Below are 65,752 nucleotides of genomic sequence, written 5' to 3'. Positions count from 1 at the left end.
TTTGCAATTTTGTTTCATGTTTATACAAAGTCAAAAGTGATACTAGTAGTTGTGAAAGTGGAATGAAATAAGACATTTTTGTATGAAATAAAAAAAAATTAAGGAGAAATTCAGTTGTTTCGATTTTGTTAATTTTCTGTTATGGGACTCTTGATGAAAAAGCCCCTTATTCTTTTCTAATTAATGAACCTGACGATAGAAATACTTTTCACAAAGTTAGGCATTAATTTCCAAATTATTATGTAACAGAAATTCAGAATAACAAACTTTACTGTGGGTCTAATCAGGGGAGAATCCAGGATTTTCCAAAGGGGGAGGGGGTGGTTTCTTTTACAGAAAAAATAACAAGCTCCCCCCCCCCCCCCGTGAAGGAGATTTACCGGTATGTAACGAATAATTTCACAATTATGATTTGATTTTGATTTATTTGATTTAGTTATTTATTTATTATGATAACAGCTCCTCGCTATACAGTATGAAGTTTCAAGTTTGTTTTCATTGATTTAAAATCCTAACCTAAAGGATTTTCATTAAGAAATAAATAAAATAAAAAATCACTTACCACAAAGGCCTATTTAGGGGTAGATCACAATTTTCAAGGGGAGGGCGGGAAAGTTTCAAGTTAATTTAATTGATTTCAAATCCAAACATAAAGGATTACAATCAAATGAAATTAACAGTACAAATTATCAAACAAAATGGATGCAAAATAAATGTGTTCTATGGCTTTCGAGGGGGTGGGCACGAGCCTGATGTGCTCCCCATCCTGGATAAATAAAAGAAACTCATTAAAAAGAATTGGAACGTAATTATGTTCTGTTTTATCACTTTGTCTTGAGTTTCTTGCCCCTTCCATTCTTTTCACATTTCAGCCTTTACCCATATTAATTTCAGGATGGTACAAAATGTTGGCTTACAAAAGTGATATGATGATGAATATTCCATAATAATATGAAAAATAATAGAAAACCAAAATAATAATATTAATAATTAACCCTTACAATGATAGTACTCAATAAAAGAGAGGCATCGGGGATCGAGAAAAGAAGCAATAACCCCCCCCCCCCCCAAACAAAAAAGGCATCATATTTCCTTTCAGCATACGACAAGATACAGTTCATTATAGAATAAACTAAGCTGATGGCGCTAAAATTATTCTGATGTATAAAATAATAAAAATAAAATATTGTGTGTCAGGGGAGAAAGAGACTACTATCGCTGGATCTTGGATTTCCGAAATAGAAGCATCACCGGAAACAGGTATCTGTGGTGAGAAGCATTTTTATACAGCTTTGTAGAGGACAGTGGTGTGGTCGCTTCCGTTAGCTTTCTTTAATTGAGCACAAGAGGGCGCGTTACATCCTCTACGTAGAAGTCTATGCGCTGCTGAGGATCATGACAAATTTCATCATACATTCTGACGATTTACCGAAGAGTCCTCGAATAATTGACAAGATATCGTTGAGTCCAAGATAAATTCCAGCAACAACGGAAGGAAGATCAACGTTTGGTTCGGGGGGAAAGACTGGTAAGTCAAACTCTCTTACTTTTACATTTTTTATCACAAATTTTGTCTATGAGTACGCCTCACATACCTCTAGTCCCATCCCCTACCTTTTGCTGTTTGGCAAATGGTCGGGGATGACGAGTGATACCTACTAGATCTTGAGTTTTACTTTTATTTAAGAGTTTTAGAAGGAAAGTAGACTAGATTAATCTCGGGGGCGAAAGTTTCAGGGTTTTTTGCGGTACACGCAGATGAATAGGGAGGACTGCCTGGCTTCGTTTAGAGTAAGCCTACGTTAGTAAATGATTTTTACTCTCAAGAAGCCGCCTGGCTACCCGGCCCCGGGAGCCTCCACTGCTCCAGGCTGCAGCGCGGCGCAGCCGCAGCGGCTCAGGTCCAGGGCCAGGTACCGTCGGGTAGGTACCTGTACCATAGGCATAGCGACGCCGACGGTCCCGAAGTTGGCCGAACCGTTTATTTTCAACTTACCCCCCGGGTACGTGTGTCCAGGAAATGACTTTGTCGTGCCACTTTGTCTAAGCAAGGACTAGAATCTGGTGAAACTGGGCTGTCGATAACCATTCATACAGTTCAATATTTAGATATTGCTTCAAAACCTCAACAACAACCCCCTTCTTACTCGTGAAGAGGCTTTCGACGTGTGTTCGAGCTGTTCGCCATATTTCTTTCAAACAATTCGTCCATAAGCGGTATACGTACCGAATTCGGCTACGATACGTATTATTATGTCACCCAAAATGCGTCACCTCTACATTCGGCCTATTATATCTAGACAACTCGATTGAGACCATAGACAGTATTATGATTACTATTATATGATTGAGACCCGATGTGCTTGCAAATCGATGGACCATGTCCATGCAACCGTGATTGACCAACCATCTATTCATGCGATATTTTTTGTGTTATTCGGTAATTAATTTCCCCTGGAACACGTACCGTACCTGCTCTAACTCTTATGGTTAACGATTAAACCTACGACCCTGGAAATTGGCGGATATCACAAAATAACGGGGAAGAAATAAAACGTTTTCTTTTATAGGCTAAATGGGAATAAATATTTCTGACGAAAATAAAATCTTCTGAATCTGAAAAAACTTAATATATCAAAAATGACATATATTAGGAATAAGTGGTTGACATTAGAGATCCATATATTATAGGCATGATAGGCAGCACCCCCTGGAATTCTGGTTGACCAGTGTGTCACATAGGAGAAATGGATGGAAAATGATCAACATCTTGTATTGAAACCCTTTTTTTTTTTTAGCTCATCAAATTTCTTGGCACCAAAACGACCTTCATTTTGTGGTGAAACCTTTTTTTGCTTCTCAAATTTACATAGGCGGATCCTGGGGGCCCAAGGGGCCCGGGACTCTAGTATTGGCGGAGCAAAACAAAAAGGGGAAGGATTTTTTTTTTAAACAAGAAGGGAAAAGAGAGGAGAAATAAGAGGATGAAGAAAAGTAAATAAAATAAGGTGAGGGTACGACTTGGAAAATATAATAAAAACCTTTTATGTCACAATATAAAGATTTCTCTCGCGCTTCGCGTTCGCATTGTATGTTTGATGATATAGGGATACATGAGATTCTTACTCAATAGGCTGATATGCCCATAGAGCTTAAATATCAAGTTTTGAAGTCAACATACAAAACATATTTCAGCTCCGACATCGAGCTTTCATTATTTTGTTTGATTTATAAATTGATTTTCAAAAAGTGTTCAGTAAAATGTCCGTTTTATTGTCTCAGTATCAACATTTTCAGCTCGCGCTGCGCGCTCGCGTTATTTGATTTGTCAGGTACCTATTCTCTTCGTGTATTCCATAAAGTTCTCAAAATATCCCTTTTCAGGTTTGATTGTCAAAACCTATCAGCCAGCGCTGCGCGCTCGCATTTTGATTGGCGAGTATACCTCGATAATTTCCTCTACAATAACAAGCAATAATAACAAACTACTTAAAATCCCCTTTTCCTGACATCGCGATTTGCGCTCTCAGCATTAATATTTGTTAGAAATATATTAATCCATGCATCATATTCCTAATTACAAAAGTGCTCAAAACATCCAGTTTTCAGGAATCAATATCAATAAATTTTGAGCTTTCATTAGGCTTATTAGATTAATAAATACAAAAATAACATTTTCATGAATTTCCAATAATCAAATTGTCATTTTTTTCAGAATGGAATATCTCGCGCTTATAGGAAGAGGAAAAGAAGAAAGGCATAATTTTCATATGATGACAAAATGTCCTTAGAATGTCCAGGTCCTAGGTCAAAATAAGAATAATAAAAATATCAGCTTGCGCTTCGCGCTCACGTCATTTATTAAGAGCGATCCATGATACCCTCTTCACAATTTTCCTACACAGTACTTGAATTAGTGCTTAAATTTACCCTTTTTCAGATAGGAATATCAAATATTTTCAGCTCGCGCTTCGCGATCACATTATTGATTTTCATGATAAAAAATACAGTTACAAAGTCAAGATACTAGGTATAAATCTTACACACACACACGCATGTTTTTTTTAGATACACAGCTTGTTCTTTATTTAAAACATACTTAAATGATCCAGTTTCAGACTAAAATTTCCTGCTTGCGCTTCGCGCTAACATTATCGATTTAGGATACCCAATTACCCATTCTTTTCATGATTTGCAAAACATGAATAGAGTGACCCATTTTTAGGTCTAAATCTCTCTTTTTTTCCGCTCACGCTTCGCACTCGCATATTATATGCATATCCTACAAAATATGCTTAGAATTTGCTTTTTAGATTTTTTTTTTATGTTGGAATGTAAACAAAAAATTACCTCGTGCTCACTTTATTTGATTATTGAACATATATTAATCGCTTTATGGCTATACTACAAACATTCCTCAACAGGTCCCTTTTCGATCAGTCATGGGCGGAAATCTGTCCCCAAAGGTAGGGGGGACCAGGGGGTGGAAAATTTGACAAGCAAAAAAAAAAAAGGTCATCACACTAAATGTAAGGTCATTTTAACGCAAAAAAAGAAAAAAGTTTTCACCCAAAATGTAAGGTCATTTAGTCCAACTTATATACATGTATTATTTTGGTTGTGAATGATGTTTTTTTCTCCATCATAAAAGACCAAAAATAGTAGGGGGACATTTGATATTGTGTCCCCCCTACTATTTTGGGTAGGGGGACGCGTCCCCCCTGTCCCCCTGGGATTTCCGCCCATGCGATCAGATATATACGCATTTTGTTCAGGATCACAAAAATTGCCAAGAGTGTTCGATTTTCAGGACAAGATACATGAAATTTCCAAAAAAATAGCTCGCGCTCGCTCTAAAATGAGATTACTATGTTTTATAAGAATAAAGCAAAGAATTAAGTGACTGTTACGATCGAAGAAACAAAAAAAAATCTTCTTTGAGTGGCCGATCGGGGAAAATATGGGTGATTTTTTTTTTCGCCTCACCCCCCTTATTGGCGAAAGCTGGATCCGCCCCTTAAAGATATATCACTAGTATCCGCCCCTGAATTTAGGCCTACTTCAGCACCCCCAGCCAACAAATCGTTCCCAGGGCCCTGCATTCAGGCACTGTTTAATTCTTCTAATAGAATGGATAGAATATGTTATTTTTCTAATAACCTCGTTGACATAATTATGAGGAGACCAGTCAATATGTCAATATGATGCTGGCTTATATAACAACTCCTAGATGTTTATCACAATCCATTTTTATTTCTAAATTTGATATCTTTTTCTTTCTGCTTGAAAACAACATGACCTTGGCTTGGTGTTATCTGTGTTCACAATCATACCGTTCTTCCAAAACCATTTAGTAAGGATATTAATGTTTCTTTGCAGCTGTTTTTGTACTGAGTTTCTTCCATAACTTGAGATAAAAATAGCTGTATCATCTGCGTATAAAGATAAATGTGTTTTAGGTTGGAAGGGTAAGCTAGTAACATACAAAAAATCAATTACGGGCCCCAAAACGGAGCCCTGAGGCACTCCTGAGGGAGAAATTCACTGACGGTGCCTTCAAAAGATAATAATAATAATAGATACATTGCCCTCAAAAGATAGTAATGATAAATATGATAGGTTGGGGATTGAGGGCAATGGACTCCCCAAAAAAATCACGGTATGAGGAAAAGAAAAAAAAAAGGTAATAATGAAAAGGATGAAATGTGATTGCCAAAATTTGGGAATTAGAATTAAAATCGGAGTAGGAGCTAGAAGACACGCATCTACATGAGAGACCCCCTCCACTGGCGTACCGAAGGAGGGGGACTTGGGGGCTCTTGCCCCCCTCACCCAAAAGGAGAGTAGGAAATAAATGGAAAGAAAGAAGGGTGAAATGTGATATTCTGAATATTTATCACAAAACTGAATTTTTGTAATAGAAATGTCGAAATTTCGCTCGCGCGTATTACTCGCTCACAAATTCTCAAATTTACCTGATATATATATATATAGCCCCTTAAATCTTTTTGCTCATTACGCCACTGATCCCCTCCCCAAAAAACAAAATCAAGGAAAACTGTTAGATCCGACAATTTGTCAGACAAAAATCTCTCTCTCTCACTCTCTCGAGCGCGATCTTGAAGGAAATTTCCAGAGTTTCAGGAAATCCGGATCATTTTCAAGTAATATTTTGGAAATAAAAAATTCCCCAAAATTAGGGGAATTCCGAAAATTACAATAAACACAATTAAGTTGCAACTTTTCATATCCCGGATTCCCGGGATATATATTTAAATATACCTTGCGCTGCTCCGCGTTCCCATTTCGTAATTTTGTTCCTAATTTTTAAAAAGGCGTGTACAAAAAAAATATTTAATTCCTTGATTTAGGTCGACACTTTAACCAAATTTAGGCTCGGTGTATTATTGTCCGATTTTTATTCAAATCGAACCTGAAAATTCAGTTTGGGATTCAGTCTCGGAAAATTTGTTAATAATGCATATGGAATGTGGGATATATGGGAACCTTGATGGGAACACTGCACTGATTTTTGTTTGTATTAAGACGTTTTTATTTGTCAACAACTTCAATTTATATACAAAATAAAATACATATACAAATTTATTAATAGATGAATACATTGAAAACTCATATAATTAACATTTTCTCTTTTTTCCTTTAGTGTTACAATAAAACCTAATAAAACTCAACGTACTAAAAAAATTTTGTCTAGTGTCTGTCAAATATTCACAACATAAGAGATTTTCCAAAAACACACAATCATTAATACAACCTAGTCGAATACCCCCCCCCCCCCCACACACACACACACAGACCTTGGCCTCATTTCTCAAATATTTAATATTCTTCAACAACATCAGTCTTGGCCCTGGACCCTATACCACCCCCCCCCCCCCCCTCCCGACCCTTTGTTTTTTATATTAAGGATTTTGAAAAATAGCCAAGGAACAAGAAAAAAAACACGGAAGCAAAACAAAACAACATTACAAACCCCCTTCCAACCCATGGCATGTGTCCTCCTGCTCTCTACCCCTCCCCATAACCCCCAACCCCCCCCCCCAGCGGCCCTTCATCGTCACAACGACCGGTGGAGCAAAGGTTGACAACTGAGAGTCAGGTTTAACATAAATATAGGAAAACTATATATGAATGCACAATGAAAATTTCTTTTAGTGCTTTAGCTTATTTAAACTAACATGCTGTTGCATGTAATTTATGTTGTCTATATTTTGGTTGTTCCACTTTATTTGTTTGTCATTTTGCCTCCGACGAAGATTCTGCTATAGGATCGAAAGCTTAGGCCCCTTTTGACTCTCTAACTTAGGGTGAACAAAAACAACTAACATGTTATAAATAATTTCATACACCTGGCAAAAATACTTTATGTTATTTTATAGTGTTATATTTTTAAAATATCCTCTTGCTCAACATTCTGCAGGAAATGTTCTCTTGGTACTGGGTTGAATGTCAATGCACAAAACACATTCTATGGGTACAATTGCATCTGTTTAGTGCAATCTTTGTACCAGTTTCGTTCTCAAGTAGTTTTTTGATAATTTGGAAAAATATTCTCTGAACACTTTTGTGCCAGCCAAATATGTGTAATCTACTGATTCATAGACGCAGTGTGATGTAACATTAAGAAATAAGAGTAAATAGCATCAGATGAAGGCTTTATTGCTTCAAACAAGTTTTCAGCAATCAAAATTGCAAAAAAGGTGTACTGGCTATATCTGTTATGTTACCAGAATAATCTGAAGATTCGGACACATAAAAGTCATCACTATCAGTCTACATTGTCAAAATTGAAACCATGAGGTCATAATTAACAACAAATTGATTTATCTCTTAAGTCTTTAATTAGTTTGTGCTTTTCCTTTGAAAATTTTTGCAGCTTCTAAATTTTTATTGAAGGTGTAACCTACAACTATATTTTTTCTCTCTTCATTTTCTATACATTAGACAGCCACAATTTCAATTGTGTTAATTTCATGATTTACATCAATTAATAATACTAATTAGCTTAATTAGGTATCCTTTAATCTTTAAAGTTCAAATGTGACCCACTTATGATTAGAGAATAAGCCAGTGAGCCCCAAAACTATAACATATTTAGGTATTGTGATGTTACATATTTAGTTTCTTTAAAACTTGTTTTCCTAAGTTATGGAATAATCTCCCCTCTGACATAAAATCCAGTTCAACTCTTTCTAGGTTCAAGAGACTTATCAGAAAATTATTAACATGTGCTTAAAAAACTTTCAGTCGATTATTTTTTTTTATCTCATTGAAAAGCCCCCTCCGCCCCCATTTTTTTCGGCTGTTGCATCGGTGTACTTAGTGTAATTATTATTAATTGTTGTTTATATTTTTAGTGTACATTTTAACTCGGTGGCCCCTTTTTATAAGCTCTGCTTTCTCCGGGGTCACCAAACCATCATTCTATTGTTATATTTAGTATTTGTATAATTATCTATATTGTTATGTATTTATGTAATTGTCAGTATCTGATGGTTGAATAAAATTGAATTGAAATAAAAATGTATGCCTCCCTCGTCATGCTCCCCTCGTCTACCACCCGTGCAAAAATGGCCAATTGATGTTACGTAATCGCTAATTACTGGTAAATGAAGTAATCTCAGTTATTTATTTTTCTTTCAAGTAATTGGTATAAAGATTCCCTTTGATGTGATACCAAATATACCCATGTAGCACATGTATTTCAAGTTTTATAACATTAATCATTTCTGTGCTTGTCGTGCAAAAATGTAACGATACCACCTATTTGCGGGCCCAACATATAACGCATGGCCATACATATATATATATATAGAAATAGAAATAGTATGCTTCGGCATATGGAATAAAATAATCACAAATGGTTTAGAAAATGCCGTAGAAATAAAATTGTAGATTTTAAAAGGAGCAAAGCTCTCAAATTTGAAAGGTAAAGTCACACTCTTCGTCAGTGCCCATGATGTGACAAAAAAGAGAATTCAAAATCCGTTTCTGAAGCAGTCGTGAAAAACACGTCTGTTCATACGGATTGTGAAACTCACCTTTCAAAGAAATCAATGCGCTGATGAAGATGGAGGAAGCGCACTGTAAAAGACGCATCTAAAGACGCGTTGCCATGACTGCAAGATGACAATGGCGAATCTCCAGCTCCAAAACAGGAAAATCTGAAAAGGGCCTCACCGCCAACAGTCGAAGTTTAGCAGTAAAAAGTACCTGAGTAAAAATAGAAATAGTCTGTTTCGGCATATGGAATAAAATAATCACAAATGGTTTAGAAAATGCTGTAGAAATAAAATCGTAGATTTAAAAGGAGCAAAGCTCTCAAATTTGAAAGGTAAAGTCACACTCTTCGTCAGTGCCCATGATGCGACAAAAAAGAGAATTCAAAATATATATATATTTAAAACATTATTTAATTTTATCGTATGCATATCTTATTATTTATTTTATTTATTTTTTATTCTATTTTATTTTTCATTTATTTATTATTTGTTTCTTTTTTTCTTTCTTTTTTTTTGGGGGGTGGGCACATCTAGCTCTCCCTAATAAACTCCTCCCAACATTCCCATTTTCTTAAGTGAAGGGGGCCGGGGGTATTTATTTCTATTCATGCCAATTTTCTTTCTTTAAATTCGTCTTCTTTAAATTTACGTTTAATCTTATTCAAAAATATTTCTGAATTGTTTTCTCTACCACTGAAAACCGAACACTTCACAAGGATTATAAAGTGATTAACCAATTTTCTTTTCCTTGATCTGCTAATTTTATCCCCAAAAATATGTCATCCCTGCCCAGGACCAAAATCCAGTTAAAACCAATTAGGGCAAAACCAATTGAAACCAGTTGGCCAACTGGTTTCAATAGGGAAATTGGAACAACTGGTTCCAATTGAAAACCAGTTGCCAATTGGTTCCAGTTAAAACCAATTGGTTCCAATTGAAAACCAGTTGCCAATTGGTTCCAGTTAAAACCAATTGGGCAACTGGAACCAGTTGGCAATTGGTGTCAATTGGTTCCAGTTGTTCCAATTTCCCTATTAAAACCAATTGAATCCAATTGGAGGCAACTGGTTTCAATTGGTTCCAGTTGAAACCAATTGGAGGCAACTGGTTTCAACTGGAACCAGTTGAAACCAATTGGTTTCCAACTGGATCCTATTGGAACTAATTGAAATGAACTTAATGGCAAAAAGAAGCTGCTGAAAACTGCTTATCTAAAAAAAGAGCCTTAATTAGTCCTAGCAGAATCTTCGTCGGAGGCAAAATGACCAATTGGTCATTTTGCCTCCGACGAAGATTCTGCTAGGATCGAAAGCTTAGGCCCCTTTTGACTCTCTGAAATGAACTTAATTAGTTACAAATTAATTAGCATTTGCACTAACTATTGCTCATATGCCAACACAGAAGCAGTATTATATGTCTATTAATACCAATGTAAAGGGCATTGATAAAATGCAGACTTTCATATGTATATATTATATGGAAGATCTTCAAATATATGTATTTTTATTTGATGTAATTTGGTAACAGTTAGTGGTGTACTAATTATCCTTTAATCTGTTTTAATTATAATCTATAACATTTATGAACATGGTTTTCACTGCTAAGTATTCTAAATACTTATCTTTAAAAAGTGTGGCACTTGAAATTGAAAAGAATTAAATAGATACATTGTTAATTATGATGAATCTCATAAAACATTAATCTGTGCACACTGGCAGATAATATGCAAATTAACTGGTTTCAATTGGATCCAGTTGGGTAACTGGAAAATTTCCAATTGGAAACCAATTGGAAATCATTTCCAGTTTCCCAACTGGTTCCAGTTTTATTTCCAGTTACCCAACTGGTTCCAATTAGAATTCATTTCCAGTTACCCATCTTTCCAGTTAGAAGTCATCTCCAGTTACCCAATTGGTACCAGTTAGGATTTCCAGTTACACAACTGCATGGTTCAAGTTAGGATTTCCAGTTACCCAACAGTGGTTCCAGAAGCGGATCTAGAGGGGGGGTTGGGGGGGTTGCAACCCCCCCCCAAAAAAAAAAAAAATCCGGGGACCATTTTTTAAAATCTTATCTTTTTTTTAAAACTTAATTTTACAAATTTTCATGGGGGTTAATTTGGCAACGACCTCTATACCAAAAAGAGTGGTGTTTTAGATGCAAGAAAACGCCATTTTCACACACAGATTTTCAAAAAATGTCCCTACTGTGGGAGGGGGGACACCCCCCTCCCACACCCTCCCCCCTCGCTCGCTCCGCTCGCTTGGACTCGTTCGCTACGCTCCCTCGCATACCACCCCAACCCCCCCCTTTATAAAAAGCTGGATCCGTCCCTGGGTTCCAGTTAGAAATCATTTCCAGTTGGAAGTCATTTCCAGTTACCCAACTGGTTCCAGTTAGGATTTCCAGTTGCCCAACTGGTTCCAGTTGGGATTTCCAGTTACTCAACTGGTTCCAGTTAGAAATAATTTCCAATTGGAAGTCATTTCCAGTTACCCAACTGGTTCCCGGCAGTTAGGATTTCCAGTTACCCAACTGGTTCCAGTTAGAAATCATTTCCAGTTACCCAACTGGTTCCAGTTAGGATTTCCAGTTGCCCAACAGGTTCCGCAGTTAGGATTTCCAGTTGCCCAACTGGTTCCAGTTGGGATTTCCTGTTACTCAACTGGTTCCAGTTAGAAATCATTTCCAATTGGAAGTCATTTCCGGTTACCCAACTTGGTTCCAGTTAGGATTTCCAGTTGCCCAACTGGTTTCAATTGGTTTCAACTGGAAATTGTTAAATTCCAGTTAAAACCAATTGAAACCAGTTAAAACCAATTGAAACCAATTGAAACCAGTTGGAAATCCAACTGGTTTCAATTGGATTTTGGTCCTGGGTGGCCATAGAGATATATACTAATAAGTATACATCTCTATGTCCCTGGCCTATTTTCGATCGCATATATCGATAATCCTAGGCCAATGAACGTAGAGGGCAGCAACACACTAGCGATTGAGAGGTAAAGTCAAAGACAGGTTCGAAATTTTCATTTTGATGATAAATTTGTTCTTTAATTGTCTGTTCTTGACTAGATACTTGTTGAAAATTCTATATTTATGTGCTACTTTTAATGAAGTTAACACCAAGTTAAGCTTTTGATGAGGTTGTGAGAAATGAGAGAAAGTGTCATTGACATTGCTACTTTTTTGGTGTCCGCGTGCTTGCTGCACCAATTTGACCAAAGTGTAGTTGAGGTCTGCGTATGGCGCCGAAACTCCGGCGGTGGAATCGCACAATATGCTGGAGCATGTCCATGTAGCTGCAGCGACCTCATGACATGCGACCCAGTCCCAGGGGCAGGGCCATGGGCGCGTGCTCATTTTGAAGTCAATGTGCACTTTTCGTATCAAGCTCAAATTTGTTTCTTGTAATGCCAAAGGTACCGGTAGATTAGGACAGCAAAGTCAATTTAGAAAGTTCTTCTTTTATCTTTCTTAAACTAAAGGAGAATGAAACATTTGGAACAAGATAACTTGAAAAATCAAAGAAACAGATCAACGAAAGTTTCAGAAAAATCGGACAAATAATGAGAAAGTTATGAGCATTTGAATATTGCCATCGCTAATGCTATGGAGATCCTCATATTGGCAATGCGAGAATGTGTGATAAAGATGTGTGATGTCACTTGTGAACAACTCTCCCCCACTCACACATAGCCTGGAGGCGTCTGGGGAGTAAAAATCATAGTATAGACTATAGTGAGTGATCGTATTACCGACCGGCCTTGTATTACCGAACGTGCACATCATATGCGTCTGAAAATAATCAAATATGATCAAACATTTGCAACATCCTTCCAAAGGGAACTTGAATACGAAAATGATCAAAAACACAATTTCGAAGTCTTTGTATCCTCAAAACAATAAAATATGGTTAAAATAGCTCATCAGCAGTGACTTTGTTGTTTTCCCAACTTTTCCCATAGAAAACACACGTTCGGTAATACGATACCTTTTTCAAGTGACCAAAATATTTCACTTGCGAAGAGAGGTCCGATTGGAAGCTGATGTCGTAAAAATGAAAAACAATTTCGGCAAAATTTCTGCATATTTATATTTTGTAGGTATTTGTGTATTTATGGTGAAAGTTTGGTGAATTTTATTGGAATCATGTGTTTGATATGATCAAATTCATGAAAAGTGTTCGGTAATACGATCCACTACCATACTATCGTACGCTTACTCCCCACTGACGCCTGGCTCGCTTAAGCATTGGTCTACACACACAGTAGATTTTCCCACGGTGAAAGTAGACCTAGATTATAAGTTTTTGTTAGGATTTTTACCCCAAACTACTGTACATGGGCCAAAACTAAGTTTTCCCCCCAAATTTAATAATAATATAGCTACATATTTTGTCAACGAGAAGAAAAATCGACGCTTAAATGAGGCTATTTGAGGGATATGATATTAGGGGGAATTGACTTCACATCGTTCGGTAAGTTTTTCTGAAAAAATGGCGGCAGACATCGGCTTGCGAATGTGCCAGTTTTACGTGAGCATATGTTTTCAAAATCCACTAACATCAGGAAATCCATGAAAAATACACTTTTTTTTTACCCTGTATTTCTTATTTGCGATGTTAAGAAAAGCGAGTGTGACATTTTTTACGCGAGATATGTTCATTTAGGTAAGAAAATTTCACTTTTTGTTCAAAATTTTGTCCATGTCACCGGATGATTTTGTAGTGTGGTAGTGAACTAGTGAATGTGTGGTGTACATGTCCTAGATTGTGTTGGTGATTTCAGTGGTATATTGCTGAGTCTGCTGACACCAGGCCACACACCGAACTAGTTACTCAAGTGAGTGATTGTATTACCGACCAGCCTTGTATAACCGAACGCGCTCGTTATACGTGTCAGAAAATAATTTCATTCTCTCAAAACTTTGCAATCAGGGAAAAAAAAAAAAAAAAAAATTTCGGGGGCTCTATTTTCAATTTTTTGTAAAATTTGGGGGGCTTTCTACCTTTCAGGGGCTCTTTTCAAATGCTACCTTTTTGTATTTGAGGAATACCTGTTCATACTTATTAATGAATTATTACTTATTGTTGTATGATTTTTGTAAAAATATTTTCAAGTTATTTTTTTTTCATGCTTAGAATCTTGGATGTGGGTGTGTTTGTGTGGGTGTGACTGTGAGTTGGACTTGGTAACTTACATGTAAGTTAAAGAAACCAATTCAATATCTAATTTCTTCTCCGTCTATTCCAGTACAATAACCTGTTCTCGGCCATGTAATAACTACATTTATGTACCACATACCCTTGTAAAATAGATGGAGCTTTGTTTGATGATTCATTGTCTGATATTTAGCTCATCCCAAGCCTTGAAATAAGCGGGCGCTGAGCGCAAATTCGCGCTCATAAAGCCATCAATTGCGCCCATAAAGCCCCAAAATCATCAAAATTTTGACGACCGGGCGCAAATATTTTCCAGGTAATTGCGCCCGCCGTGAGTGAGCAGTGAAGCCATATCATACATGTAATTTAAATATCTGAAAAGCCAAAATCAAGTAACTTTCAATTTAAGATAAGCACAGTTTCAAATTGCCAAGTGCGTCTTTTTTTCTGTACCATAAAAAGTGAGCTACGTCCGTCTTTTTTTTTCCTGTAATACATGTGCGCGCGTGCTTCCGGTAGCGGTTTTTTCCATACTTCACCATGTGCAATTTCTAATGCACACATTTCCAGTTGGGATATCACAATTCTGCGATATAGTAATTCGAATTGCACAGGAGATAAATCCCTGTTCACAGCACATACGATGTGCGAGTCTTTTATCCTCACAGTCGCCGACTTTGCTTGTCAAAACGGAGCCTTAATAATCCAAAATCACATTATATTATAGTTGTGAAATATAGCTTTTTAATTTCTTTCTTGGAGAGGGGTAAATATCAGACAATAAATCATCAAACAAGGACTCCATAAAAAAAAAAAAATAGGAGGACGCCGTGCATTTGAGTGTGGTGTTAGCTAGCCAGTTTGAGCTCATGTTCTCTGCCAGAGCTCTGGGTGAGAATTCTATCAGTAATGGCCTAAGTGATGGTGATTTTCCGTTTCAGATAAGAGTTTAGATTTCATGTTAATTTTTGAAAACTGTCAAAAAACTTTATGATTTCTTCATTGTGATGAATATTTAAGTTATTAATGATAGTGCTGTTGTCGATAGGCCTCATATCGACATTGATGTCGACATACAAAGGATTTTCAATGTTTCCGACATGTCGACACGCACGCACCCACAACGACATGTAAACATAAAATAAAAAGGGGTCTAGCCTAAAGTCACGAGTGTAAAGCTTAGCTGAAAAGTTGGAAGCATTTATCCACAGTAATTGGCGTGATTAAAAGGTTTATTCAGCTTAGCAGCGCATTAAATGAAAAAAGAATACCTGCGAGCTGCGCGGCAGCAGAAATACGTCAGTGCTGGGCCGGCCTGCCGATTGAGCCACCCTCGATCCCGACGATCGCTCTAGATCTATATCTAGCGCTATAGCGAGCGTAGCGTAGTAGCATTCACCGTACCCATCCACGGAAATATGTACCCATCGCTATTCACCGTGCTTGATAATACGTTGCTCCTCAATGCATTACTTTTCACATAAACGTGAGCAGCAGCGAACATGTGTTTTTGTCAAAGTTGTGACCGCCGCAATTGAGCGCTTACTTCATATCACGAAGTCACAGAAAACTTCCCTTCCTTCGGGAGATCGTTGCACGGATTGCCGCGGAAGTGATACTGAAATTATCGGTCGATTTTCATTATTTTTTTTTGTCAATTTGAGGAGCTTGCGTTTGCACCACATGTGTACCAGCGTATAATACGCAATGATCACTGTTGTAATTGGTTATTCTCAAATTGGCTCCGAGTGTTATTGCGCAATGCTTTCGAGACCGGATCGTGGTACAAAAACTTGTTTCTCCAGAAAAAAATGTGGATTAATCAGTGATTTAGGAAGTGAATTCACTCTAGCTTAGTGAAAATGTTTCCCGAACTGAGCCTGTATTATATAGATCTAGTGTGGGGATATCACTCGTGTCAAGGTGAATACATTTGATTGAGAGTGTTATGTTCCACGATCGAATGATTTTTTCTTATGTTAGGGAGCCTAGGCTAAATTACAGTCCCTTTTTCATGTTGACATTGTCGATGTCGGGATTAATTTTTAAGCGACATGTCGACATGGATTTTTGTTCCCGACGACAGCACTAATAATGAATACATTTTCACTGAATTTAGACTCTCCCAGAATGAAAGGCATTTTCTGTGGAGATCTGCATTTTCAAATAACTTGTGAAAAACTTAAGGTACATGAACCTACAATACATGTACATAGCCTGTGGCTATGTGCTGGAATTTGAATAGACTGAGTTAGATATTGATTTCATTTCTTCATTTCTTTAACATAATTTATATGTAATCCAAGTGCACCTCACAGTCACAATCACACACAAACACTCACCCACACCCGTGATTCTAACCATGAAAAAAACCTTAAAAATTATTTATTTTTTCTAAATTTATTATTATTTGATCTGAATTCTCTCTTTCTCCATCTCTTTCTCTCTTTATATTTTTATTTTATTCCTTTATTTAGATTTTTTTTTTTTTGGGGGGGTTCATTGTTTGTGGTTCATTAAAGATGAAAAATAAATAAGCCCATGTGTGTGTGGTTGTAAAGGGGATGTGGAGTGAGGGTGTCAAAACACACTTAAACATTTAAATTTGATTTCTTAAATGTTTGAATAAATAAGCCTAATACTAAGCATGCTATTCATGTACTAATTAAAAAATTGCAGGAGCTGCGCTTACTATAAACAAATTTGCGGTGTGGTTCACCGTTATATATATATTTTTTTTATTGCCCCCGGTTCCTGTAAAAAGCCCGTGAGCCGGGGGCAATTTTTTTTGAAAAATTGCCCCTGGTCTGCAGCTGCTTATTTCAAGGCTTGGCTCATCCCCTAGAAAAATAAAACAAATGATTTTTAAGTTATAATTCACAAATAAGGTAAGTTATTTTGGATGTTAATAGGCTCCGTTTTGACAAGCAAAGCCAAATGAGAACTCACCAATGCTAGGTGACTAGACTCTGGGATTTATCTCCTGTGTAATTCGAATTATTTTATCGCAGAATTGTGATATCTGTATGGGAAATATGTGCATTACAAATTGCACATGGTGGGAGTCACAATGGACCCCTTTACTTGCAACTGTTTCCCGACAGTTGCGTTGATTTTATTTTTCCATACCATGTGTATAGAAAAAAAGATGCAACTTGGGAATTTGAAACTACTATTTTCAAGGCTTGTTCATGATTTTATGTGCGGAGTTTAGATGATTTTTAAATGGCAAGCGGAGCTCGAGCATATGGCGCAAGGGGGCCGCTGAGTTGTTATAGCTCAGCAATAATTTCGGGGGCGATTTCCAGATTTTATGTCGCCCCCGAAAGCATGATTTTGGGTGGTTTCGAGGGCGACTTTAGGCATTTCCGAATTCGCCCGCCGCCCCGGTGTATATTTTTCTCAACATACTTTCAAAGGGAACTTGAATAGAAGATGATTTCCTTAATTTCTTGTTTTCTTTTAAACTTCCGTCCTGTCTCTTTTTTCAGCTTCTCTCTGTTTCCTTTTTTCTTTTCTTCCTCCTTTCACTCATTTCTTTTTTCCTTTCTTTTTTGCTTTCTCTCCTTTCTCTTCCCATCTTTCCTTTTTTTATTTCCCTTCTTTCTTTCTTTCTTTCTGTCTGTCTTTCTTTAATTTCTTTCTCTCTCTTCCTTCTTTCCTTCCTTCCTTCGGAAATCAGGGAAAATTATTTTACTTTTAACCAGTCAGGGGAAAAATCAGGGAATTTGATAAAAATTACCTCAAATCAGGGAAAATGCCTCGAATGAGGGCGGAAAATGAGGGAATTTTGATCAGCCTAACAGTTGACAACATGGTACAGACTCTGTTATAATGTGTTTGTTGCATATCAAAGCAACATCAATCAAATGACTGATTATGGTTGTACTAATTAGTTTTACATGATTGTTTTTATACTGAAAATACATGTAATTCACTGTATTACTAACATGAAAAACTCGGAATGGGTTTAAATGATTATCAGGAAATTTTTAAACTTCGTCAGGAATTTTGTTTACTTGAAAAGCTGGGAACCCTGTTCTTCCCTCCCTCTTTTTTTTTCTTTTTGTTTCTGTACTTATTTTTCTTTTATCTTCCATCCTAAACAGGCAAAAAGCTCCCCTTGTATGTCAAAGAATAGCTTTTTGCTATGCTCCCCTTAGTAATAGAGCATCTTATTGCTCCTTATAAAACTGAGTCCCAGAGACTCAGTTTTGGGCTCAAATGGTGGTGACTCACCTGCAACACTAGTATTCAAAGACTGATAATTCTCAGCCAATGAAAACCAAATGTTTCACTATCACACTTTTATCAGTGTTGCCAACATTTGTGAAACTTTGCCAAAAATACAAGCTTCAGATTGGTTATTTCGCAATGATTGGGAATTTCCATATTGCTGCTATCATTGTTCTGTCTTCAGATACACACTGTGACTGGCACTACTTGTGGGTTCGGTCAATTTTGTCACAAAATATACAGCTTACTGAATGACATTGTTTTTGTGTGGATCATCCAACATTTTAATGATTTTCTATTCTTGTGTATTTCCATCAACACATTTTATGATTCAATAGTGGCATAAATATTAAATAGCATTCAGTGTGCACTCAGTACATGTAAGTACAACAAAATTTGCTTCTTCATGTGATTTTTGCACTGGTCAGCTAGAGGGGATCATACGATGCCCTTGGGTCTTGCTCTAATGGGCTGGTTGCGGTCAATAGATCTATTTTCTATTTCAAGCATGGTTTATTGTTCATTTCATCTATCAGACTGCATGCTTTGTAGTGCTCAGTTAAAGGGAAAATTCACCCTGGTGTAAAACTGGTTGTAATAAAAACAAAGCAAAAAACTAAAACTAAAGTAGGCCTAAAGGAAATGTACTCGCAAGTGAAGGTTTGGCAAAAAATCTGTCAAAGAACATCAAATTTGTATGGATTTTTGAAATTGTGAGTTTATGATTGCTTAGAGTAAGCGAGCAGCTCCCCCATGTGTCATGGGATATAAATTACATAAAGTGCCATTTTCTCAGATAATAAAATATGATTTTTAACTGTGCATTCAATTTATCATGAAACAAATACCGGCTACCTTGAAATGAATAATAAAATGGCGTTGCGGAATTTATATGAGGCCCACTTGAAAATTGGGAAGACCTCACAAAATTAAAGAATTTAGGCATTCATTACTTTTTGATGGATTAACCTTTGATGGATTTATCAATATTGATTATTTAAACCTACTTATCGTCAGGATGGACTTCCCCTTAGTGAACTGCTCTGAGTCTACACATGGAGCTATTAAACACAGAAGGTGATCCTTCTTCCAATTCCTCTGTTAATCCTTTGTTATCGCTTCCTTCTGGCGAAGGAACGATATATAACATCAATCGGCGAGCCGCCAGGTAAAAGAGCCCGCTTACGTAACGCGATAAGCACACTCGTAAAATCTGAGGTCAGTGATTTTTTAAGGTCCCTGCGAGGCACCGCCGTAAACAACGTTCTTCCACATAACTTCACTTCGAGCTCTGTTTGTTTCAAAATCGAAACACGACTTGCCGTTCTTCCAACAGCCATATCTCTTCCTACGGATTCCTGATGTACGTCTTTGATTTATGGTTGAACTTCTGAGATGATTCCCTTTGCATACATACCAAATATGTTACAATCTGATTCAACCCAGCTATAGTACATGTACGTACGGAGAAAGTTGGATATTAGTCATTTATGTATGTCTGTCTTTCTTGCTTTTTAAACCTTTTCCTGTACGCTCCTGTCTTAGAAATTAAAATGAGGGGAAAAAGCATACTTCAAACCTGATGGTAATATTATTTGTTCGGTCGTGTTCCCGTTGAAAATATAACGAATCTACGGGGCATTTCTACGGTGATTGTTGCATCGTCGAGTATCCTCCGGTGCCCCACGTACTCCAATTTGTGTAAGGTGAGTGTGATGCCGGAGCTCCGAGCTATCGCGCTCAGCTCATTCACACAGTACAGGCCTCAGCTCCGGACCATTACAGAAAAATGTTAGAATTGACGCATTTGAAGAGAGAGATCTAGACCTAACTTTTATGATATTTCATTGAATATGATCTGTAAATTTTATTTATATTGATATTACCCATTGGGTCTGAATGACGGCGTTTTAAATTGCATTTGATCAACTTTCCTATCTGATTTAGGGCTGATTTACGGGCGGCCTGCGCCTGTAAGTGTGAAAGTGCTGTGATGGACCACCCGGCTGTGAGGGGATTAGTGGTGCCACGCTTGGGGTAAAGTATTCGAGAGAGCCAGACCTGTAATAGCTCCATGGTCTACAGATCATGTATAGAACTGCCCTTGTTGTCCACCTATAAAAATTCTTTGGATTGGCTAGGGGAAGTAAACTTGAAATAATGTCACCTTACCACAGTCCATTCTAGGGACAGTGATTTTCCGCGATCGCGGAAAACGGACGGAATTCACGGAAAGGGCCTTTGAAACGGAAAGAAACATTTCAAACGTATTTTCCCTCAAAATACACAGAATAGCAACAGAAATTACTCCAAAATCACAACAAAATGAGAATATTAAATGGCCACAAAACCCCAGAAAACACGATCTCACTTCGCTACTATCATGACAATTCACACATCGTGACTGCACTCGACATCAGCACACTCGATTGTACCCCGCGCCCGTACCCGGCCGGCGCCGGCCGGCCGGGTTGGGCTTCTCATGCACACATAATGTTCAACTACACGGTCGTGTGTTGCTGCCCTCTACGTTTAAAGATGTAACAGCACGATATCGTGGTCTTAAAATCCAAGATGGCGGATTGGCAAAAGCCGTTGACTGATGATAACGATGTCCAAAAAACCCCAAAATTATCGATGAAATATCATTTCACCGTGAAATAATGCTAATAATGTGAAAGGTGAGGATGTATGCATGCTAAACGGGTTTGTAAAAATATTTTATGCACCCGCATAGATCCGATTAGAACGGATTCTATTGTGTTGTTGGTACAGTAGCAGATACGAATTTTGACCAGTGCGAGTGTACATATTGTGATTTTGCTATTCAATGTGTAAGGTGTGTAAACGGAATTGTCACTTTTCCGTGTGTACAAAGTCTATGGGGAAACGGAATTTCCGTTTTCTGACATGCTGAAACGGAATTTGAGATTTTCTGAAACGGAAAAGGCAATTTTTTGAAACGGAAAATCACTGTCCCTACCATTCGTCTGCATGAAAATTATCAATTTAGGCCCTTTCACATTCAACTCTTCAAAAAATTGTTCATTAAAGATAAATACCAGTTGTGGTAACAATCTCAAAATGAGTACTAACGGAATACAATAAAATTACCAACCTTAAATGTTTGTATGTATGAATAAAGAATATGTGCCAAGTGGCTCTGGAAGAAAATTCGTAATTGCTGAGAAATGAGCAAAATAAGCATGTAATTCCATCAAATGTTGAGTATTTTTCAGAGTAATATTAATAAGCCTGAGTCATATCGATTATTTTGAAAACCGGTGTTCGACAGCTTTAATTCAATCAAACATCGATGCATCGAATGTTGAAGGCGGGGAAAATCGATTTTGCTCCGGCGCGGCCGCGATGCACGCACTGCACTAGCACTATCGATGGAGCAAAGTTAGTTTGTAGTTTCCATGATCACAAAACACGAAAAAAGGCTGGGGACCAAAGCAGAATTCTTTTCCAAAATATCTTCAACAATGATATTTTCAGATGACAACACATAAGTTTAAAATGAAACAAAATTAAAGACATGAATCACGCAGAGTCGATCCAAATGATTTTCGGTCAACTAGCATTCGCAGTCCAGAATCCCACACACCTAGCTGCCCCGTCCGCAGCCCCGTACCGTACACTCACTGTCCCGAAACGACAGGCGTGCTTGCCAGCCAGCAAACAAGTGCACCCAGCGGAGAGCACTGTAACTTGCCTGAGATCGTGTAGTTGGATCCAAAATGAGCTCCAAATTGATGAGAATAAATATAAAACGTAATTTTCTCTGGATGGTCATTTGAATTGATATTTAATGCTGATATAACGATTGTGAGGAAAGATTGTGGAATATGAGTTATGACGATGTTCGAGAATTAATCCTGATATGATAATCCATTTTTTATTGTAGACACAAGAGCATGCGATCGAAATAAATACGAATGTCTCGGATGGAGCTCTGGATTCATATAAATTATTATTGGATGTTAAATAATTACGATTTAATAAGATTTTATGGCCATACTAAAAATATTGACGATGTCAGCAAAGTATGTTATGTTCATATGGAAGTATTAAAACTCATTATTTTTATTTTTATTCCATCAAGACGTCTCCAAGAAAAGAAGCACAATGCGCATGCGCGATGGATGACGTACATGTATGACATATTTTCCATTCATGAAATCAGAGCCCAAAGTTGGGCGCAAACTAGCTTCAAATTGATGGGGAAAAAATATCAAACACAATTTTCTCTGTTTTGTCATGTAAAATGTTATTATATGGTGATATTACGATCTTGAAAAGAGTTCTGCATGTTGATAATGTTCGAGAATAAATCCTGACGTGATAATTTTTTTTAGACAAGTGCACTCACTCAAGTCGATCGTCATATGATGGCCGTCATTGAAAATTGAAACGAAATACACACGTTTCACATCAAGCTCTAAATGCATATTAATGATTATCATATGCAAATTATTGTTAAACATTACGATTAATTATCATTTATGGTCATTATATAGATATTGTTCATGAATGCAAGGTATATTTTATGTTGATCGCGTCAATTTCCCGGCAATTTTCTGGTTTGATTAAAGCACAGTACTGCGCATGCACGATCGATGGCGATGACTTCCATTCATGAATTCATCGTGCATAAATTATGTCGGCACGAGCAGACGAGTAAGACTCGAATTATGATCGAAATCATCGAAATAAACTTCAAATTAATGTTGAATAGGCATCATAATTGCACAATCGGTTTCATTTTGGGGGAATATAAATCAAGTAAGTAGTAGTCAAGTTGGACATTACTGTTTATTTTGATGATTGTGTGAAGTTGTGAACCAAACGAATCGGCCGCGGCTGACCATTTTTTGTCTCACCTGCATAGCAGAGTGAGACTATAGGCGCCGCTTTTCCGACGGCGGCGGCGGCGACGGCGACGGCGGCGGCGGCGTCAACACCAAATCTTAACCTGAGGTTAAGTTTTTGAAATGACAGCATAACTTAGAAAGTATATGGACCTAGTTCATGAAACTTGGCCATAAGGTTAATCAAGTATTACTGAACATCCTGCCTGAGTTTCATGTCACATGACCAAGGTCAAAGGTCATTTAGGGTCAATGAACTTAGACCATGTTGGGGGAATCAACATCAAAATCTTAACCTAAGGTTAAGTTTTTGAAATGTCATCATAACTTAGAAAATATATGGACCTAGTTCATGAAACTTATACATAAGGTTATAAAGTATCACTGAACATCCTACATGAGTTTCACATCACATGACCAAGGTCAAAGGTCATTTAGGGTCAATGAACTTTGGCCGAATTGGGGGTATCTGTTGAATTACCATCATAACTTTGAAAGTTTATGGATCTGATTCATGAAACTTGGACATAATAGTAATCAAGTATTACTGAACATCCTGTGCAAGTTTCAGGTCACATGATCAAGGTCAAAGGTCATTTAGGGTCAATGAACTTTGGCCAAATTGGGGTATTTGTTGAATTACAGCCATAAATTTGAAAGTGTGTTGGTCTAGTTCATAAAACTTGGACATAATAGTAATCAAGTATCACTGAACATCCTGTGCGAGTTTCAGGTCACATGATCAAGGTCAAAGGTCATGTAAGGTCAAAGAACTTTGGCCACGTTGGGGGTATTTGTTGAATTGCTATCATATCTCTATAAGTGTATTGGTCTAGTTCATAAAACGTGGAAATAAGAGTAACCAAGTATCACTGAACATCTTGTGCGAGTTATAGTAGTTTTCAAAATCAGCACTGCTGCTATATTGAATCGCGTGATGCAGGTGAGACGGCCAGAGGCATTCCACTTGTTTTTTTTTCGATGCACCGATTTTGCAAAATCTGCACCACTCACACCCCTGCCATTCTCTACTCATGCCAGCTTTTTTCAGATCTTTTTTCAGCTTTTTTCAGATCTTTTTATTTGTGACCACTCACACCCCTGCCATTCTCTACTCATGCCAGAAAATAAGGGTAACAAAATATGGTAGCATTACAGAGTGAGGTTGCCTATTCTGAAATATGAAATTCCAATTTCCATTAACAAAAAGTCAACGGATGAATAAAAGATGCACTGGTCACTCATTACACTTTTGACCGATTTTAAAATCGATTCGACTCAGGCTTAAATATCAATACACTGTCCCACCTTCTTTTCTGTGTTAGTGATCATCAGAATTATCGGTTTTGAGCTGAGATTTCATGATTTCACAAAGATAAGTTTACATTAATTTACCAGAACTAGATATATGATGATATGGTGACAATTAACCTTGATTTTAAAGACTTTCTCATGAAATAATTGTTTGCTTCAACTACTATCTTTTACCTTCAATATTGGCATTCAAATTTATATTGAAATAATTTTTTTTTATGATGCCTAAAGAGCAAATATCCAACCCTCACCCTTCCCCCTGCCTCTGATAGATTTTGTTGTTGCCCATTCTCAGGGGTGTTAAGAGTTTCTTTTTTGTTGCTGATTTCAGATTTTTGTTTTGTTTTGATTTTCAGCTTGATTTCAGCTTATTTTTGGCTTTCCTCTAAAAAAGTATGGGAGCTCTTTCTATTTCAGACTTTTTCAACACTCTTCAGCTTTTTTCAGATCTTTTTATTTGTGACCACTCACACCCCTGCCATTCTCTACTCATGCCAGAAAATAAGGTGAACAAAATATGGTAGCATTACAGAGTGAGGTTGCCTACCTGTATTCTGAAATATGAAATTCCAATTTCCATTAAAGGTCAAGTCCACCTCAGAAAAATGTTGATTTGAATCAATAGAGAAAAATCAGACAAGCACGATGCTGAAAATTTCATCAAAATCGGATGTAAAATAAGAAAGTTATGACATTTCAAAGTTTCGCTTATTTTAAACAAAATAGTTATATGAACGAGCCAGTTACATCCAAATGAGAGAGTCGATGACATCACTCACTCACTATTTCTTTTGTTTTTTATTGTTTGAATTATACAATATTTCAATTTTTTACGAATTTGACGATTAGGACCTCCTTGCCTGAAGCACAAAATGTTAAAATAATGGAATTCCACGTGTTCAGGGAGGAATGAAACTTCATTTCACATGACAATGACGAGAAAATTAAAATATTTCATATTTCATATAATAAAATACAAAAGAAATAGTGAGTGAGTGATGTCACCAGTTCCTCATTTGCATACCGACCGAGATGTGCATATAACTGTTTTGTGAAATGAAGCGAAACTTTAAAATGCCATAACTTTTTTATTTTACATCCGATTTTGATGAAATTTTCAGTGTTATGCTTGTTGAATTTTTCTCTTTTTATTCAAATCAAGTTTTTATTGGGGTGGACTTATCCTTTAACAAAAAGTCAACGGATGAATAAAAGATGCACTGGTCACTCATTACACTTTTGTCAGATTTGTGTGTTAACTAAACTAGTGAATACTCTATCTCCAGTAGAATTTAAACATTTACCTTTTGAAGCTTTATACAAGTTTGAGCATTTGTAGTAAAAACTTTTCATTTTGATTGTGATGAAATCAGGTGAATTAAAGTAGGCCTACATGTACATTGAACAATTTCCCCTAACTCTTAACATGCCACATTAATTTTCATTGAAAAAATATTACATTTTCTTTTTTATCTTTGACATAATATGAAAAATCCTTGCTTGGTGTGAATGAGTGGAAATTAATCCACAGACACAATACAATGCATATTGTTGTTTTCCAAAGCCAGTTTTGCTGGTATTATTAAGAGAAAATAAATTATTACGACTGTATAGATTAATACAATTGCACGAAAACGTGTCCGTTTGAGTGTCAGTGTTCTATACTGGGGGGGGGGGGGCAGATTTTCCAGCTTCTGAACATTGCTATAACAGTAATTTTAAATGTGTGTGTTGAAACTGTTTAAGACGAGTTTTATTCCACACTGAACATATCACTTACCAATTTCGTAACACACGATGATATTGATTCAATAGAGGAGCCTTATTGACCTTATATTGCACAAAAAAAATCATAATATGGGCCTAATCTCGAGAAATAGTGATATTGTGACATCTTAGGCTCTCAATCTTTATCATCCTGTAAGGTATTCATTATATATAGGTATGGAGATGCCAACCCTCCCGATTTCATCGGGAGGCTCCCGAAAATTCATCCCAACTCCCGCCCTTACGATTACCATCCTTATCCTCCCGAAATTACGATTTTTTTGCATTGATCAAATTGAATTGGAAGTACATGTATCGTCTGCTAACTTAAGCATGTAGTAACTGCATTACGTTCGCTGCTACTAAATTCTGTGTGAAAGGCAGACAAATAAGGAGCAGCGTAAAGCTGGTGCATGTGATATGCCCAACGGGAATCCACTGTGCACCAGGCCGGTAGGCCCGGCTAGCTTCGCGAGGTGTGTGCGCTCGCGGCCGCTGGATTTGTTGAGTCGTGCGGTGGAATATCGGTGTGTGATTTCGGCGTATTGATGGGTTGATATTGACACGAAATGGCGGAAAATCAACAAAAGAAGATCAAGAAATGGTCTCAGAAGTATAAGACTGAATACAGTCTCCAGTACCCGTGTATTCGGAAGTCGGAAAGAGGAATTTACCATGCATTTTGCACAATTTGCAGCGTGGACATTTCAGTTGAGCACGGAGGTTGTGATGATATTCGCAAGAACGTAGGGAGCAAACGGCATACGGACATTGCGAAGACGAGATCTTCGAGCTCCGCTAGTACCCTGTTGACTTATTTCACCAAGCAAGGGACCAGCGAGGAGGAAGACGTTACCCGCGCTTTAATAATAATAAAGAGGATAATTCCTCATTATTATTGTTGAACAGGTACTTTTCTTCTATTGTCCCCTCATTTTTTTTTTACATGTAAAAATGCATATTTGATATTTTTCTTTAATTTTTATGTTAATGTTTTTTTAAAAACATGTGAAATGCTCCAAAATAAGGGTCAGATTGCACCAGAGAGCATCTAGAAACCCAGACCCCGGCCGCAAGGGTCGAGTGCTCCGCGCTCGAGATGTGCGCTATGCGCACATAATTTGGTGTCGGTTGCAAATCCTCCCTAATTCTGATTTCCAAAAGTTGGCATCTCTGTAGGTACACATTGTATTTTTTCTGTTTTTTCCCCAGTGTATAGGCTTAGTTGTTTGATGTCATGATGATAATCCAAAGATACAGGTTTTTCCCAAATATATTGATGTGATTTGATTTGATTTTTTCTTAAACTTTGGAATGTCATATTATCTTCCATCTGATCTAGATGAAATATTTGAGCATAATGCTTAAAAAAAATGTATTTCTTATCTAAATTAAAGGGGAAGTTCACCCTGACAAGTTTTTTGTAAAAAATAATAGAAAGGAAATATTGGTGAAGGTTTTAGGAAAATCCATCAAAGATTAGTAAGTACATATAGACAACAGATTATAAAATATGTAACTTCTCAAGGTTTCCATATAGACTTACTGTAGAAGCTGTTATTTTCGCGTACAGAATTTTTCGCGAATCGCGGAGGTCCCGATATTTTCGCGGGTTGTTAAATTCGCGATCGGAAGATGTAGTAAACATTTCCACAGCATTTTAAAGAAGTAAAACTAGTGCAAATCACATGCAAATCTCTACTCATCAAAACCCCAATGCTGATGTGTCTTTTGTACATAAATATGTCCCTGTAAAAACAATTTACAAACTGTGGAAAAAGGTGGTTTAAATTTCATTTTTTTTACCTTTAGATCTGAAAATTCATCATCCCACTTTGATCTGTAATTTATAGGGTTAAGCAATCTTTATAATTTGTGTTTTGTTCTATTAATTTTTCAAAAAGTTGGTAAAAGTGCAAACATGTGGAATTTTGTGAACAGAATCTTCACCTTAAAAGCTCTGGTCATGTGACTTATGAATATTAATGAGTATGCAAATAGCTGCCAATACATGTGTGGGTCATTCCATGCCAATTCACCCAATGAATGTGCAATTTTGCACCCGACCCTCTCAGAATTCGTTGTAATTTGGTACAAATAAAATTCCCCATGGCCCAAGCACAAAACAAAAAAAATTAGTCAAATCGGTCGGTCGGTTCTCGCGCTACGGCCCGCCCTTTTCTCCTTGTTTTGACAAAAATGGGCGTGACCTTCAACTTTCAATGGCCATTGTGTCGTAACGTGTTGACCAATTTTCACGAAACTGGTACCATTCAAAAGGAAATTCAGAAAGGAATCCAAAACATGCATCAAATAATGTATTGCAGCGATTTAAAAGGTCATGACCTTTGACCTAAACTTTGACCTTGAGTTTAACCCCCGGACAAATAATTTTTTTGCTTGATTTTCGTGTATATTAATTATTATTATGATATTGATGAAATATGTTAAAACCAATGATGATATTTTATTCCTTCACCTTTTAAAACTCTTCCAAAGATACCAAGTATCTGATCTGAAATTTCACTGTAGTCCCACATACTGATATTCATGTTAGTAAAGTGTTTACCAGTCCCATGATATATGATTTCTTCCAATCTTAAGTTACAGTATGCAATCAAATGAAAAGAAATTAAGCTCATCAGTTAACAAATGAAACATTAAACATTTATGCTCATGAATAGGTCTGTTTAGGCATTTTGATGTTGGGCAATATATAATAACTCATTATTAGAAAACTGCTGGGAACTGCAATATCCTGCTTTCTAGTCAGCTGTACTCCCCCAAAGTGGATACATCCTTCAGATCCTTGAAGTATCATACATTCTTGATGATGATGATGTTAGAGATGATCAATTGGAGAGATAATATTGTTTCTAACTATCCAGCAGGTACATTTATCCATCTTTACACTGCACCCCTATGGGAAAATGCAGTGCCTGACTTTTTTTTCAATTTTTTTTTTCAGAAAAGTAGTCAGTAAGCCTCTTTTTTTTCACATGACACATCCATTTTTCCTAATTGCTTTCTGAAAAGCAACTTTTAGGTAATCGGCAAAACGCAGTTTCTACATTTTGCACAAGATAATATATTATTATTAAGCATTAACTTTTTTATAAGTCGCTCCATACTATTTTATTTCTCAAGTATTCCTTTATCATCAAATTGTAGAATGCATATTTCAGCCCAAAACCCCCCATAGAAATTTTGTTGTTATGTTTTGAGATATTGGTGTAAATGTAGAATTTAAGCAAATACTCAGTTAAATGCAGTATCCACAGATGAAGAACATGTTAATTAAACTTATTTTTATCAGGGTGCCCTCTGTGTATCTAAGGTATTATTTTCCCCTTGAAATACATATACACAATGACACATTATTTCATGGTAATGAAGCAAGTGATAATAAAACTGAATGGAATTCTGGTCCATCTGTAGATACATGTACAGCGTTTTTCCATGGAGAAAGCGAGCATCCGCTTCGACTTTCCCAGAGTAGGCCTATCTACGGTACATGTCTTCAATACCTAAAAAAAGAAACAAAATATTTGTTTTGGGAGCCTTAAATAGGCACATATATACTCAACAATTTGATGATAAAAGAATACTATAAAAAAGAAATAAAAGAGTTTTGAGCAGCTTTGGAAAAACAAAAAATGCTCAATATCTCAACTTGTGCAACATTAATATAATGTCTTTTTTCAATGGGGAGGCAGCAAAAAGGATACCTGCTGGGTAGCTAGATACAATATTATCTGTCCAATTGATCATCCATCTCTAGCATCATCATTATAAAGAATGTATCAAATGCTGATGCTTCAAGGATCTCAAGGGTGTTTTCATTTTGGGGGAGTACAGCTGACTAGAAAGCAGGATATTGCAGTTCCCAGCAGTTTTCTAATAATGAGTTATTATATATTGCCCAACATCAAAATGCCTAAACAAACCTATTCATGAGCATAAATGTTTAATGTTTCATTTGTTAACTGATGAGCTTAATTTCTTTTCATTTGATTGCATACTGTAACTTAAGATTGGAAGAAATCATATATCATGGGACTGGTAAACACTTTACTAACATGAATATCAGTATGTGGGACTACAGTGAAATTTCAGATCAGATACTTGGTATCTTTGGAAGAGTTTTAAAAGGTGAAGGAATAAAATATCATCATTGGTTTTAACATATTTCATCAATATTATAATAATAATTAATATACACGAAAATCGAGCAAAAAAATTATTTGTCCAGGGGTCAAACTCAAGGTCAAAGTTTAGGTCAAAGGTCATGACCTTTTAAATCGCTGCAATACATTATTTGATGCATGTTTTGGATTCCTCTCTGAATTTCCTTTTGAGTGGTACCAGTTTCGTGAAAATTGGTCAACACGTTACGACGCAATGGCCATTGAAAGTCGAAGGTCACGCCCATTTTTGTCAAAACAAGGAGAAAAGGGCGGGCCGTAGCGCGAGAACCGACGGACCGATTGGACTAATTTTTTTGTTTTGTGCTTGGGCCATGGGGAATTTTATTTGTACCAAATTCCAACGAATTCTGAGAGGGTCGGGTGCAACCACTGGGTGAATCCAGATGGAATGACCCGTGTATAGAGTCAATCAGATGACAATAAAATCAAATTATTTCATGGAAAATACATTTTAATATTACAGTAAGTGTATAGATATTGATAAAATAATGTTAGAAAATAGTTTAGGCTCTGATTTTGTTTGAGAAATTAAAAAAAGTGAAATTCTAGCTAACTTTTTTAATCACTAACTGTACTTTCTAAGCCTTATTTTTTGTACATATAGAGGTGCATATCTCCATTTTCTTACTACACAGTATGTTTTCAATAGCAAAGCCTTGCTGTTGGGGACATTGGCACTGACTAAGAAGTGTGTCAATATTTTCGCGTGTTGTTAAATTCGCGGCCGATCGGCAATTCGCGAAATCCGCGAAAATAAAACCCCCGCGAAAATTACAGCTTATACAGTATACACATGTAACATGAACAATGCAATCTACATGTGGCATATAACAATAGACATCATATGTCTTATAACAAAGGCATAAGGTGAGTTTATTGCAATTATCTGAAATTTTGGAAATATTAAGGAAATAATTAAGTAAATAATAAACCTGACGCAACGTACAAATATGTTTCAGTGAGTACTATCACAAATGGGCGCGTATCAGGCATGAGATCCTACAAAGCATATCATGGGCCCAATTGTCTGGGGACAATAGTGACTCTATTATGATTGTGCATGGGCCCATTCATTTCTTTTTCATAGTTTATGCTGGATACGCTATTGACAAATGATTTAGATTGATTACAATTGATCTGCATATTGATTAATTTCCATTTCAACAAGGTTATCAAACTTGGTTATATTTTACATTTCAGGTGAGTACTTCTTAAGGTTGGGTAATGTATTCATGTATACTTGCTAACACGGATCATATTAGAATTTTGACTTAGAAATTGTCATATGTGAACAGCTTCCCATATTTTGTAGTAAAAGAAAATTAATGAATTCTAATTTTCCAAAAAAAAAGGTTTTTATTGCATTATAGCTGCTCGTATATGATGTCGCAAATCAAAAACTAATAATTCTGATTTATTTTCTTTATCTTTGATGGATTTTCCTCAAAACTTCACCAGTTTTTTCTATTATTTTTTTCTGGTATACAACAATCTTTTTAAACTTGTCTTCTTGGTGAACTTCCCCTTTAACTCTATTTTTTCTTGGGCCGGGGAAGACTTCCCCATTGATTTTGAGATTGATTTTTGAGAGGGAACATCATGTTCCACCTGTTGAGCCTATGGTATACCAGCAAGTCCCATGCCATTGTCATTGGTGTCAGTTAGCTCCTTGCCTTTAATCACTTACTAAAGACCCTCAACAATTATCAGAACAATAGCTTCTCTCTTCAAACCCTTTCTGAGGGATTAGGACTTTTCCAAGTAAAAATAGGCTGTAAGCATCATACACACAAACACCTCATCACACAATCCTTGGCTTTCAACACAGACACACACAAACTTCCCACACAGACACACACACAACCACTGCATATTCCAATCCCAATCATCACACAGAAGCACATGTTGTATATCCCTGGTTGATGTACAGATATGGATACACAGAACACTATCTTTTCCACCAGTACCACAGACATGTGCATGTACATAGTCATAGTGGTTGTGATATCTTGGCATGATGACTTGGCTGTGACCTGGTTATAAGCTCCATCCCTCTTCTTATAGATTCAAGTAACCTTCAAACTGTTTACAATTTGTTTGCTCTGGTTTCCATCTGTCTAATGACAAGAGATTATTAAAGACCAATTATATCCTAAAGAATAAATGTGAGTATGCCTTAGATGAGATGAGTTGAACTACTGTGCATTGTCTTGTAAATAAAAAGTTTGTTCAATTTAGAAGTGTAAGAAGGGCCGTCTGCACCAGCCTGAGTTTTCGGATCTGGCAAAATATCCCGATCTGAACGATCTCAAGATGTATTGGAGACGCAATCATCAGGGTAGTTGCTGTATTAATTATTAATCTCGAGATTGCAATCCGAAGTGAAGTTAGGATTATTTGCAAAATAGCACGCTATTTACAAATTATCCCCCTAAACTTCGGGCTGAAGACTCTAATTTGCAGAAGCAGATCATGCGCCCTGGATGATTTATTCACGGCATCAGACCATAATGCATCCATGCCTAGCTTGAGCACGAATTGTTCTTCTTGTGCTGGTGGAGATGGGGTTTCTTGAATCTCAAAATTGCGAAGAGGGCCGATCGGGCTAAAATCTCGAGATTGAGCAAACTCGGGCTGGTGCAGCACCATTTGAGTGAAAAATGAATCTCATGATGTGTGTTATTTTCTCTGTAATTGTGGTTCTGGATTGAATCTGTTGTCAGGATTGTTGAAAATGATGAAGATAGAGCTAGTTCAATTCAATTCGCATTTACTTCATTCTCTGTTGAAAAAATATACTTCATACAAAATATGGTTACATAATGTTCATTCCTGGACGCAGGATCTTCTGTTCCTCTATGTCAAGCACCTGGCATGCCTGGTGAGAAACAGTGACGTCTGAAGAATATATACAAATTGATTAACAAGCAAAGGTGAAAATGAAAATTAAATGGAGAACTGCAACTGAAGGTTGATGGATAAAATTGTTGAATCATCTGACTTCATCCATTTAAAGATCACATGCTGTAGAGACATCATGCAATCTTGTATGGGAAATGCACCCAGTGTCATCCTGGCCTGGCAGTTTTAATATGTCCATTTTGGAGTTCTCTTAGGTGGATCATTTATATTTCAAGGGTTTTTATTCAAAATATAGACTTATTGAAAAGATCTTGATACTTCACAATGATTTTTAGATTATTTCCTATTCATTTGTATAAGACTTAAAAAAACTAAGAATGAAATCAAGAGTTTCCAATCAAAATACACAGTGATAGGGAGAAAGAAAAAAAAAAACAGCATCTTGAGTGTTCTGAATGAAGAGACCAGAAAAAATGTGACATGTTAAAAAAGTTACTTCTTTGCTTTGTTTTTAGCAATAAATCTTTTTTTTTTTTTTTGAAAACCATCCATGTTATACTCTGATTTCTGCCTTTCCTGATCACTGAAAACATTTTGAAATGTGTACCCGGTACATGTATTAAGGGAGACAAGGGGTAAACTGGTTAACTCTCTACACAAAAGAATTATTTTTATTTCCTTTCTAATTTTCCTACATGTATAAGGGGTGTGTGATACCAGCAAACTGTATCTAGTACCATCTGGTCACAAACATTATCCGGAGGTGTCCAACCCTCATATTTTTGTTGTAGAACAACTGGATTGATTGCGCGTGTAACACTCATTAAGGAAAGTCTAAAAGGGGAATGCTACCCTGACATCAAGTTGATTTTAATAGTTACGAAAATGAGAGTTGAATATTTACATGGGACGAAATTTCATCAAGGAAGAACAAAGTTGCAAAGTTATGAACCTACTTAGTCTTGTCACAAAATTGAAGTGCAACAATATCCATAACTCTGTTATTCTTAATTTGAATTTTCGGCAATCCTTAATGAGTTTCTCTCAATTTTTCTGCTTTCATTCAAATAAGCGTGATAACTGGGTGCGTACATAATTCAATCTTGGGTCAGCAACATTTTTTTCACCTGGTAGTGGTAAAGAACTGCTCATACCAGAAAAAATGTGTGTAATGGTTGCAGTAATCCATGCCAGCCATCCCTACATGTACTTTCCTGGGGGGGGGGGGGGGGAGGAAGTCATTTCAACCAATATGTCCCCAGTTTTATGAAAAATATATAATATGAAACGATGCAATGTCCCAATAAATTTCCCGGAATCTGTCTTACCATTTGTCCCACTCGCAAGTACATGTATGTAATTTAAGTGTACATAACATGATGTAATATTTTTTCTGCCTTAAATTTTTCAATTTCTGCCTTAATTTTTGTCTCGCCTGTATAGCACTGAACTCTTTTGACATACTGTAGTGCACTTGTGATTTAGCAAGGGCAGAGGTATCTTTCGATTGTGCACTATGAGAATCTTATTATTATTATTTATATACTGCGCTTTTCCCAGAATGGCCCAAAGCGCTAACAACAAGAAAAAGAAATTGTTACAACTATAAAAATGAAACCTTACAATCCTAAAAATCTGGATTGGAAAAAAGAAAGGTTTTAAGTCCCTTTTTAAATGAAGCAACAGATGGTGATTGTCTAAGAGTAAAAGGTAAGCGATTCCAATATTTTGAAGCGGTTATGGTAAAAGTCCTATCTCCAGCCAGTTTCCTAATTCCTTGAATACGTGGGTACGTAGCCAAGAAAAGGATTGACATATAAAATTGAATCGTACGCTGTGAGAATCTATTTTGCATTTCAATTAGGGAATTGGCTTGAATATTTTATTTTTTCTCTTGTTCTTGCAGGTAACCATAGGTAAAGTAAACGCAGCAAGCAGTGTGGCAGCAAGCGCGGCAGCGAGCGGAGCAGGCTAGCCGTTGCAGAGGGCAATTTAGATTTATCTGCCAAAACACCACTAGAAATCAAGGATGACGGGCAGAGCTAGAGGAAGAGCTAGGGGAAGGGGTAGAGCCACTGCCAAGCCCCCAGCAGCAGAGGCACCTAGTATGGAACGTAGGCCAGGAGAACCAGCACCCCCACCAATGCAGCAGGCAGCACCCCCGCAGGAGGCAGCCGGTGGCATGCCAGTACCAGGAAGAGGGCGGTCACGTGGTGGTACTACTCAACCAGGACCTGGAGGTATGCATGATATACAGTTGCCCAGGCTCCCCCCTTTTAATACAAAGCCTTTAGAAGGGGCAAGAGGTTGAATTGGTCTGAAAACATGCAAAAGATTTTGCAAATGGATTAGTTTGAAAACATGCAAAGATTTGAGATGGGGTGGATATCTTCCTGTAATAATTCATTACTTGTTCTTTTCTTGCCAAATAAAAACAGCAAATTATCCCTCTTCTAAAAAAGGCCCAAAATCTTATTCATTTTCATGCTTTGACTGTACCTGTAGGTCATGATTACCGTCACCTTGGGATTGAAGTTGTAAACAACATGTCTTGTTTTGTATTTGGCATAAACTTCGAAGTGTTTTTTGAGTAAGAACCAGCTCTGACTCAGTCGGTTTTAGCTAGGTGAAGACTCCGACTTCAGTTGCAAAAGATCCCTTCTTGTGTTATATATCCCCATATAGCTCACTTAGCACCTAGGAACATCTTCCAGTCATGCATTAAGTTATGCAGAACAGCTATGAAATATCCACCTGTTAATTTGCATTGGATAGCTGTATGATAGATATTGATATTTTTCCTATTTTGTTTTCCTTAATAGCCATACCAAAGCAGGAGGGCCCAATGCACGATATGCCAAGTCAGATGGCCAAGTTGGCTATTGGAGCCAGCGGCGAGGGCGGAGTAGGTGGTGTGGTTCCAGAGAGGCGAGGGAGGAGGGGGGATGAAGAAATCGAGCCCCGAACCAGACCAGAGAACTTCAACAAGAAAGGTAAGGATCAAGGGAATGTTAACTTCATGGTTGGACCTGCCTGTGATAATAGAAATATACAAAATTTACCATTACGATTTCATACTTCAAGGTTATTGTAATAAATCAATCAACCGCCCCCCCCTCTTCAAACACATTAACAGGTGCTTCACTACAGCCATCATTGCGTCTGTTCAAAGTTTATCTCAATTGCCCCCAATCACCTTCCGACTAGGTTGAAATTGAATGATGGATCTGAGCCATGATAAATCATGAGAATATCCTCACATATTTTTGTAGAAAAGCGTGACAAGCGTCATCTGTTGTCCATTCATCGTTCTTGAAAAGAAATTAAGTTAATATTTTGTGAAAATGTTAAGTCATGAATATGCAATAGATAAGTAGATTATATAATGCCCCATCTTTATTCTATAACATGAGATCAATAGTAATTCATATTTTCATACATAGAAACTTGTCTCTCTTGAAACAAAATCAGTTTTAGCAACGATGATCTTACATAGTAAATCTGTAGTCCATCTTATTTTTTTTTTTTTTTGTGGGATAAATATTTGAATAAACACATTAAAAAAATACAATAGAATAAGTGGGGATATGATGTTTTCAGCTCACCCATTGCATATTCACAAGGAGATAATGCAAAACTTTAAATTGCCTTATCTTTGTTATTCCTCATCCCATTCTAATGAAAAATTTAGTATTTGTTTCGTATAACTTTACCTGTTCAAATCACATAATTTTCGGCCTAGAGTACCCCTTTAAAAGCAGTGCTTCTCATTCTTTTTTAACCAGATGCCACTTAAACTTATAACAATTTTCTGAGTCCCACATTTTTTCTTTAAACATTGTACAGCTGCCAGTGGACATTCGATCCCGCTTTATGCAAACGGCTTCAAGTTGAAAACTCGTCCGAATTGGCAACTCCACCTTTACCGGGTTGACTTTGACCCACAGATTATGAACCCCAGGGCTAGGTTTGCTCTCCTGAAACATCACCAAGAACTCTTGGGAAGAGAGTTTACACTTGATATGGACACCATGTATTCCATCGTCAAGCTTGCAGAAAAAGTAAGCTTTGTTTTGTCTCGTTACCCATGGTGGGGGTATCCCTGTATAGATTGCTTTCATTTCTCATTCTTTGTGTGGTACAACTCTTTGCAGTTGTATTTCTTTATCCAGGGATGCCAGTTTTCAGGCAAAAGCCTGAATTCAGGCACTGGCAATTTATTTTCAGGCCATAGTTTTAGCATTTTTGTGTACAAAACATTGTATTCTAGGTGATTTTCAGGCCCTCTGATCAATTCCAATTGGCACCCCTATTTATCAATTGAGGCTGATTTCACCCTGCCCAGAATTGGAAAACTTATCATCAAGAAAGTAAAAACTGATAAGAATAAGAGTGGTGTTTAAAATGGAAAGTGCTCATAAAGCTATGTTTGTACATGCTACTCTGAAATGAATTTCCATGATAATGTAAGTGCAACGTTTTGCAGACATTAAAAAAAAATCACTTTATTTCTGATGATAATATTTAGAATTTTGTCAATTTTATACATGCACATTACCCTGGAAATATATCAAACTTGAAAATTTGAATCTGCACCTGCATGTAGACTTAAGCTCATGCAATTAACTTGAAACATCAATTAATAGCTTGTCATATAGGTTATGTGTAAAAGTTCACAAAGAGCTTCATGAAAACGGCCAGAAGAAGCATACTTTTAACCTTTCTACCTCGTTCCTTTTTTTCCCATTTGTTGTAAAGGTGACCAACTTGACATCAGAACGGAATGATGGTAGCACAGCGAACATCAAAGTGACTCACGTTTCCACCTTGAACCCCATGGCTCCAAACACACTGCATCTCTACAATGTAATCTTCAGAAGGTAAGTACTACCCGATATATATGTATATAGCCAGCAACCTAAATTACCTGGTACTCTACTAAATTGTTGTACTTATGAGCAACCATAAGTTTTCAAAACCACCCCTAAATGCAAATTTGTCATTTGTAAGAGTAATGCAGTAGTTACATATTTTCATGTGCTTTCATAAACAACAGTAAAATTTGCCCCTAATTAAAGAAACCAAGATTGCATTATTAAAATCCAGACCAATATTTTGGAAAAGAAATTTCAAAACGAATGAAACAAATTGTATAAATCATGCCCTTCTTTGCCTTCAAAATTTTTTTTTCCTCATTTAAATGCTCCAGGTATGTATTGCTTCTCCCAAGTGTAGAAAATATATATCAACAAAATGTTCTTTTTAATTTAAAAAACTTCATTAAAATGTAGTTCAGAATTGTACCTTTGTTCACAGATAAACATATCTTCATCAAGAAATTGCTCACAGAGAATTTGTTTAGCTTGAATTGTATTTAAAAAAAAATCTTCTTTGTGGTCCCATATGTAAGTTTGTACATTTTGATGATAAAATATCTAATCCAAGGTCAAATGTCATCCAAACTTCACAATATTTTTTTCAAAGGTCTTTGTCATACTATTATTACACAGCAAAATCCAAATGCTTTTCAAGTATTTTTCAGAGGTTGAAAATCTCTGAATGTCCCATACGTGAGGTGCGTTATATCTTAGACATGTCACATGCCCAATAGCTACATGTAGTCTTAAAAATATACCTATGACTATAGATAATACAGAGAATGAAGTAGCCATGCAGACTTGTTTTGCTTCTTGGTAACATAATTACTGCAGTTTGAATTTATCAAGTAGTGAATTAGCATGTTATCATACAAGTAGGCCTATGTTACAAGACTACACTGTTTAGAATGTTGCATTATGGGTTAGTTACCTGGCCAGATTTGATAAGAAGAGCACTCCAGGTGGTGTTCTTAAGGCTGCTGGTTAGTATCTGCTTTGAATGAATTATAGAAAATCGCATCATTCATTTAAAAATTATTTTTAATACAATAACAAAATGATTTTTTTATTTTTTTTTATTTATTAAAACCCTGGATGCCAAGATGCATTTGTAGCAATGAGGTAGCTTCAAATACATAATTTTAAATTGAACACAAACTCTGACATACAAATGTTCTAGAGAATTTGAATTGTCCCAAGCACCTGACTGCTGATAGTAATGTCCCCTGCCTTAGTGACTTTTTTGTAACATGTTTATGTTCTTGAATAAGCATGATAATATATTTTAATCTGTTTTAATAGGGTGCTGAAGATAATCAAAATGGAGCAAGTTGGACGGAATTACTACGATCCTAAAGCCGCCATTGATGTCAAGGCTCATGGGTATGTCATTGTTTTATTTTTTTTTGCATTTGTGAAAAGCTTCTCTTCTGTCATGTTTATATCAGAAACCCTGAGCTTTACCATTGTGACGTACGTATAAGGTCTCTTGGGATGCATGTCTTGTTATGCTTCATACATATTGACATGTTACTGCATGGATGAGAGTCTCAAATGAGCCTTTTCGTAATTACATCTAGAGTAATTTACAAATGACCTTTACTCTTTTTTCCAATTAGATAGGTACTCAATTATTTTTATTAAAGGAGAATGAAACCCTTGAAACCAGCTGAATCCATATCAAAGAGAAAAATCAAAGGAACACATTGTTGAAAGTTTGAGGAAGATTGAATGAATAATAAGAAAGTTATGAGCATTTGAATATTGAGATCACTAGTGCCATGTAGATCCTCCCATCGGCAATGCGACCAAGATCTGTGATATCACACACCTACAACTCCGTCATTACTTTAGTACTTATTTCACTTATATTCTCACTTTTATAGAGTCTATCACAAGGTGAGGTGTTCTCTTTATGAGATGACAAGTACAGAGGTTTCACAACATTATATCATTGATGAATCGTTTGTCATATGATTAGAATGAGCAAAAAGAAATGTTTTGGGGTATATTTTCAGTGTCCAAATGGGAGAGTTGTACGTGTGTGACATCACAGATCTTGGTCGCATTGCCAATGGGAGGATCTCCATAGCATTAGTGATCTCGACATTCAAATGCTCATAACTCTTTTATTGCTAGTCCTATTTTACTCAAAATTTTGTTGATCTTATTTTTTGATTTTTCTGCTTTCACAAAAGCTAACTTGCTCCAAGAGTTTCATTCTCCTTTAAGAGATTTTATGATGAAGATTGATGATGAAGATGTTAGTTTTCCTGGTATAACAATCTGCGATATTAAAAGAACCACTGCAGAGCCTGGGTGACACGACTTGTAGATTACATGTGAATTTGCAATTAGGGAAAGTTTCTATTACATTGTCTGCTTTAACCCTAAATAGACTGGGCTCCAATGATCTCAGCCGTTGACTGCGTGATCGCGACAAAAATTGGTACACACATAAGCAATGGCAAATTCTACAAATCTATAAGATCGAATTCTGCGAAAAATCTCATTGCTAATTAATTATGCTAATTTATGCATGAAATAAAAAATTGCTCTAATTAACTAAATAATGCCCATAAAATACTAAGTTTTGGTTCACAGACTCTTTATAGGAATCTGATCAAATGTACTTTGAAAAATTTCAACATTACATTTATTTTCTAATGTATTTCTATGTTTTCAACTTTTTCCTTGTGTTTTTTTTCAATAAAAATTGTCGTCTTGTCAGGGACTTTATTTTGACCATAAACAAGATGAAAATAAATTTATTTATTTTAATCAGAAAAAGGAAAAATAATGATACATTATGAATTTTGGCCAAAAACACTATGTGCATTGGATTTGTACATGAATTCACATTTTTGAGCAATTTTAGGTCTGATAAAAAAGTCAACAAGCGATGTGGTCAAAATTTTGTGCGGCGGATTTATTGCGAAAAATATTGAGGGGGGGGGCTGAATCAGCGGCCCCCCAGTCTTATTAGGGTTAAAGTAATTTGCTATCATTTGACCCATTGTCAAATACTTTACATTACTGAACACTTCATTATTCTTTAAATTGAATAACTAGCATATTTCAGAATAACATATACATTCTTATCTCAGTGATTTCAAAATTTGTGTGACATTTGCTCTGGCAACCATTGCTCTGATGGAAAATCTGCATGTTAATAAAATTATTTTTATATTATTCTTATTTTTACCTTAACATTATTCTGAACCCTAACTCTAATCCTATATCTTCTGAGATATTGAGACAGGGGCAAATGTCACAAGAGTATATATCATGTCCCCTTTTAAAAAGCACTAAATTCTAGTTTTTCACTAATGACCTTCACCTGCTCGTTCACCTGTAAATTGTAATTACGAAATGGCTTATTAACATGTATCTCTCTACGCATCCTCAGGTGCCCAAATGCAAGGCCGGAATTTTCAAAGGTATTATTTGCATCGTCTCTACGTTCATAATCATTACGCATGGAGAGGCCAACAAAAATACAAACTACATTCATTCCCAATGTTTATGAGAACTGAGGTAACATTGTTTTGTAAATGACCAGTTAAGATGTCTAATATGAGTAATTATCGTTAACGTTTTCATTCTCTATGTAGGCTCCAGCTGTGGCCAGGTTTTGTGACCTCCGTCCTTCAGTATGAGTATGATGTATTGCTGATGTCAGACGTCAGCCACAAGGTTCTGCGTACTCAGACCGTTTTGGATGTCATGTACTCCATCATGGACAGATCTAGGGGAAGGTTCAGGGAAGAGATCAACAAGTCTTTGATCGGAGAGATTGTCCTAACCAAGTAGGATTTTTTTGTTTTAAATGATATTTCACTTCAGGGTGTTCACTTTTCAGACTGAAAAATGAATTCTTTCATGTTTAATCCCCCCCAGGCAAACACTGGAGACATGTTTTGGGGGTGATCTGTCCATCTGGTCATACTGTTATTATCTTTAATACCTATTAGCAGATGAACTTCAAACGTGGTTCATGCATGCATGCGAGACTTTCAGTTTCAGTTTATTTTTTATTTTGAATCAATTACATTGTATGTATACTATGTTCTTACAGGTTTATAGATTATATAGTTTACATAAAAACCCCTGTAATTACGACTTTAATAACGTAGGTAAAAGAAGTGTAAAGGACTGAAGATTGTAAAAAAAGAAATGGGACGGGGGGTGTGATCCACCCCAAGATGGGAAATGGTTTAAAGATTTTTTTTAAAACATATTTAGACATTAAGTGTACATTGTATTTCAACAAGCAGCAACATAAATTTTAAATACATGGAGTTGAGAATCTATCTGCTGTAATTATTTCTTTAGCCTGATTTGAATAGAAGTATAGAATAGTTCTTTGTCTCTTTTTTGTTATTGGATAGGTACAACAACAAGACTTACAGGATTGATGATATTGACTTCAATACTAATCCACAAGACACGTTTGAAACACGTTCAGGTCCTGTGACCTATGTGGATTACTTCAAGAAAAGCCACGACAGGGTCCTAACAGATCTCAAGCAACCTATGCTTATCTCCAACCCAAAGAAGAGGGTAAGTCATCACCAGTGCACAATTCCATTGAATCATCAGCTTTTTCTACATCCTACCCGTTTTCTCCCTTACTTCACTTAATAGACCAACTGCTCAAGCCATAATAAATTGAGAGAACTGCAGCTTTTCATATAACTAGAAAACAGAGTCAATCCTGTGTGAAGAGTCTTGTCATATGATTGTCACTTCACTAGATTCTGACATGATTTCATTAGCTTATAACAGGTGTCTTTGAAAAGAAAAAAAATAAATCGTAATAATTGTTACTTTATCATAACTTAATCACAAATATTATCAACAGATACATTAATGTAGTCTTGCAGAATGGTGTATTATATATCCACCATTTTTTTTTTTTTCAACATATCAAATGAAACAAATTTCTTATTTCATTTATGTTGACATGATATGCCCAAATGAGCTTTGATCACTTTATACCTAAAAAAAGTGGTGATTTGATTCATAAAAAGAAATATATAACAAGCATAACACTGAAATTTCATCAAAATTTGATGTAAAATAAGAAAGTAATGATATTAAAAAATTACGCTTATTTTTTACACACAAAAAAACATTTACATGCATAACTCAGTGGCATACAAATGAGTCACAGATATCCCTCACTCACTATTTCTTTTGTTTTTGTCTCACCTGCAAAGCAGAGCGAGACTAAAGGCGCCGCTTTTCCGATGGCAGCGGCGTCAACATCAAATCTTAACCGAAGGTTAAGTTTTTGAAATGACAGCATAACTTAGAAAGTATATGGACCTAGTTCATCATACTTGGGCATAAGGTTAATCAAGTATTACTGAACATCCTTGTTTGAGTTTCAGATCACAATACCAAGGTCAAAAGGTCATTTAGGGTCAATGAACTTAGACCATGTTGGGGAAATCAACATCAAAATTTTATACGCCCGCCTGGCGACGGGTCGGGACATATTATGGTATCACGTTCGGTGTCCATCTGTCTGCCCGTCCGTCCTTTAACTTTTCCTTGTTAACGCGATAACTTCAGTTTAACTTAACCTATGCTCATATAATTTGGTTGTATGATACTAGCATGGACCCCAGGAAGCCTATTGATTTTGAGGTCAAAAGGTCAAAGGTCAGAATGTTTTCATCTTACCCTCCTGAAGTCCTTGTAAACGTGATAACTTTAGTTTAACTTAACCTAGGCTCATATAATTTGGTGTGTATGATGCTAGCATAGATCCCAGGAATTCTATTGATTTAGAGGTCAGAAGGTAAAAGGTGATATCGCCACCTTCCACTTTCCTTGCTTGACCAATAACTACATTTTCCGCGTTACAGGCGGGCTTATGTGCTCGCCTTAGCGGCACATAATACGCCCGGTCAAAGGTCATTTAGGGTCAATGAACTCTGACCAATTTGGGGGTATTTGTTGAATTACCATCATAGCTTCGAAAGTTTATGGATCTGATTTATACAACTTATACATAAGAGTAATCAAGTATCCCTGAACATCCTGTGCGAGTTTTAGATCACATGACCAAGGTCAAAGGTCAATGAACTTTGGCCATGTGGGGGTATTTGTCAAATAATCATAATTGAAAGTGTATGGATCTAGTTCATAAAACTAAGACATAAGAGTAATCAAGTATCACTGAACATGTCTTGTGAGTTTCAAGTCACATAGGTCATTTAACCCGAAAAGGACTGGGCTATTTGAGATGTATTGAGGACGCTGTTCGCGCAATCGCACCGATATTTTGGCACGCACATTCTTTATCACATAAACTACAAGTTAGTATTTAAAAAATCTGAAAAATGATAATTTTTTATTTTATTATGAATATAATATGCAAATTTATTCATTACATTACATTACATATTTAACACCCAATTTCACTTTCAAATTTTCTTCTTTTTTTTGCAGATGTCATCTTTATAATCTAATTTAAAGGTTTCCACAAAGAAAAATTGCGAAAGCCAATTTTTCCTTATGTATTTCTTTGTTTTTAGAATTTCTTATGCATTTCTTTGTTTTTCATTGTTTTTTCAATGGACATTATTACACACCATTTAACAACTAAATTAATTAGGCAGACCAATTAGAACAAAAAATAATCACCCTTTTATGAATTTCATCTCCCATTAGACTTTGTACACAAAAGTATAAAAATTAGCCATTTTCGGCATGACATTGTCTCACGTGATGTCGCGATGCTATACCCATATGTCACGTATTTGGTCTCAAAAGTTGCGAGAGGCTTCAAAGAAAAAAGTCATAAAATTTTGCAGTGCTATCTTTTTGCGTTTCGGAAATATCTCGCGAAGCATCAAGGGGGGGAGGCCATCCTGGCCCCCTCCAGTCCTTTTATGGTTAAGGTCAATGAACTTTGGCAATGTTGGAGGCAATCATTAAATTGCTGTCATAACTTTCAAAGTTTATGGATATAGTTTAGGAAATGTAGACATAGGGGTAATTAAGTATCACCGACAAGTCTCAGGTGACATAATCAAGGTCAAATATCTAGGATCGATGAACGTAGTATTGTATCATTATATGAATGGTATTTTTTGTGAATAATTATTTTATAGTAGTTTTCAAAGTTAGCACTGCTGCTATATTGAATCGCGTAATGCAGGTGAGACTGCCAGAGGCGCTCCACTTGTTCAATGTTTGAATTATTCAATATTTCAATTTTTTACAGATTTGACATAAAGGACCAACTACACTGAACCATAAAATGTTAAAAACAATGGTAATACCACATGATTTAGGGAGGAATACAACTTCTTTTCTCAGAGGACAACATGGAGAAAATTAAAATATTTCATATAATAAAATACAAAAGGAAGAGATCAACTTTTTGTTGAGGTGGAGTTGTCCTTTAACATTACCAAAAGTCTTTTCAAAGTAGGTCGGAGCACTCATAAAGTGTATTTTATTTTTGTGTTTAGGAGGCAAAGAAGGGCATTGGACCAGCCTTGCTACCACCAGAGCTCTGTTTCCTTACTGGTCTAAGTGATGAGATCCGTTCCAACTTCTCCATCATGAAAGACTTGGCCATTCACACGCGAATCGGACCAAAAGAGAGATGCCAGGAGCTCACTAAATTCATCCGAAAGATTGATAAGTGAGTCATGATTTGGAATTTTTTGTTTTATTATTCACTCAAAACAAAGAACAGAGGACTTAGTTAAAACGTTGAGCTCACTAGTTCTCTTTCAGAAACTGTCACCGATAAATAACATTTCTGTTCTCCTTAAGACTAATTTATTTACTTGGTGTACCTAACTTTGTAGATCATTCTCTATTTTTCAGGCTCTCGATGCAAAAAAAAAGAAAGGTACATTTCCCCACCCTTTGAATTTCTGACATTTATTAACTTCTTCTTTGCCTTGTAAAAACATCAAACTAAAATGTTATGCCTTTATCTTTAAAGATAAAATTGGAGCAAGTTGAAGGGGATTTTCATGATTCCAAATATTATTTGAAAGTGATTATTTGGCTTAACCCTATCTAGGTAGGGGTATTTTGGGAGTTCATAAGGCCGGGGGGGGGGGGGGGGTTCCCAGTCCCTTCCCCTTGAGATCTCAGCCGTCAATCGCGCGATCGCGCCGAAAATTGGCAAGCAGGTTGTCCTGGACATAATCTACAAAATTGTATAGTAATTTATTTCATGCAATTTTCTATTTAGTGATGCTAATTTATGCATAATTATACTTATTCCTCTAAATCCCTAAGTAAAGCTCCAAATGTTCTAATTTTTGGTATAGAAACTCTTTGAGGTGTTAGCAAGTGTGCTCGAAAAAAATTGCGATATTAGATCAATTTCTTATGTACTATTTTTTTTTTGCAATTTCTTACGTTTTTTTTTTTGGACCTTATGTTTTTCATTGTTTTTTCTATGAAATATGTTTGGGACTCTTTTGAGACCATAAACAGCATAAAACAAATCCATTTAGACCAGCAATACTAAAAGTAATCATACATTTATGGTTCTTGGTTGAAAACATGGCTAAATACACAAAATCATGTTTTTGAGCAATTTTTGGTCTGATAAGTGACATACACTTACAAAATGTTGCGTAATTTTGGAACCGCGTACTTGGATGTAAAAAAATTGGTCTCAAAAGTTGCGCAAGACTTGGAAGTAAAAACTCAGTGAGCGGCACTTTCAAACCATATTTGCAGTTTGTGTGATGATAAGCCTCCACACACCAAATATAAATTGTTTCATGATTGTGTAAGGTATGGCCACATGAATGCCCAATCAGCCTCCATTGAAATTAATGTAAACTGGCCTGGTTCCAAACAGTTAAGAACCTCACACCAATTACAATGAAGCTATATAGGTATTCATGCGGCCACGTATCAAAGCCCCTATGGAGCAATTCAAACTAATTTTCAGCTGTAGATGTTTACCAAACAATAGAATGCGAATATGAATATATTTGTGATGTCTTTGCTTATTTTTTATGTGAATTTGAAATAGCGATACCAACGCTAAGTCTTACCTCAAAGACTGGGGCATGCAGTTTGACGATCAGCCGGTCAAGTTCAGTGGGCGTGTCCTACCACCAGAGAAACTATTGCAAAAGGAAAAACAGGTAAGTTTTCCACCAGTGTATTCATGATTGGTCTATAATCATGGTTGGTCTATAATCATGGTTGGTCAAACTCTACTTTGTCTTTACTCCAACTGTTTTCCACCAGTTCATCAACATGTTTTTTCAGCATTAACAAATGAAACAGTATATAGAATTTTTAATTTAATTTAGGACAAAAATAACTAGTTATTAGACAAATATTTACTAAATCAAGTCGTAATTAGCCAAGTTGTCTTTGAACTTGTACCAGTTAGACAACATGAAGCAAGACTAAAACGGTAGAAGCATTGCCTAAAGAAAGCATTTAGATCAAGCAGTTTTAGACCAGCCGTACAAACACTAGTTTTTGTCTCGCCTGCATAGCAGAGTGAGACTATAGACGCCGCTTTTCCGACGGCAACGGCGGCGTCATCAACATTGAAATCTTAACCAAGGTTAAGTTTTTGAAATGTCATCATACCTTAGAAAGTATATAGAACCTAGTTCATGAAACTTGGACATTAGGGTAATCAATTATTACTGAAGATCCTGCTTGAGTTTCAGGTCACATGACCAAGATCAAAGGTCACTTAGGGTCAACCTGCACCTGTATAGCGTTACAATGTTTTTCAAAATAAACCTAATGATTCGGGTCTAAGTATAAGGACCTCATTTCATAAAACAGTAAATTTACACTGTTCGAATGTTTGGCAGATCCCGATTAGACACTTGGGATCACTTGAATACTCAAGAAATAGTAACAGAATGACAAGATAGCAATGATTATTATTGTTTTTAAATACTTAAAGGACAAGTCCACCCCAACAAAAAGTTGATTTGAATAAAAAGAGAAAAATCCAACAAGCATAACACTGATAATTTCATCAAAATCGGATGTAAAATAAGAAAGTATTGATATTTTAAAGTTTCGCTTAATTTCACAAAATGGTTATATGCACATCCTGGCTGGTATGCAAATGAGGAGACTATGACATCATTCACTCACTATTTCTTTTGTATTTTATTATATGAAATATGAAATATTCTAATTTTCTCCTCATTGTCAAGTGATACAACGATTAATTCTTCCCTGAACATGTGGAATTACCATTGTTTAATACTACGTGCCTCAGTCAAGTTGGTCCTTATTGTCAAATCTATAAAAAATGAAATATTGTATAATTCAAACAATAAAAAACAAAAGAAATAGTGAGTGATGGACATCCTCGACTGACTCACCTAGTTGTGCATATCACTGTTTTGTGAAAAATAAGCGAAACTTTAAAATTTCATAACTTTCTTATTTTACATCCGATTTTGATGAAATTTTCAGCACTATGCTAGTTTGATTTTTCTCTATTTATTCAAGTCAGAATTTCCCTGGGGTGGACTCGACCTTTAATACAGGTTTAAAAATGATGTTATGGAGGTAATTTGTCAAAAATGAACAATGATTGTATCACATTCATAGTTAAGCACAAACCTGAAAGAGCTCCGAAAATTTTAATCCCAACCGGCCTTGCCCTCGATACACAATGTATGTTCTCTGCGTGCTTAAAACAAAGTACACACACGAGTAGCTCACTTGAGCTGAGTGATTTGTGATTGGACCTTCGACAGCCAATGAAACTTTTGGGGAGACAAAAGAAGAAGAAGCCACATGCGTTCCCATTATCAGGAAAGGTCATGACTTCAGAAACAATTGACCCCTCCCCATCTCAGTGTGTGTGAGAGAGAGAGAGAGATAGGGGTGGGATCGGAGCCAGGAGAATTTCCTTAATGTTCTGAACAAAGCTTCCCCCGGCCCCTTAAACATTACGACACGCACCGTCACCTAAGCGCAAGTTCTCGACTAGTCTCCTAAAATAGACCCAGTTTCTAGGTTCAAATGATAAACATTTGTAATTTTGAAATATATTTCAAATGAAAAATGTTTTTCAAAATACATATTTTTGATACAACCATGTACAGTGTGTAGCATCATATTGCCACAAGTGGGAGTGGGGCATGGTGTGGGCACGAGATGAAAATTTTCAAGACGTGAAAGGCACACCTGCGTGTCTGTCTCAAAGAATACCTTACATGTACTTCATGAATGAGTTGTTTACTTAAAGGTAATTGTACTTTGGTTGCCAGAGAATTTCTGCATTATTAGGCAGGGATGCCACTTTTCCGTATTTATACGGAATTCCGGCTTTTTTCCTGCTATCTGTCTTATTTCCGTATTTCCGACTTTTCCTGTTTTCTGTGTATTAAAAAAAAACGGAAAGTCCTCCTTTTTTCCCCCTATCTCTCCCGATTGCGATGCATGTCGATCGACCGAGTGAGAGATATTTCCCCGAGATATTTGCTTTTATACAGTACATAATATATAAACGCGCGCACTGCCTACTACGTTCATTGAGTTATGCTTTTATCAAGGCTTTCTGATTAGAATTATCGATGTCCTGGCCAATCAATGCGAGCGACAAGTTCCGAACGCACGCACATAGACAAGCGCAAAGTAGCGGCACGAATCGCGGTATGATAGCGACTGGTAAATACGTCTGTAAATATGATGACGTCATCCAAGATGGCAACTTACGATGACCAACGAAGGAATCGAGGATGACTAAGTTTTGATCATCATTTGAAAGGAATTAGCGGTAACTGCGGTCTAAGGTACGATGTTTCTGAATTTTATATATTTTTTCGTAAGTTTGGATGTAATTATTTTTTCATAATGTGACATTTTATGTACCAAAAACGATCCGAAAATCGGGTTTCCTCCGAATGTTAGATCTAACGTTACTGCTGCATGCTGATACGGAACCCAGGAAGCTCCGGCCCGGAAAGCGGGCCGGAGCTCCTTGGGTTTACGTATCAGCTCCCTGGGTTAGCTGATACGTTGTCTTTATGTACGGGCTAACAACTCTTCAGTCTATGTATTGGTGAGTGGAGCCAACGCGGTTCAGCTGAACAACCAAAATACAGAGACTGAAGCTTTTAGTCTAGCGTTCTATGAGAAACACACAACTAACTACCGTCAGTTTTTCAAACTAATTGACTTCAAAGTCATCGATCACAACAAGGTAAGAAGCCACTTGGTCCTCCCCCCTCCCCTAAATTTGAGGTGGGGGCGGACCCCCCCCCCCCTCCTATTTTTTTTTTTTTTTTTTTTTTTTTTTTTTTTTTTTTTTTTTTTTGCTTGTCCAATTTTTTACCTGTGACATGTGTCCATCCCAAAATTAAAGGTGGACCCCCCAAAAAAAAATTTCTTGGACACTATCCCGGCCCGCGATAAGTTTCAGTATTTTTGGAGGACACCTAGTGGCATCCCTGTATTAGGGGTCATAAGTAGGTCAACTATTGTGACTTAAAAGATGTCATTCCGACAAACAATCGATTCATTCGATTGTTCTTTCAGGAAGTAATCAAATGGTAAAAATGATATTCGTTCCAGGCCTAATGAAGTGTCACTGGTCATTTGGCTTGAATTTCAGGTCACATACCCAAGATATAATTTAAAATGACATTGGGATTCAATGGAATTTACCATGTATCTTTATAGAAATATTAACCATATAAGTCCCTATTTCATTCAACTTTGGTTTATTTATAAGATTAGTATTTGGCAACTGGAATATCTAAAGTTCCGAAAGTTTCCCACTACTGAATGACACCTTTAAATTGAATTCAAAAGATGATTTACATGTATTAATTTTTGTTTCCAATTCTATTTTCGTGCAGTTCTCCTACAGCCCTAACAATGCTGATTGGTCCAGAGACAGTAGGGGCAATGCTCTCACTGACGCAAAGTTGCTCAGAAACTGGAAGATATTCTTCACACGCAAAGATAGCAACAGAGGACAAGACTTTATAAGGACATTAGCCAGAGTGGGAAATCCTATGGGAATGAGCATCGCAGAGCCATCTATGTAATTATCCTCTATTCATTAAATTCTATGTTCTAATATCTCTGGGGTCAGGTAGTTTGTAGGTGTATTGCATCCTGACATGAAATGTCCGAGTTAAATTAACCCTATCTTAACTGGGCTATTTCAGGGGGGGTCAATATGACCCCCCCCCCCCCAGATCTCGGCCGTTGATTACCCTAAATGAATAAAGCAGACCAATAAACGAAAAGTAATCACCCTTTTATGAATTTCATCTCCCATAGACTTTGTACACAAAGTATAAAAATAAGCAATTTTTGGCATGACATTGTTTGTAAAAAGTCATGTAACGTCGCAATGCTATACCCGTATGTCGCAAATTTGATCTCAAAAGTTGCGCGAGACTTCAAAGAAAAAAATCATAAAATTTTGTGGCGCTCTCTTTTTGCGTTTCGGAAGTATCGCACAAAGCATTGAGGGGGGGGCATGATGCCCCCCAAGTCCTTTTAGGAACAATGGTATTGACAAACAGGTCAGAGTTCTGACTATTCTTAGCAAATTCCCAATTTGAGATTATCATAAATTAGTGCTCTCATCTAATACCTTGTTTTTTCTCATTTTACTCATCATTATGCTTCTTTTATTTTTCTGCTTTCACACTTATCATTGTCTCCAAGGATGGATTCAGCAAAAAATGATGTAGTCTCATTGAAGTGCTCCCAGAAGCCCTGGAAAATATAGAAAAGCAACTGAAATTTGCATTGGGTCAAGTAAAGTAGCTGCAGGGGGGGAAATTCATTAGTTTTTTAATTCCCCCAGGTACTTTAGCCGAATTCTCACCAGCCTTTCTCATTTTAATCTTTTTACAGTGTGGAGCTCCGTGATGACCGCACAGAAACATACACACAGTCACTCAAGGAAGAATACTCTCCTCAAACACAGATTGTAAGTTTGATATCTGAACACTAATGGCGTACATGATTTTTGAGAAAGCAAAGCAAAACAAACTAATAATTACAAATCAACACATAATGCCCATTTTTAATGTATCAGAAATTTTCAATTCACTTAAAAATGAATGGGATCACTTAAATATTTAAATTAGCAACAAAGTAGAAAATATAATTTTTAACCCCCCCCCTTGAACATTAAAAACTGATTAAAAAGTGCTTCATTTGATTTATTGTACTGTATTGTTCCATCAGGTGGTGGTGATTGTGCCATCAAACAGAAAGGATCGATACGATGCCATCAAGAAGACTTGCGTGCTAACCCATCCTGTTCCTAGTCAGGTGATAGTCACCAGAACCATCTCCAAGCAGCAGATGCTGATGTCTGTAGCCACCAAGATTGCTTTGCAGATGAACTGCAAGATGGGTGGAGATCTTTGGCGCGTTGAGATCCCGGTGAGTCATCATACACTCAATTTCAGAGAAGTGTGATTTGCACTCACTTTGCACTGCAAACAGTTGTCGATGAAAGTCACTGACTGTAACCATGTAACACTTCCCAGACCATAATAACTTAGACTTTTGAATACAGTAACATTGAAACTGGAATGAATGACATTAGAGTGGAAAGCCTATTACCTCTCATGATATATATAAAAAGATATGGTTTTCATATCATTCTTCATATTTTGAGAATATATATATATATGTGTGTGTGTGTACAATTTTACAAATACTGTTATTTTCTTGTATTGTCATTTTCTTGTATGCAGCTGAGTAATCTGATGGTGATTGGTATTGACTCCTACCATGACTCCCTGACCAAGGGCCGATCAGTCATGGGTTTCGTAGCATCCATGAATCCATCACTCACAAGGTATGTTTTAACACACTTTCATTATCTTATCCTTACTTCATCTATGAATGGGATTAGCTTGTTATTCATTTTCTTGTACAAATTTATATATCTACAATCTATTCTTTACAGCATCTTTTATAAAACTGTTTGGCAATTAATGCATGCCACAGTGGGCGCCAGCCATCTCCGAGTAGGGAATAGGGATGCGACTTGCGTGTTTGAGATTGCAAAATACCCTGTATATTAACAATAGTGCATATTATGGCAGCTTCCTTTATGCAAGACCTTTTCAAAGGCTGGCAACTTTTGGCAAGAAAAAGAACAAAAAATGTGGTGTTACAACCTTTTCGGCTTTCAATTCATTGATCTCTGATTCAATACCTGCTGTTAGATTATTATACTGTAGAGGAAGAACATTAATTGGTGCAAACATGAAATCCATGACCTTTTCAAAAATTTGTTGATGTTCCAGACATCCATGTTATTTAATACCATATTCCAACTGGTCAGACACTAGATTCTAACGAGTTAAATGTAACATCCTAACAAAAAAGAAACTCACGCAGTAACAATGAACTTGCTATCTTCCTTCTCAGCTTCTACTCATGCTGTGCATTCCAACACACCTCTGGTGAATTCGGTACCAATCTTGCCACCCTCACGAACAGTAAGTATCTCTCTGTGATATATCCTCTAAATCACATTAAAAAATCTGTTTGCTTCTTGAGTTTATAGACCTGTATAATTTCCCACATTAACTAATAGAGTAAAGAAGTATCTCAACTGTTGAAACATTTTTTTTTACAACAGGCGAGCATATGATCAATATTTGTCTGACAAACTTCCTTGATTTTGATTTGAGAAGAACGGGTGTGAGACTGTTATAATGGTAAATGTCTGATAAAGAGACATTTGTTTTATGCAACGAGTCCTTTCACGCTCCCCCCTGCTTCTTAAGCCAATTGAATCAAGGAAAGTTGTTCAGTATTACTTGTCGGACAAGAAATGATGAAATGCTCTCCAGAACTACCGAAAATCAGTTCAGATGAGCCATAAATCCTAGACATAATCCCTTGTGTCAAACATACCCATTTATTGATTTCAAATGTTTGCTTGACAGTGTTAAATCAAGCCCTCCCCCCAAAAAAAAAACCTCACCTCAAGGCCACAGAACTGAAAAAAAATAGGCCTTGAGGCTGACATACCGATGAACAAACATTGAAGTCTGCTGTGGACATTTTGCATAGTTGAGTTTATGAGTAATTCATTAAAGAATGCATGCGTTTACCCACCCCTTGTAAGAGAGACCTTCATGAAATGATTTGTCTCTGCTTTATGTATCCTATGAGAAAGCAAATTGCTCCCAATACATGATGTGGAGTCAAAATTGAGCAAAATGGAGGTCAGACATACAAGGTTTTTTGTCTCACCTGCATAGCAGAGTGAGACTAAAGGCGCCGCTTTTCCGACGGCAGCGGCGTCAACCCCAAATCGTAACCAAAGGTTAAGTTTTTGAAATGACAGCATAACTTAGAAAGTATATGGACCTAGTTCATGAAACTTGGCCATAAGGTTATTCAAATATTACTGAACATCCTGCCTGAGTTTCAGGTCACATGACCAATGTCAAAGGTCATTTAGGGTCAATGAACTTGGACCATGTTTGGGAAATCAACATCAAAATCTTAACCGAAGGTTAAGTTTTTGAAATGACAGCATAGCTAAGAAAGTATATGGACCCAGTTCATGAAACTTGGTCATTAAGTTAATCAAGTATTACTGAACATTCTGCCTGAGTTTCAAGTCACATGACCAAGGTCAAAGGTCATTTAGGGTCGATGAACTTTGGCCAAGTTGGGGGTATCTGTTGAATTACCATCATAACTTTGAAAGTTTATGGATATGATTCATGAACTTGGACATAAGTATCACTGAACATCTCATGCAAGTTTCAGGTTTAATGACCCAAGTCAAAGGTCATTTCAGGTCATTGAACTTTGGCCATTTTAGAGGTAATTATTAGATTGCTGTCATAACTTTCAAAGTTTATAGATAGTCTATAAAAATGTGGATATAGGGGTAATCAAGCATCACTGACAAGTCATAGGTCGCATGATCAAGGTCAAATGTCATTTATTGTCAATGAACATAGTATTGTATCATTATATGAATGGTATTTTTTGTGAATAATTATTTTATAGTAGTTTTCAAAGTCAGCAATTCCGCTCTATTGAATCGTGTGATGCAGGTGAGACTGCCAGAGGCGCTCCACTTGTTTATTCATTGAATTGCCCTTTGTACTTGTAGTGATTATGATGAATTGATGTTTGCCATGCAGGTGCCCTGAAACGATACTACGAGATCAACAAGAAGTTCCCAGACCGTATCATCATCTACCGTGACGGTGTCGGAGATGGGCAAGTCAATCTGGTAGTGGACTATGAGATCCCTCAAATCAAGACTGTCCTTGACAAAGTCTATCCTAAGGGGTGAGTTACATAGGTGTTATCCTTTCAAAAGGTCCTGTCTACAGCAGGAGCAAAGAAACATTTTGCGCTGATGTGCTGATAGGTGGTGACTTTATTTTTTTGTGAGAAATTTGCAAGCGTCCTTTAAATTTTATGAACGCCCATGATAAAGTGCAGTGCAGGAGGGTATTTCATGAAAGTTGTCAGTTCTAGGGAGGGGTACAGATTGACACTATTAATAAGCAAAGTGCTCGCCAGCCTGCAGTCACACCATTTGCACGTTAAAAAACCTACTCCTCTTTTCGTAAAGAGTAGGGAAGTTATCCCGGGGAAGTAGTTAACGTATTAATTTATAACTGATAATCACTTATTTATAATCCTGTTCCTTTGTAAAGTTGCATTAGGGTAATTTGTACTGTATTATAGTAACCTTATATGACACGCATGTGTTGATAGTGTCGTTAATTTTTTATCAATCAATCAATCAATCCAACAAAGCCCCTATTTTATCAAATTTAATAAGCGTTACTAAGAATCATCCTTGTGGGTTGCTATCTCCGCTTTTATTTGACGATCAGCACCCAAAGTTTTCATACAAACCTTACAACTACATGATCTAGTTCTCATATTACTTCATGTTGTGCTTTCTTTCAACAGAACTGTTCACAAGCTAAGTGTTATCGTCGTTAAGAAGCGCATCAATAACCGCTTCTTCGCAGACTTGAAAGGAGGCCTGTCTAACCCACCCCCTGGAACTGTCGTTGATGATGTCGTCACAAAGCCTCAGCTGTGAGTTCAAAGTGATAACTAACTTGATAATGATTAAAGAGTGGACAAAGAAGTTTAATTGTTGAAAGCAAATTTAGCCTCGGAGGGGGGGGGGGTCATAAAGATAACGTTAATTTGCAACTATGCAAAGGACAAGAATAAGAGATGCCAAGTAGGGCACTAACTTTTTTCCAGAACTTAAACAAAGTGTCAGTTTTTCTTAAAAGCTTATTTAAAAAATCTGCCAAATGAATAAATTGATACTGAACACCCAAATGTTTATCAAATGTGTTTATCAACACCAGCATTTTTCAGTTTGGCTTTTGTGATTAAAAGTGAACGAGTGACCAACATGGCTTGGCACCTAGTCATTCGCATACTGACAAACAGCTGTGTTAAACAGCCCCTAGGATGCACTGGGAGTGGAATGTATTTTAAAATATTCTCTTGGTAATTTGAAGGGACAGTATCCTTGAGAAAGCAGCCGGTCATACAGCAAAATAATTTAAACATACTTCGAGGTTTGGTATGGATCATGATGCCTATTGGACCTCTATCTGAAAATGAGAATGTTGATCTGTGATTTTAATTTATTACCTTTTAACATATTTATGGTACAAATGTTGCAAAGTTTGGTATACAATTTTTCCAGAATCATCTAAAATAAAATTGACTTTGGCAAATTTCTAATAATACAGACACTAAATAATGTGCCTTAGTGATGATTTTAGCCATTCATTTCAGGCTCTTTTTAAAATATAGTTTAATGTACCAATGAATTTTTAATATGTAGTCCTTATTTTAAATCATCAAGTGACTTGTTGTGAGACTAGTATGAATTACAACACACATTTTCCTGTTTCAATAGTCATATGAGTTATCTGAGTTGAAGTGGTAATATATCATCAATTCTAGCAAATCTTATGTACCAATTAATTTTTAGTATGTAGCCCTTATTTTAAATCATCAAGTGACTTGTGAGACTAGTATGAATTAGAACACACATTTTCCTGTTTTAATTGTCACATGAGTTGTCTGAGTGGTAATATATCATCAATCCCTGCAAATTCTCAAGTATGATGCAAATTGGACTGTATCCAATGTTATATGTCTCTAACTCTCTCTCTCTCTCTTTGTCTAAATCCCAGATATGACTTCTTCATCATCAGTCAGAGTGTCCGCCAGGGCACAGTTTCACCCACCAGCTACAATGTAGTCTATGATACCACAGGTCTCAAGCCAGATCATATGCAGAGGTTGACCTACAAGCTCACTCATCTCTACTTCAACTGGCCTGTGAGTCTCCTCCTATGTTTCCTTTAACAACTTCTCAATATCTTGCAATTGTTAAATAAAAAGAATTGTCGAGAGTTTTGTCTGACATACTCTCTTATAATAATAATAACAGTCAAAGTTGAAAGAAGTAGTTTGTCAGACCTGACAAATGCTGAAGAAACACTATCCTTCTGTGTATATCAGGGTCCTGTCTTACAAAGAGTTGCAATTGATCCAATCAATCGCAACTATGGCAAGCCAGCAAAGTCAACATATAAAATGCATGTTTGTTTAACAAAAAATTTCTAGATATGAATGTATATCCATAAATTCATTGATTTCTTGACAATTTTGTGTGTTCTCCTTTGTTTACAAAGACATTTTGCAAATTTCCTGTAGAAAAAATTTATGACACTTGGATTTCCATAGAGTTACGATTGATCAGATCAGTCGTAACTCTTTGTAAGACGGGGCCCAGGAAATAATTTATTAGTGATTTTCACTGGAATCCTGATGTGTGATTGGCTGAGAGCAGTTCAGGAGTGAATAAAAATCATAGTGAAACTCTTTCCAAGTCATATTGTGGTTTCTTGAATGGGAGAGGGGTAGTGGAAATATACACTGGGACTGGGAGTGATTTAGCCCCCAAAATATCCAAAGTAAACCTCATTTAATTAATAAGTCTGACTTAAAAAAGGCTTTAAAGGAAACCAAAACCCAATAAGAGAATCAATCCTATTTGAAAGAGTAAAATGAGAGAAACTATGTAAAACAAGTTTCATCAAAATCGGTTATAAAATAGAGTTATGTAAGTTTGAAATGTCTAGTCATACAATATATGGGGATTCTCAAATTGGCAATCGTGTTTATAATAGCTGATTTTGTGGACAACTCTCCATTTGTTTTTTACACAAATTTAAAGTAAGTATAAGCAACACTACTAGAGCAAGCCTGTAGCATGTTTTTAATTAGCATCAATACGACTTGGAAAATGAATTGAGGGCAACAGGTATTCATAGACTAACCAACCAGAAGTGAACTGAATATTTCACTTTGAACATACATGTGGTGTAGGTTCAGGTGTAACAATCATGAACATTCAACTTCAAACTGGGAATGCCGATAATCTGATGAGACTACCTGGTCATGCGGTCAAAGGTCAACATCTACATTATCGTATTTCATAATTTATTCTGTCAATAACCGAGGTTCCGTGACATTTTCTCTGATGGCAATTGCTCCGCTGTAAATTCCACACACTAGTGGAATGACCAACTTCAACCCTGGATTGAACACCATACCCTATCCTGCAACCTAACCTTAAACCAACCATAAAGCCCTATTGCAACCCTCTCCCTATATCTTAGACAAAATAAAGCCCAGTGCAAATGTCACTATAACGGAAGAATGATTGAGAGATCAACCTAAAACCTCTGTCACATTTGCGGACATACGCCGAGTCAAAAACACTCATTTTAACATTTTTTGTTTGAATTAAATTGAATAAAACGGCTGTTTTCGACTCACCGTACAGCCGCAGTAGAGCAAATATGCCCGAGGTATTAATCATGTATCCATATTGAAAGGACAATGATCTCATTTTATTTGGGATTCATGAGGTAAACGGTCGTAGATGTCACTATGTACTTTTAAATATCTTGTTCTTTCCAAAATTGAACATGTTGTCCAAATTTTTTCTTCGCAATTATGTATTTTGTACGATATTTCCTTTTTTTTTTCTTGCAGGGAACTGTACGCGTTCCAGCACCATGCATGTACGCACACAAGCTCGCATTCCTGATTGGTCAGAGTGTGCATGACACGCCCAGCGCCGACCTCGCTGACACCCTCTTCTACCTCTAGATAGCGAGTAAGAGAAATGAGATGGAACGGTTTCCAAGATCAAGACTTGATATAGTCCTGTAGTGTTCTGCTAGTCAAAACACAGACCTTGCAGTGTTTGTTACAGTCTGTGGTGGTACTACACCTGTTAAGAGTTACAGTACTTCTTTTATTTTTCTATTTTTGGGCCAAAGAAAGGGCAAGGATTGGCCTTGATTTGACATGCATGACAAGGATGAACATCAAGGTTTTGTCTTTTTTAAGAGAGAATTCTCCAAGTGAAGATTCTCACTTGTACAGCAGAAGTTAGAAATTTGAATAAAGTTACAGAGGACATTGTTTTATTGTTGATACACGTGGACCGTTGAAATGTTTTATATAAAGCTCGATTTGTTTTTGATAACTTTCATAACTTGTTATCTTTTGTAGTGATGGTACAGTTATATTTTATGTTCGCTACTGAAAAGCACAATGCATATTTTGTTAAATACAGGTCAAGTAATAAATCTTAATGTCCTAATAGCAGCCTTTTTTTTATTTTTTTGTTACATATGCTCATATATTGATATCTTTTGCAATGTTTTATTGAATTGTGTTGGGGAAGTCTAAGGATTGACACTTTCTTTTCCTTTCATGACAACTGGGCTTACTGCTGCATATAGAAAACTTGGTTAAATTATGGAAGAATATGTGTCTGTCAAGTAAGATGTACATATGTTTGCGTTAGAATTACGTTAGAATTGTGTTCACCAATGTGTTATTTCATTAGAGTGTCCATTTAACTCCTCGATGCACAAAGGTATTGCACACATTCACTGCATGTATGCTATTCAATCTTCACAAATAATACTAGTCAGCATGTCATTGATACCAAACAAAATGATGTCACACTCTTCAATGATAGCACTTTTTTTTTCTAAGAACATTTATAGCAGTATGCAATTAATCCATCTCACAATTACTGATAGAGCAAGTGGATTGATGAGTAGTGTTTCTTGATTTTGGCGGCTCTTAAAATGTTTTAAAATAGAAGAAAATGTGCAATATTTCTTCTTCACCTTAAACACATACTTGCACATACTAATGACACTCGGCCTTTGGCGTTAAGAGTACTGTAGCAATTGCATTGTACAAATATGACTATCAAATATTGCTTAATTCAGTGTTACGTCTATGGGACATTCATACTTAGCCATTGTCAACTGGAGTCCCCTTTTCAAAGCCTATGGGAATTATAGAATACAGTAGTCAACAGGATGATTGGTCCCTGATGTTTTAATAGTGAAGATTTTTTTGTTTGTGCGGGTGGCTTTGGTGTTTTTATCTATCGCCATTAGTAAGATTTTAAACATTACTCTAAAATGATTAAGCACTACTCTAAATTGATTATCTTAGGCTTGCAAAACAAAGCTTGATCTCTCTACTGATTTCCAGGATTGATAATAATGAAAAGGGTTTTTTTATTGCGCACATATCCAGCTTGTTAGGTGCTCAAGTCACTCTTATATTGCCCCTGCTAAGATAGGCTACTGATATTGGATGTCAGAACTTATGAAGAAATTACTTCCTGCTGGTACCCCTTTACCTCACCTGCATTGATTGCAGCCCATTGTGGATCAATTTTTTGCTGAAGGAAATTAAGTCTTGGCTGGGATTCGAACCCATAACCCTCAGTTTCAAAGGCTAGATAGAGTCAGAATCACCACATTTGCATTGTTACGTGCAATCAATGTTAGGAAATTCCCTTAATTACTCAGTTTGCAAGCCATTTTCTTTCAACTGTAGCAACTGGAATTTTTATAATTCATTGCAGGAAATCTACAATTACAAGATTAACAAAGTAAATCATTTTTTTTATTTATATACCTCTGAGCAAGCTCAAATACACACACACACTCTGCGTATAAAGTTTGAATTAGTTGAACAACAAACAATATCTGTACCATCCTATAACATCTATATATTCATTCTGTGTTAGATGACGTTTTAGTTTATCCAGAAGAATTTATAAATGAATAACGACACAATTGTCGCTTGTTGCCTGGAAATGTCATTTCTCTTAGTCCCGTTATTAGTTGGGTTTTTTTTTTTTGTCTTTTTTTTTTTCAAAAGAAAAAAATTGATTATTTTGCCAAATAAAGTTAAGCAGCTGTCATACTTGAAGATGCAAGTTTTTATTGATTTAGATAGATTGCACTTTAATCGTAGGAACACAGTAAAAGGCTGATTACACAAAGGTCATTTCAAGTGATTCTTGTAATATATGTTTCCTGTTCTGTAGGTGCTTTGCAGATGATATGTGTTACATTTTCGGGCATTTTGAAACTGGTAATAGATAAGTGATCACTGTATTCATTCTCTTTTTCATTCCAAAGTGATGTATGCTAGAAGATATGATTTCTTGGGTAAAAAGAAAGAAAGCAAAACCTTGATTAAGCTGTATTATATTGTTATAACTAGTTAGTGACCTATGTAGTACACTTTGCCATTAATTTGTAATACCTGTCTCTTGCTCTACAGCGGCTGTACGGCAAGTCCAAAACAGCCGTTTTTTGTAATAGCTACACATAGGTGGTTTGCATAAAAATGAATAAAATAGCTGTTTACGACTCGCTGTACGGTCACCATAGAGCAAATGTGACAGAGTGGGAATGTATAAGAAGCAGATAAATGAGGCTAATGGTCAGAGAATATGTGAACAGTGTTAAGTCAAAAGTTGGGGTTCGTTTGAAGTTGTGATCCTTGAAAATACAGTTTTCAACTTATAGAGCATATTGTGGCAACTCCACTCCCATCATAATCTATAGGAAATCTATTGGAAATGTCAAATCTATAACGATGATTGTAATAAATGTAGTAAGCATTTATCTATTCAGAAGTGCTCCATGAGTATTAACCTTGCTTGTGCTATCACTCTAGAAAGCATATGTCCAGCAGCATTGAATCATTAATATGCTGGCTTTTAATCAAACTGCTGATATCGGTGCTTTGTGCATTCAAGTAATCAAATCAAAGTGAGATTACCATTTCACAAAGACTTACAGATTTACTTCAATTCCAAGTTGCATTCTATACAAAACATGTTACTGCATTGGGAATACTTACAGGTAGGTAGCCAGCAATGAGATTTAGATCTGTCATGACTTGTACATTTACACGTATGATGCATTACTTTAATCCACTCTAGTTTTGTGAAAGCGCAGCCTGATATATTAAACCAACGGGGGCGAGCTAGTGTACCTTCTTTTTTTCACTTATGGGAAATATAGAGGGTGCCCCCTCCCCCCCCCCCCCTTTGCCCTCTCCTGTAATACTGTCTTTGATTTAGGGATGCTAATTTTCGGGCTAAATATATGATGTTGTTAACATATTTTGGCAGATTTTTTTCATGATTCACTGACTTGTTCTCATTTTTCTGCTTATACTTAGGAAGAAAACAAGTATTGCCATGTTTCCATCTTTAGATACCTGAAACAATTTGGCTTATGTTGTACTCTAGGTTGTAGTTTAGACATCAAAAGTATTTTGTGTTTCATACTACCGTCTTCCTTACTTGTAAATATTTGCACATAGCATGTTTAAGTTTTATATAGCTTGTATGTTCTACTGTTTGCATTATTCTCATGTTCATCTCCCATTAATTTGTTTCTTACAGTGCTATGCTGCGAGTACTAACATAAATCATCATGTGTTTGTATATAACCATATAATCATATGCATCATGAGGTTTATGCCTTGCATTAGGAATAGAAGACTGCATTATTACTATTTTTTCTTTCATGTTCGAGATGTTAATATCTTTAAGATGACAGTTTGTGTGATGGCGTAACTATTTTAAGTAGCGTCTATGCAGCATGAATAGATAGCAACAAAGCAAGTAGTTAGTGTTAACAAAGATGGTATTCCTTTTGTGATGAGATTGCATCGTTTCTGACTACACAATTTTTATTTTTTCATTTTTTTGTTGATCAGATGATAAATAAGTGTTTCTACAATCAGTATTATGTTAATCACTTAGTTTTTTTGCTACTGTGATTTTATTTTTCTCTTTTTAAGTTTTGGTAAGCTTTGTATGTAAATAGATAAATTAAAAAAAAAACAAGGGTGCCTTGCGACACAGCATTTTCTGCCAAAAACCAAGATGGTACAATGTTTTAAAATGTTTGGTTTCTGTGACTGTTCCAATTGAAGAAAAAACAAAACAGACACTGATATGCCATGTTTCCTCTGCTGATTCAGTGATTCAAGCTTGTAATATAAATAACTGACTCAAAACGGTTTCATGTAAAAGAAATATGATTCCATTGAACAGATCACAAAATGTTCATCTTCTCATTTATTTTGAGGAAAGGTATTTTAATAAACACCAAAAGGAAGTTGTTTTCTGCTATTTGTTTCTGTTGTGTTTGTTCATTTAGAAGAGTTAGGGTTTTGCCACTGCCTTACTTTGTGTTTAATCAACATTTGTCTTCTGACAACTGCATATCTGATGTCTTTCCTTGATTATGATTGGCTGAGACGCACAGGTGTCTTACTGTTACTATGGTTGTTGTCTATCTTCCTGTACTGACCGCACAGAAACGTTGTTAGCGCTAACAATGTGCTAACAGAGGCCCTGTTACAAGCGGTAAAGTGGCAGCAATGCCTGATGTTACAACAATGCATTACTTACACACTGAAATAAATGTTTTGACTTCACTATCAGAAAGATGTGACTGGGTTTCCTGTTGGCGTTCTGTTAGGCTAACAACGTTTCTGTGTGGCCGGTTCTGATCAAGGTAGCTTGACCCTTATCACTTTGCTGAGCTAGACTGAAAAAAACCTAATACAAAAAAAAGTTTACACTTAGAAAAAAATCCTGTTGAATGATGCATTTATAATATCCTGAAGATTTTCCACATTTTAACATTGGTACAGATCCATTCAAGCAAATGACGTTATAACTGTAGAAAAATATTTCCGCTTGAGTGAGCACCACTTACTTTTGAAAAGTTAGTAAAAATTGATTTGCGCAGAACTTTGAAATAGTTATGCGAATAAAAGTAGACCTTAATCATGTGGGATTTAGCTAGTAAAAATGATTTGAAGATATCTTTTACCTTTTTAAACTTGTTTCCTTGCCCAAAACACTTCGAAAAGTGCATTGTGCCCCACCCCAATCCCCCTTACACTGAGGCAATCGTGACGATATTTGCATTACACTGAGCTGTGATTTACATGAAATGGCTTAGGCTTGATTTTCATTTTGTTAATCATTGTCAAGCTTGGAAAAAGTGTGGAGAAACAAGTATTAAATAAAAAATGAAATGTAAACCCACTTTAAATTATAAAAATTTAGTGAAAAAATTCAATTTGGGTAGCAAAATTGTTACAAAATGCTTGAATGTATACGTTTTTGTCTCGCCTGCGTAGCGGAGCGAGACGTAGGTATCACTATTTCCGGCGTCATCGTCGTCGTCAACAATTGTGTTGTACACATAATAACTTTCTATATCTTCGAGGTGGGATCACCAAATTCATACCAGAGGTCCATCTCCTGAAGGCACAGGTCAAGTTCGAATATGAGTCGAAATGTGAATAAGGTCAAAGGTCAATGAACTTTCCATGACTGGCACTGTGCTGTGTTGTACACACAATAACTTTCTATAGCTTCGAGTTGGGATCGCCAAATTCATACCAGAGGTCCATCTCCTGAAGGCACAGTTCAAGTTCGAATATTAGTCGAATGTGAATAAGGTCAAAGGTCAATGAACTTTCCATGACTGGCACTGTGCTGTGTTGTACACATAATAACTTTTTATATCTTCGAGGTAGGATTGCCAAATTCATACAAGAGGTCCATCTATTGAAGGTGCAGGTCAAGTTCGAATGTGAGTTGAATTTGATTAAGGTCAAAGGTCAATGAACTTTCCATGACTGGCACTGTGCTATTTTGTACACACAATAACTTTCTATAGCTTCGAGGTGGGATCGCCAAACTCGTAACAGAGGTCCATCTCTTGAAGGTGCAGGTCAGGTTCGAATGTGAGTTGAATTTAATTAAGGTCAAAGGTCAATGAACTTTCACACTACTTTGTTCCTCTAGTGACATGAACTTTATAATTTTATACTTTTTAACACTAACATTTTACTTCAGAACTCAGTACTCTCTATACCTGAACAAGATTTTGTATTTTACTTGTTTATTCTTTAAAAACTGTTGTTATTTATTTAATGAGCTATAGTTCTTGGCACCATTTATACTATTCACACAAATTTGCCAATGGTA

At 36.4% G+C, this 65,752-nt stretch overlaps 2 protein-coding genes across 3 annotated transcripts in view; one reads left to right on the top strand and one right to left on the bottom strand.

Annotated features, from left to right (window-relative positions):
- The window catches only part of LOC129254656 (transmembrane protein 248-like), a 20,997-nt gene extending 18,636 nt beyond the window's left edge, over window positions 1-2,361 (bottom strand). The window contains exon 1 of one of the 2 annotated variants that reach the window (XM_064111725.1): window positions 1,997-2,361. The gene's annotated coding sequence lies outside the window, so the exon portion shown is untranslated. The remainder of the gene's footprint in view (window positions 1-1,996) is intronic. The other variant, XM_054893160.2, reaches the window with a different exon arrangement.
- Window positions 2,362-32,439: 30,078 nt separating this feature from the next.
- Window positions 32,440-63,860, top strand: LOC129283970 (piwi-like protein 1). The gene is made up of 19 exons (XM_064111715.1): window positions 32,440-32,751; window positions 35,355-35,688; window positions 36,271-36,441; window positions 37,295-37,509; window positions 38,207-38,328; window positions 39,628-39,708; window positions 41,940-42,134; window positions 42,717-42,888; window positions 45,816-45,991; window positions 47,354-47,468; window positions 51,177-51,364; window positions 52,192-52,267; window positions 52,528-52,728; window positions 53,046-53,149; window positions 53,728-53,798; window positions 55,470-55,620; window positions 56,257-56,388; window positions 57,516-57,663; window positions 59,389-63,860. The coding sequence occupies exons 2-19, from the start codon at window positions 35,478-35,480 to the stop codon at window positions 59,503-59,505; spliced, it is 2,646 nt and encodes an 881-aa protein (XP_063967785.1). The 5' UTR covers window positions 32,440-32,751; window positions 35,355-35,477; the 3' UTR covers window positions 59,506-63,860.
- The last annotated feature ends 1,892 nt before the right edge of the window (window positions 63,861-65,752 follow it).

Source organism: Lytechinus pictus, chromosome 2, assembly GCF_037042905.1.
Source record: "Lytechinus pictus isolate F3 Inbred chromosome 2, Lp3.0, whole genome shotgun sequence".
In the NCBI taxonomy this organism is placed as follows: domain Eukaryota; kingdom Metazoa; phylum Echinodermata; class Echinoidea; order Temnopleuroida; family Toxopneustidae; genus Lytechinus; species Lytechinus pictus.
The sequence above is the reverse complement of the archived record's forward strand: the minus strand, read 5'-3'. Positions and strand labels throughout refer to the sequence as shown.

Excerpts from the sequence above, each read along its gene's own strand:
- LOC129283970 (XM_064111715.1), top strand. The coding sequence starts at position 35,478 with ATGACGGGCAGAGCTAGAGGAAGAGCTAGGGGAAGGGGTAGAGCCACT. Across the intron at positions 42,135-42,716 it reads GGAGAGATTGTCCTAACCAA|GTACAACAACAAGACTTACA; the intron begins GTAGGATTTTTT and ends GTTATTGGATAG. Across the intron at positions 52,268-52,527 it reads ACTCTCCTCAAACACAGATT|GTGGTGGTGATTGTGCCATC; the intron begins GTAAGTTTGATA and ends TTGTTCCATCAG.